Below are 51,902 nucleotides of genomic sequence, written 5' to 3'. Positions count from 1 at the left end.
TTCCCAGACCAGGGCTCGAACCCGTGTCCCCTGCATTGGCAGGCAGATTCTTAACCACTGTGCCACCAGGGAAGCCCGAGGGCTGTTATTATTTTTAAAGGCAGGTACTGTATCATTTACTTCCATAGAGCGACTCACTAAATATTTATGAAATGAATAAATGAAGGAAATGTTTGTATCTAAACTTGTTTGTATCTAAAATGTTAACCCAAAAGTGAATAATAAATAAGCTAAGCACCATGCATACAAATTACACCAATATGGTTGCTGGTCACCTGGCGCTTTTTGGAAATGAGGTCATTCTATTTCTACCCAAGTGCTCAGGGAATTATACTCTCTAGAGGAGGGAGGTCTGAATCAAACAGGACACCTCAAGGTTCTTGAAGGCAACATGACTGACTCTGAGGTAATGTCTTCTTTACATAAATGTGACTGTTAAAAGCAAGGAAACATTAAGGTAACTGTTTTAACTTGTTTTCCAGTAGCTTAAGACTACTGGGCCTTCCATTCTGCCAGTGTCACAGACCTGTAATCCCACTCACCCAGCTCAAGGGAAGGGCTGTGTTCTGAGGTTGATTTCCCTTCCAGTCATGGAAGCTAGACCTTAGTTCAGACTTCACAAACTTTTGTGATTTAAAAGTCAGTTTTTAATAACGAAAGTAGTGCCACCAGATGCTTAGTTTGATCAGGGGAGAGATAGAAGCAGAATAAAATTATTTAACAAAGGTGGGTTTGTTTCCAAAGAAACAGTTGAAGAGGGAACTAAGGTGGCCTAAGAGAAGTTTCAGAGTAGGAGAAAAAGCTGGACCAGACATATGCATGGCACCAAATTGCCAAATATGTGTGTGTGTGTATACATATGTATATAAATACATGTGCATCCCACTCTTATTACTGTTTGCCTTCCTCACTGGCCTCCTGTCTCTTCTAGGGATAGAGACACTGACACAGTATTTCTGTCTTCATAAAGGAAGGTGGGCATCTAGGGAAATGACCTTGATAGACTGAACTATAAATATAATATTAATCAGAGCAATTTGCTCTTGAATTGTGCCCCCTTTCCCAATATCCCAAAGCAACTCCAGGAGAGAGGCAAAAATGCTCAATCACTAGCCATTTAATGAGTGTGCAAGTAAAGGTCAAATATTCCCACACAGTGGGAAAGTAACCTGAGTCCTGCTTCCAGAGAAAGTTATTTCCCAAGATCGGCTACATCTAAATAGATTCCATAGATCTCTATGCCAAAGGGTTTCTGTCTTGGTGTCATAGAGCAAGGTGCTCAGGAAAATAAGGTTAGGGGTTTAAATCACATGTAACTACTCACATTTGCTCTCTGAACAATCCTTATTCTTGGACCATCTGTTTTGCAAATGTCTGTCCTCCAGAATGTCTGAGGTGGGGAAAAGCCTAAGAAAGGGCCAGCCTATGGCAGCAACTCACAATCAGAGCCTATTGGCAATAAGAACAGCATATTACATTCATTTGTTCTATACTCTCATTGGACGTGAGCATTATTTTTCAGGTCAAATAAATGCTTGATTTCAACAAGACCAGGACTTTGTGTCCCCCAAATAAAAGTCATCAAGAGGAGATTCCACCCAGTAAAAAAGAATATTTTCAGCGTAAAGGTTGAACACAAACAGAAGAGCCCTTGGTCCTCCCTGCTTAAGAGCCTCTACCGCCAATTTAGCTGCTGTTTTACAAGTCAAAAGCTGGCTTTTCAACTGCCTGCACTGGGCCCTCCACGTGAGCCTGGAGAATTGAGCTGCTCTCCCTATGCCTCTAAGTGACCTGCTGAGTAATAAAGGTTTGTGGAGTTGCTTTGTTTCTTTCTTTTTTTGTTTTTAAATCAGAACGAAGCTGACAGTCTTCATGACGACAGGGAGGGCAAGGGCAAGTTAAAATCCACCTCCAGCTCCGCGGGGAATGAAGAAGCTGAGGCTCGTTCCTGTCAGCAGGTGTGAGTCATCCACATAGGGAGCAGCAACATTGAGGAAGAAGGTGCCATTTTGTTGTCAATGTTCCCACCACCACTGCACAGAAATAAATTGTTGGAGAAAATGATCCAGGATAAAAGAATGATCCGGCTGGGAATCAGACTGAATAGAAGGTTCCCATTGAATACTGCTTCATTATGCAACTTTTCCTTTCACTGAAGGATTCCGATTCTTGGTGGAACCAATTGTGACGAGGAAGTGCTGACAACCGTGGGAGCCAGCAACTCGGGCCTTTGATTTGTCGCTTTGAAGCCCAGTCCTATCACTGAATTGATAGTTGCGTGTAACCAAGTGAACTTGGCCTCCTCGAGTCTCAGTTTTTTAAAATCTGGATCTGTAGCCTTTACCTTTAGATTAATGTTTATGTATAGTGTCTGAGTTGAGGATACCGTCATGCCACTTTTTAACCATCCTCCAAACTTCCCCAGAGATACTCTCCTTGTCGTCTTGTTTGTTTTATTTTTAATTTTTTATTTCTTTTGGCCACCCTGCGGGGCTTGCGGGATCTTAGTTCCCCGACTAGGAATCAAACCCGGGCCCACAGCAGTGAAAGCATGGAGTCCTAACCACTGGACCGCCAGGGAGTTCCATCTTCTTGTTTGTTGCTGGAGGGATGGCGACTGGCTTGATGTTTAGCCCACACCAGAAAAGCATCAAAGGAACCTAAACAGACTCAGGATAGAACTGTCTCATAACCAATTTTCTAGTGAAAAAGATCGAAATTTAACCTCACAGCTTCATTCTATATCATTTATCATTTCTGTATGCTTAAGCTTTGACTGTTTTGTAAGCTAGATGTAGTTCATTCGAAATAAATTTGGAAAGGAGAACCTGTAGTTCATCCCAGAGAGTGGGAGAAATTCTATAAATCCTTTCACTTGTTTCATTATAAAGTCCAGAATTTTAAACAGAAAAACCCACCAAATATTATTTTACAATTCTGTGGTTCTCAACCTAAAGTGTACATTGAACACAGTTTTGAGCCCCACTCCAGATCTACTAAAGCAGAATCTCCGAGGTTCTTGGGCAAGTGAAATTGGCAAACTTGCCACCATGTGATTCTGATTTGCACACTTGGATAAGAACGTAGAAAAAGTTACTCAGATCAAATGGACCCCAGGTGACCCTGGTGCAGCCTTTCCTTTCTCAGGTGATGCTTATTTCTTCCTTCCATTTGCTTAGGCCAAGAGCCTTGGCATCATCCTTAACTTTTATTGTCACACCTCACATCCAATCTATCAGCAAATCTTGTTGGCTCTGTCTGCTTTCAGAATACATCCAGGAAAAAAAAATGTGTTCATATACCTAGGATTCATCACTTTTGCTGATACCCTACCACAGTCTTTTTTCTACCAAGCAGGTAGGGTGATTCTGTTAAAATTTAAGTCTAATCATTTCATTCCTTTGCTCCCAAACCTCCTGTGGCTCCCTCTTTCACTCAGAGTAAAAGGTAAAGTTCTGACTTTGGCATTCAGGGCTCTGCTGATCTGGAACCTGCCACCTGACTGCCCTCTCCTCCTATACTCTGCTACTCCAGTCACAGTGGCCTCCTTGCTGCTCTAGGCACATTCTCATCTCAGGTCCCTTGCATTGGTTCTTCTCTCTTTCAGAAAAGCTGTCCTCCAGAGGCATCCACATGGACAACTCCATCACCTCCATCAAGTCCTTGTTCAAGTGCCACCTTCTCAATGACCTCCTCATGGCTACTCTGACCAGCCCATTTCCTTTACCCCAGCTCTCCCAGCTGCTCTTACTCTGATCTACTTTTCCTTTCCTTCCCCAAAGAACTTATCACCTTTCAATATATAATCTATTTACTATGTTTTGTTTATTGTTGATCTTCCCTGGCTAGAATATAAGCCCTACAGGGCCAGAATCTGTATTTGTTCTGTTTCCTAAAGTATGCCAAGCCCCCAGAACACTGAGCACATAGTAAATGCTCAATAAATATTTGTAACATTTAAGGAATACAAATTCTAGAATCCGGAGAGAGCAAACTAGGTAAGCGCAGAATGCTGCCTCCACAAAGTTCATTTCTAATTGGGTTTGCCACTATGGGGACAATCACAGCTTATATGAGATATTGAGAGCTTTGTGGTGCTGTTGCTATAAATGCCATGAAATATGCTACTCTTGTTTTTCAAATCAAGAACTAAGAGTTGTCGAACTACTTCTACACTGACAACCAACAGCTAAATCAAAATCGTTGCTAGAAATTTTACTTTAGCTGCATGTTTGCGTGTTATGTGTCATTATGTAGGAAACAGTGTGAGACAGAATATGGCTTTAGTCCTGGGACCTCCAGCTTCTACCAGATGGGTAGGGGTCAAAAACCAAACTGTCAGAGGGTCCCTCTCTGAAATGAGTTAGTAATAGAAACTCAATTCACTGCAGAGAAAATGTTTTTTAAAAAGAGAGAGAGGGAGATTTCACTTCACATATCTATTTTTATTTTAGTGGGCATTATCACAGTCTCCCCCCAAAACGGTTAGCCCAGCGGGGCAGAGAGACCAAGAGCATCATGACAGCATAAGAGGCAGTGGCACTCACCCCTGGTGGAAGCCTTCCCCCTCCCAGGACAATGCTCTTAATTAGCTGCACCATATTTCCCAGAGAACAAAAGCTCCCCACCCCTCAGAGGAAAAGCTTTTCCAGGAGATATCTCATTGGGGAGGCGCCAGGCACACAACAGGGAGAGGAGAACAGACAGGCTGTTCTGGGCTCTGCAAAGAGACACAAACTTTGGATTCCCAGGGGAGTCTTAGAGGTTACCTGGCACATTTTTTCTCCACGTGACGAGCATGTGCTTCACATACCCTGAGGTGGCCAGCTGCGGAGGTCCCCTTTTCTTCTCCCTCTCCCTCAGCCACTAGCTGGGGTTAGGAGTCTTGCGGGTGGCTGGCAAAATCAGCTGGAATCATCTTCAGAACTGAGCATCTGGGGAGCAGTAGGGAAGGAACTAGGAGTTTATTTCAGGTGACAGACATGGAGCAGGCCCCTTTTTTTTCCTGCGACTATGATAATATTTCTGAAACGAGGATGCTTGAATCATATGTCTCTTCATATCACTGTGTGGGAAGTCTCAGTTACAAGCCTAACAATGGAAGAGATGGTGGGGTTTTTAGGACTTGGTGGGTGCTGAGCAAACGGGTCTGGAAGTTTGCTGGGGGTGGGGATGGGGGATGGGGGTGGGCTGGAGGTGGGGAGTGCAGGCAGAAAAGGCAATTAAGGGCAAAAGGACTGCCTCACCTGAGCCTGTTTAGGGAACACAGAAGAGGCTGAAGAAGAGCTGAAAAGTCAGAAGAGCTGAAAAGTCTTCTCTCCATAACAATTTTGCTTCCCCCCATTAAATGTGTTTTTTGAAAAACACAGATGAAAAAAAAAAGTCTTGTTTAAGTGCCTCTTCCTGAGTAAGTCCACTGTCAGGAAAGGAAAATCCAAACGCTCAAATAGTCTATTTTTGTGCCCAGAGGCTCCAGGCCCTGCACACAGACTCTTCCTTACTCTGAAGGAAAGGAAACTGGGCATGAGGCCTCCCTGTCACAGAGGCTGGAATTGAGGAACCTGTATTACTCGAAGGCCTGTTCCCCGTACAACCTCCATTTTAGGAAATAAGGATGTAGTGCAGGATGCTTTGGGGCGGACCTGAGTGGCATTGGTTAAAAAAAACAAAAACAAAACTCATTATTCTGTAGGCTAACAATCATGGCACTGGACTTTAATTGGAAAGTTCAATCAGCTGCATCAGTGTTATGCTGCTTCTAGCCATTAAGGTTTACTGCTACCACCTGCCTCTTGGCTACCATGCAGATAAGGATGAGAGGCCTGATTAAGAGTTTTGATGTGCAGGTCAAGCTGAAGTCCTAAGTCAGTAATAAGCATAATAAAACAGCAGCTACCTAGGTAGATAAGGCCTCTGTATATTTTGCATAAATTTTCTACACCATTCACAAGTTTGTTGTTTCTCCTCTGTATTGCCTTTAACCAGTTCAAGGGTGGTGCTTAAGGCGGCCAGCCAAGGAAATGGGGTTCAGACCACTCCCCCTTCCAATCCAGCGTGGCCCTGCCTCCCTGTCTACTTTGCCGGAGATTGCCTTTTGTGAGGACCACAGGGTAGACCGAGAAGAGCAGTCCAGCTTGTGACAATCACACCTCTTCGGCTATTCCTGTCTCCTCTGCTATCTGGCCTGTGAAGCTGACCTTAAAAAGAGACCTCTGCTTTGAAAGGGTTTCCTGGGGAGCTGGTGACTGGGGATGGAGGAAGGAAATTGGAGAGATCCAGTTAAAGGGAGAGACTGATTCTTTACTGGCTTATTAACAGTGACCCTGGCATAGGCAGAGCCTCCTAAAATGCAGATCTGATCATGGCACTACCCCTGCTCATAATCCTTCAATGGCTCCCCAGTACCCTTAGGATAATGTCCACATATCCCCATTAAGGTTTACAAGGCTCCTCACACGCTGGCCTCGGCTTGCACTGCTCCCCCAACACTGTTTAGCACATTTCCCTTGCCCTCCCTCCCTCCCCAACTCCCCCAGTTGAATTCCCTACTGAATTTCTTTCGGTTCCTCAAATATCTGCTTCTTCTCTTCCCCAACTTTCAAACATCCTTTTGTTGCTGCTCCTAACTCATCCTTTAATTTCTTTCATTGAACATTTCTATCCCAGGAAGCCCTCCTTCACCACCACAACTCGGAGTTAGGTTTCTCCCCTATGAGCTCCCACAAACCTCCTACTAAACCTATCACTTACACACTACTTTGTACTTACGCGTTCATTTGTCTCCCTGCTGGATGGTAAACACCCGAGGGCAGCACTAAGGTGTCTGTCTTGTCCACTGTTTTCTTCCCAGTGCACGGCCAGTGCCTGGCACGTGGTAGAGCCCCACAAGGATTCGTGAACAAATGGGCATTATGCCAACATGACAAAAGAAGTCCCAGTGGTCCTTCCAAGATTCGTATTTGCATGTTTATTTGTCTGCTGAGACACGACGAAGAGCCCTGAATTAAAAAGACGTGTGTTGTACTTGGGCTGCCCTGGACCCTCCTTCTCCTTTTCCATGATGCCTTCCCAGGGATCCCGGTCAACTCAGGGCCACCGGTGGAGTTCCTTGTTTGTGCATATACTGGCACCTGTTTGTGTGACATTTAGTAATTTATTCTATTTTTTATTAATTTGAAAATTAATTTACCATTATTTAATTATTTTCAAATGATTTCGTATTTATGCCTTATCTTTCCCACGTTTTTCTTGAGAGTAGGAAATATGACTTCTTTTATCAATCCTTTTAATACCTAATGTTGTTCACAATTTGTGTTTAATGAATATACACAAGGATGACTTAAAGTCTAATTTTTTCTTTAGAAACTGAATTTATTACAGCGCCATTGTGGAAATGCATGGTAGATGTATTTGGTGATGTGGCAATGGATTGTTTCTTAAAGGAAACTGTGGTTCCAGGATGGGCCTGGAAACTGTAGCCCAGAAGTATGAGGGCGCCACAGCCCTGGTCGGTTGGCAGAAAGCCCGAAGCCTGGGGAAAATGTTGTTCCAGGGTGCCCTCTAGTGATCCAAGGTGCCACTAGGTCAGAAGCCAGGGCCAGATGCTCTTGAACTTCAGCAGGAAGCAGAATCCATGGGGGAGCCTAATAAAATGACAGCTGCCAGGATGCCACGCCAGCTGGGAGACCAGTCCTTCTAATCAGCACCTTCAGGCATCTGATGCACAGTCCACAGATCATACTTTGTGAAATACCGACCAAGTGATGCCCATCAAAGAAAATGTTCCAGATATGTGGTCTGAGAACAACCAGTCTCATTCTTCTGCTTGTAGGGATGGATCACTGACTCCTTGCTGACCATTCAAGTATGGACATGAGTGAGAAAGAGGAAGACACAGAGATAGCCTAGACCTCTGGTATGAAATACAGTCCAGGAAACACAAAAACAGTCAGCAGCAGTTTTAGCTAGACCACTGAGAAAATGTTTTAGGGAGGATTGTGTTACCTTCTCTTGATGTCTATTCTCCAATCTAATGGAGGGTAGCCCCTCTCCTCTTTTTTGCCCTTCCCAGCAATGGGTGACTGTTTTTTATTGAGCACACACTCCGTGGCCAACACTGTGTCAGACTGTTCATGTATATCAGTATATCATCTCTGGAGGTCCCTGGAATCATCACAAGTGAGGCATGCCTTATGCCGTACAAGCAGAGGGAAGGATTGCAGGACAACTAGTTCAAGCATAGGCAACAGATAGAAACTGCTTTCCTGCATTCTATACTTATGCTCTGTTAAGCAAACTCACTAGAAAGATAAATAGAGCAAAACCCACATCATTTTCTCTATTGTGAAGGAGCTAATTCCTACTCAGAAACCAAATAACATCCATCAATGATAAAAAGAAAAAATTGCATCTCTGAATCCCTACCTATCAGTACAGTCATCCCTTGGTATCCTGGGGAGTGGGGGAGGGGAGAATTGGTTCCAGCACCCCCAGTGGATACCAAAATCCACGGATGCTCATGTCCCTTATATAAACTGGTGTGGTACAGTCTGCCTCCATATCTGGAGATGTGGAACCCATGGATACAGAGGGCTGACTGTACTTTTCTTCTTTCCTCTTGAAAAATTCAGTTGAAGGCTGCTGCTTTAATTAGGGGCTGTTAGCACATTAAATGTTTGTTGAACCTTGCAAGGTGATAAATTACTCTGATTTGCAGTCTAGTACTTAGGTCTAATTATTTTATGTACTTTTTCATGTACTAACAGCACCTAATGAATTCACTTAAATGGTAAAATCACATTTATTGAGTGTCTATGTGTCTGGACACTGTGTTGGACCACGGAAATATAAAGGAGGCTAGGTGAGGTTGAGTGCTTACCCCATGGGGGATCAGAGCCTAGAGGGTACATTATCTCTGATGCAATGTGATGAGTACCTTATCAGAAATATGAACCCAGGGTTAGGATAGCACAGGACAGTTACTTCTCTCCATGGGAACCGTTTGAACAGAGAAATGCTATCACAGATACACACTAATATTCTAATAATTGATGAATATTAGAATTTTCATGGGGAGTGGGGAAAACCACAACATTCATTTCCAAATTATCTTGGACTAAAGAGTTATCAAATCTCTCTTCTCACAAGTAACAATGTTTTCTTTCATACTACCCCACCCCCTTACTATATCTTTAAAACAAAACATGAGGTGCTGGCCTGATGCCATCTGATTTCAGTCCTGCTCATTTGCTTGTCCGGAAAACTTTAAGCATAGGCTCACAGAGCCCTTGATGAGAAAGCTCATTAAAAAGCCGTCTGAAACGGGGAAACAAATTACATGTACAACACAGCCCACTCTTTTCCTCTTCATTTCCTTCTCCCCCTCTCAGACTGCGACATTATAAAAGACAAGGCTAAGTGAGTCATCAGGTCTGGAAAAGGCACTGCTGGATGGGTCTGTCTTTACCTTGCTGCTTTGATGACATTTATCTTGCTTCACTGCAGTACTAAAATGCTGCCTAAACAGCAGGAGGGCCCTGTGTGTGTAATGACGGCCTTGGGAAAGCCTTTGATTGTGTGTATTTGGGTGGAACTTGAGCTTGTAATTGGCAAATGCACACATTGTCTGATTTCAGAGCATCTCCCTAGAAACTTGTTTATTCCTGAGGAAAGGGGAAGTTTCTTTCCTCCTAGGTATATGTGTGACCACCTTCTGAAGGTTTCCTCGGGAGCATTACTTCAGGATGGCAGCGATCATACTCAGGGCTGGCCCAGCCACAAAGTGTCTTATTAAGCCACCCCCTACTCCTCTCAAGTGGGGAATTTCATGAGCTAGGATAGGCTTCCTGCCTCCTGGCTCAAAAAGGAAGTGATGGGGGTGATTGTCCACTGGGAGGAAGAGATGGGAGGTGGGTTTTATTTTTTCTTCCTTCTCCTCATCCTGGAGTTTGCAAAAGGAAGGCTACAAATACCAAACAATCCTTCCACACCTGGTAGCTGGGGCAGTGTTTGTGGGGAAAAGGAAGTCCTTCCTGCCACCTTGCCCCTTGTTATATATAATTTGCTGGGGTTGAGGCACTTACAGTAAAATACTTGGAACATGGTTCTTTTCTGTGCTGAGGCAGAGAGACTATATCCTTTAAAGTCAGAAGACTAGGGTTGAGGTCCTGCCTTTTCACTTCCTAGCTGTTTGATTCTTGAGAACTTGTAAAACGCCTCTGAATCTTATTGTCTACCATGTGCCAGGCCCTGTGCCAGGCACCGAGAGTGCAAAAATAGAGAAGTCACTGGCTCCACCCTGCAGTTTTGTGTAATCTCCTGCGGAGACAGACCCATGCACCGGCACAACACAATGTGGGATGTGCTTTACTGAAGCTACAGAAGAGTTCCCAGGAAAACGAGAGGTGGGGGCAGTGTATGTTTTGGAGGTGGGAGAGAAGAATGAGAAGGTGAGAAGTGGTGAGACTATGGTTAGGGAAGGGTTCCCAAATCAGGAGCTTGGGCAGGATTTTGAAGAAAAAAGAGAGTTCACTTAGAGAGAGAGGGGGTGGGGGGAGAGAGAGAAGGATGGTAGAAAGAACCCTGGCTGACAACATTAGAGAAGTGGCAGAGGAAAGGAATCTAAGAACAAGCCTGGGGAGTGGGCTGAGAAGTAGGAGGAGAACCAGCAGAGACTGGCTTCAAATGCTGCAAGAGGCCGACTGCAATGGGGACTGACTGGCAAGCATCCATTGGACCAGTGGCATTTAGGGGAAGAGCACAGTGGAGAGTGAGTGGGAGGACAGCAACAGGGTCACTGAGCATATTCCTTTTATTATTATCATTATTACTGAGGTATAGTTGATTTACAATATTATATTGGTTTCAGGTGGACAGCATAGTAATTCAGTATTTTTACAGATTATACTCCATTAAAAGTTACTACAAGATAATGGCTATAATTCCTTGTAAAACATATCCTTGTAGGGCTTCCCTGGTGGTGCAGTGGTTAAGAATCCACCTGCCAATGCAGGGGACAAGTGTTCGAGCCCTGGTTCGGGAAGATCCCACATGCCACGGAGCAACTAAGCCCACAAGCCACAACTACTGAAGCCTGCGTGCCTAGAGCCCGTGCTCTGCAACAAGAGAAGCCACTGCAGTGAGAAGCCCGTGCAATGCAACGAAGAGCAGCCCCCGCTCGCCGCAACTAGAGAAAGCCCGTGCACAGCAACGAAGACCCAAAGCAGCCAAAAATAAATAAATAAATAAATAAATAAATAAATAAATAAATAAATAAATCCTTGTAGCTGACTTATACATAGTAGTTTGTACCTCTTAATCCCCTCCCCCTACTGTGCCCCTTCTCCCTTCCTTCCCTCCACTAGTGACTGCTAGGTTGCTCACTCTGTGAATCTGTTTCTTATTATATTCACTGGTTTGTTTTACTTTTTAGATTGCACATATAAGTGATATCATACAGTATCTGTCTTTCTCTATCTGACTTATTTCACTAAACATAATATTCTCTAGATACATCCATGGTGCTGCAAATGGCAGAATTTCATGCTTTTTATGGCTGTGTAATATTCCACTATAAATCTTTTTTATTCATTCATTCATCTGTTGATGGACACTTGGGTTGCTTACCTATGTTGGCTATTGTAAATAGTGCTGCTATGAACATTGGGGTGCATGTATCTTTTCCAATTAGTGTTTTTGTCTTTTCCAAGTATATATCTAGGAGTGGAATTGCTGGATCATCTGGTAGTTCTATCTAACAGGCATATTCTTTTTTTTTTTTTTCTGGTTTTGTTTTAAATTTTTTAATTTATTATTTATTTATTATTTTTATTTTTGGCTGTGTTGGGTCTTCGTTTCTGTGCGAGGGCTTTCTCCAGTTGCGGCGAGTGGGGGCCACTCTTCATCACGGTGCGTGGGCCTCTCACTATCGCGGCCTCTCTTGTTGCGGAGCAGAGGCTCCAGACGCTCAGGCTCAGTAGTTGTGGCTCACGGGCCCAGTTGCTCTGCGGCATGTGGGATCTTCCCAGACCAGGGCTCGAACCCGTGTCCCCTGCATTGGCAGGCAGATTCTCAACCACTGCGCCACCAGGGAAGCCCTAACAGGCATATTCTTAATGTTCAGTGGACTTGGCTGTTAGGAGGAGATGAATAGGGTGTTGGTTAGAGAGGGATGAGAGATGAACAAAGATTTTTGTTGTTTTGTTTATGATTGAAGCTTGGGTGTAGTTATATACCACAGGCCAGGAGGAGTTAATTTAAAGGAAAGGGATGGGATTAAATGGGGTTAATTCCTACCTTGTAGAGCCCTTCTGAGAATTAAATGAAATCTCCTGGGGAACCCTTTTTGTAATGAGATATACACATGTGAATATGATTATCCTGCTATTGAAATAAAACCTCCACGCATCACAAGGCATTTGAGCTCACTTATCACGTGGCTGCTGAGATAGGCAAATCTCCCTCTCCATAGGCTTTTTGTGTGAGCTGCTTTCCTATTTCCTCTTGCCACCACTTTAGACTGAGAGCCCAAGAATGAACTGAGCCCTCCTTGACATTTCTTCCTGCCAAACAACACAACTCACCAGTTCCCCTGGATCACAACAGGAAGCTGGGGGTTGATAAGTGAGAAGCAATTAAGGGAGGGGACAAGAAACTCCTCCTTGTTAGGAGGTGGGACTCACATCTAGACCTCTTGGAAACTTGGAAACTTGCTTTGCCAGTTTATTAGCTTTTTATCAGATAACTCTGGAGCCACATGGGCTATGAAGTAGACTGTCCCCTCACAGACACCAGTGACCCCTTTCCATCTCAATTCATGAACTGCAAGTCCCAGTAGGGCAAGGATTTTTGTCTGTTTTGTTCACTACTATATCCCCAGTGACTAGAACAGTGTCTGCCACCAGGATGGTGTCTAATAAATGCTAACATTAATAACTGAATGAATTTACCCATTCATTCATCTTTCCATCGACTCAATCGAAATGGCCAACCACTAAGCTCGTCCTAGATAAACAGAGATAAATAATTCTTGCTATCATTAAAAAAAATGTAGAGAGGACAGACAGCAGAAGCAAGAAAAACTACAATCCTGCAGCCTGTGGACCAAAACCCACAGTTACAGAAAGATAGACAAGATGAAAAGGCAGAGGGCTATAAATCAGATGAAGGAACAAGAAAAAAACCCAGAAAAACAATTAAATGAAGTGGAGATAGGCAACCTTCCAGAAAAAGAATTCAGAATAATGATAGTGAAGATGATCCAGGACCTCGGAATAAGAATGGAGGCAAAGATTGAGAAGATGCAAGAAATGATTAACAAAGACCTAGAAGAATTAAAGAACAAACAAACAGAGATGACCAATACAATAACTGAAATGAAAACTACACTAGAAGGAATCAATAGCAGAATAACTGAGGCAGAAGAACGGATAAGTGACCTGGAAGACAGAATGGTGGAATTCACTGCTGCGGAACAGACTAAAGAAAAAAGAATGAAAAGAAATGAAGACAGCCTAAGAGACCTCTGGGACAACATTAAACGCAACAACATTCGCATTATAGGGGTCCCAGAAGGAGAAGAGAGAGAGAAAGGGCCAGAGAAAATATTTGAAGAGATTATAGTCGAAAACTTCCCTAACATGGGAAAGGAAATAGCCACCCAAGTCCAGGAAGCGCAGAGAGTCCCATACAGGATAAACCCAAGGAGAAACACGCCGAGACACATAGTAATCAAAATGGCAAAAATTAAAGACAAAGAAAAATTATTGAAAGCAGCAAGGGAAAAACGACAAATAACATAAAAGGGAACTCCCATAAGGTTAACAGCTGATTTCTCAGCAGAAACTCTACAAGCCAGAAGGGAGTGGCATGATATACTTAAAGTGATGAAAGGGAAGAACCTACAACCAAGATAACTCTACCCGGCAAGGATCTCATTCAGATTTGATGGAGAAATCAAAAGCTTTACAGACAAGCAAAAGCTAAGAGAATTCAGCACCACCAAACCAGCTCTACAACAAATGCTAAAGGAACTTCTCTAAGTGGGAAACACAAGAGAAGAAAAGGACCTACAAAAACAAACCCAAAACAATTAAGAAAATGGTCATAGGAACATACATATCGATAATTACCTTAAATGTGAATGGATTAAATGCTCCAACCAAAAGACACAGGCTTGCTGAATGGATACAAAAACAAGACCCATATATATGCTGTCTACAAGAGACCCACTTCAGACCTAGGGACACATACAGACTGAAAGTGAGGGGATGGAAAAAGATATTCCATGCAAATGGAAATCAAAAGAAAGCTGGAGTAGCTATACTCATATCAGATAAAATAGACTTTAAAGTAAAGAATGTTACAAGTGACAAAGAAGGACACTACATAATGATCAAGGGATCAATCCAAGAAGAAGATATAACAATTATAAATATATATGCACCCAACATAGGAGCACCTCAATACATAAGGCAACTGCTAACAGCCATAAAAGAGGAAATCGACAGTAACACAATAATACTGGGGGACTTTAACACCTCACTTACACCAATGGACAGATCATCCAAAATGAAAATAAATAAGGAAACAGAAGCTTTAAATGACACAATAGACCAGATAGATTTAATTGATATTTATAGGACATTCCATCCAAAAACAGCAGATTACACGTTCTTCTCAAGTGCGCACGGAACATTCTCCAGGATAGATCACATCTTGGGTCACAAATCAAGCCTCAGTAAATTTAAGAAAATTGAAATCATATCAAGCATCTTTTCTGACCACAATGCTATGAGATTAGAAATGAACTACAGGGAAAAAAACGTAAAAAAGACAAACACATGGAGGCTAAACAATACGTTACTAAATAACCAAGAGATCACTGAAGAAATCAAAGAAGAAATCAAAAAATACCTAGAGACAAATGACAATGAAAACACGACGACCCAAAACCTATGGGATGCAGCAAAAGCAGTTCTAAGAGGGAAGTTTATAGCTATACAAGCCTACCTAAAGAAACAAGAAAAATCTCAAGTAAACAATCTAACCTTACAGCTAAAGAAACTAGAGAAAGAAGAACAAACAAAACCCAAAGTTAGCAGAAGGAAAGAAATCATAAAGATCAGAGCAGAAATAAATGAAATAGAAACAAAGAAAACAATAGCAAAGATCAATAAAACTAAAAGCTGGTTCTTTGCGAAGATAAACAAAATTGATAAGCCATTAGCCAGACTCATCAAGAAAAAGAGGGAGAGGACTCAAATCAATAAAATCAGAAATGAAAAAGGAGAAGTTACAACAGACACTGCAGAAATACAAAGCATCCTAAGAGACTACTACAAGCAACTTTATGCCAAGAAAATGGACAACCTGGAAGAAATGGACAAATTCTTAGAAAGGTATAACCTTCCAAGACTGAACCAGGAAGAAACAGAAAATATGAACAGACCAATCACAAGCAATGAAATTGAAACTGTGATTAAAAATCTTCCAACAAACAAAAGTCCAGGACCAGATGGCTTCACAGGTGAATTCTATCAAACATTTAGAGAAGAGCTAACACCTATCCTTCTCAAACTCTTCCAAAAAATTGCAGAGGAAGGCACACTCCCAAACCCATTCTAAGAGGCCAACATCACCCTGATACCAAAACCAGACAAAGACACTACAAAGAAAGAAAATTACAGACCAATATCACTGATGAATATAGATGCAAAAATCCTCAACAAAATACTAGCAAACAGAATCCAACAACACATTAAAAGGATCATACACCACGATCAAGTGGGATTTATCCCAGGGATGCAAGGATTCTTCAATATACGCAAATCAATCAATGTGATACACCATATTAACAAATTGAAGAATAAAAACCATATGATCATCTCAATAGATGCAGAAAAAGCTTTTGACAAAATTCAACACCCATTTCTGATAAAAACTCTCCAGAAAGTGGGCATAGAGGGAACCTACCTCAACATAATAAAGGCCATATATGACAAACCCACAGCCAACATCATTCTCAATGGTGAAAAACTGAAAGCATTTCCTCTAAGATCAGGAACGAGACAAGGATGTCCACTCTCACCACTATTATTCAACATAGTTCTGGAAGTCTTAGCCACGGCAATCAGAGAAGAAAAAGAAATAAAAGGAATACAAATTGGAAAAGAAGAAGTAAAACTGTCACTGTTTGCGGATGACATGATATTATACATAGAGAATCCTAAAACTGCCAGCAGAAAACTGCTAGAGCTATTTAATGAATATGGTAAAGTTGCAGGATACAAAATGAATGCACAGAAATCTCTTGCATTCCTATACACTAATGATGAAAAATCTGAAAGAGAAATTATGGAAACACTCCCATTTACCATTGCAACAAAAAGAATAAAATACCTAGGAATAAACCTACCTAGGGAGACCAAAGACCTGTATGCAGAAAACTATAAGACACTGATGAAAGAAATTAAAGATGATACCAACAGATGGAGAGATATACCATGTTCTTGGATTGGAAGAATCAACATTGTGAAAATGAGTATACTACCCAAAGCAATCTACAGATTCAATGCAATCCCTATCAAATTACCAATGGCATTTTTTACGGAGCTAGAACAAATCATCTTAAAATTTGTATGGAGACAAAGAAGACCCCGAATAGCCAAAGCAGTCTTGAGGCAAAAAAATGGAGCTGGAGGAATCAGACTCCCTGACTTCAGACTATACTACAAAGCTACAGTAATCAAGACAATATGGTACTGGCACAAAAACAGAAACATAGATCAATGGAACAAGATAGAAAGCCCAGAGATTAACCCACGCACCTATGGTCAACTAATCTATGACAAAGGAGGCAAAGATATACAATGGAGAAAAGACAGTCTCTTCAATAAGTGGTGCTGGGAAAACTGGACAGCTACATGTAAAAGAATGAAATTAGAATACTCCCTAACACCATACACAAAAATAAACTCAAAATGGATTCGAGACCTAAATGTAAGACGGGACACTATAAAACTCTTAGAGGAAAACATAGGAAGAACACTCTTTGACATAAATCACAGCAAGATCTTTTTTGATCCACCTCCTAGAGTAATGGAAATAAAAACAAAAATAAACAAATGGGACCTAATGAAACTTCAAAGCTTTTGCACAGCAAAGGAAACCATAAACAAGACGAAAAGACAACCCTCAGAATGGGAGAAAATATTTGCAAACGAATCAACGGACAAAGGATTAATCTCCAAAATATATAAACAGCTCATTCAGCTCAATATCAAAGAAACAAACACCCCAATCCAAAAATGGGCAGAAGACCTAAATAGACATTTCTCCAAAGAAGACATACAGACGGCCACGAAGCACATGAAAAGATGCTCAACATCACTAATTATTAGAGAAATGCAAATCAAAACTACAATGAGGTATCACCTCACACCAGTTAGAATGGGCATCATCAGAAAATCTACAAACAATAAATGCTGGAGAGGGTGTGGAGAAAAGGGAACCCTCTTGCACTGTTGGTGGGAATGTAAATTGATACAGCCACTATGGAGAACAATATGGAGGTTCCTTAAAAAACTGAAAATAGAATTAGCATATGACCCAGCAATCCCACTACTGGGCATATACCCAGAGAAAACCGTAATTCAAAAAGACACATGCACCTGAATGTTCATTGCAGCACTATTTACAATAGCCAGGTCATGGAAGCAACCTAAATGCCCATCAACAGACGAATGGATCAAGAAGATGTGGTACATATATACAATGGAATATTACTCAGCCATAAAAAGGAACGAAATTGAGTCATTTGTTGAGACGTGGATGGATCTAGAGACTGTCATACAGAGTGAAGTAAGTCAGAAAGAGAAAAACAAATATCGTATATTAACGCATGTATGTGGAACCTAGAAAAATGGTACAGATGAGCCAGTTTGCAGGGCAGAGGTTGAGACACAGATGTAGAGAACGGACATATGGACACCAAGGGGGGAAAACTGCGGTGGGGTGGGGATGGTGTTGTGCTGAACTGGGCTATTGGGATTGACATGTATACACTGATGTGTATAAAATTGATGCCTAATAAGATCCTGCAGTATAAAAAACAAACAAACAAAACAACTAATACTAAACTTTCATTGGGTTATTTGTATGGAAATATGTTAATATAAGTGTTTCAGACATTACATGAAATTTCTAAAAGTCTTGTATGTTCTGGTATAATGTTATAAGTCATAATCCTAGTTATTACCTTAAAATGTATATCTGAGAAATAATTAATTTTCTTGTCAAGTGCATTATTATGAACTTTCATCAAATTTTTAACTGTGGTCATTTTTAAGTCTTTTGTCATTTACAGACAGTTCTGTGTGTACTCTGATGCTATTGCAAATATGTTCCTATAAAAGGGTTTCATCTTTAAGAAATTCATGGAAAAGACTCTGACAAGTACAGGTTTCTGGTAACTGACTGTACTGCTGAACTGAATGAATAAGCAGAACTGAATTTTCAGAACTCTAATGAAAAACTGATGAACTCATAAAAGTGCTAACAAAAGATCAAGATGAAAAAAAAAATTAATTACATGGGACTGAGTGAACTGATGAGGATGAGTATAATTTTTGTGACTTTCTGTCTGAATTAAAAAAAAAAAATCCAACAAGGACTCAGAGGCAAAGAATATACAAATCAATTTTCACTGCAAAGTAAAGGAGCTGTTACAGTGGAGGATTACTGGACTGAATGTCAATATTATGACATAGTATGAGTGTGTTTCATGTTTGGTAATTGCAATCATTGTTGCTTTTGTTGTGGTCATCCATGTACAATGCTTGGTGTCAGTCTATTTATCTCTTGTAAAAATAAAATATAGTGTGTGTGTGTGAAAAAAAAAATGTACATTCTGTGCCAGGCACTTTACATACACTGGTTCATGGAATCACAATCATTTTACAAATGGGAAAACCGAGACTCAGAAAGAGGTCACTTGGTTGAGGATATTTGGCTGGAAAGTGGTGAAGCTGGGATTCCTCACTGTCTGATTCCAATACCTACGCTCTTTCTACACCACCATCTTCTTCTCCAGTCTCATTCCTCACCATTCTCCAACTCAAACCGTAACTTCTGTCATAACTGACCACCTATAATTCCTTGAGCAAGCCACGTTCTCTCTCATGCACTCCTTTGCCTGGGACACGTTTAGCTGTGCCCTCTGTCTGGCTAATTCTTCCTCACCCCTCTTCTGGGAGACTTTCTTGAAATGATGCTCTCCAAGTGGGGTAGGTTGACCTTCTCTGTGCTCTCACAGCCCCCTTTGCAGCCCCTTATCATAAGACATTTCACAGGCATTTTAGAAGCCTATATTTTTTTGGCCAGGTCACGTGGCTTCTGGGATTTTAGCTCCCCGACCAAGGATCGAACTCATGCCCCCTGGGGTGGAAGCGCAGAGTCCTAACCACTGGCCTGGTAGGTAATTCCCTTAGAAGCGTATTTTTTGTGTGCCTTTCTCCACTAGATGGTGAAAGGTTCAAGGGCAGAGACTGTCTTCCTAAGAGCTGCCATTTGTTGAGGGCTGCAATGTACTGGCTTATCTTGTTTAATTCTCACAGCTATTATTATGCTTGTTTTATAGGTGAAAAAATGGAGGCTCAGAGAGGTTAAGTAACTTTCCCAAGGTCACAATGACTGAGTGGCTAAGCCAGGAATCCAGCATAGGCACCTCTGATTCCAAGGCCTAAATTATTTTCTCTTCAATATGTTATCATCGGAACCATCCACAGTGCTCACAGCTTAGCTGTTGGGATAAACAGATAAATACCACCTGAACAATGAGATTAGTGAGCTAATCCAGGTTTATAAAATTCTTGGGGGGGAACATGTGGAAGGGAAGGGTTTGTTCTCTCTGGGGGAGGTGGGGTTGGAAAGGCTTCATAAAGTTGCCAGACTGCTTGGGAACTTGTAAACTGGTTCCATAATGATGCCTTAAGATGGAAAATAGGTTCCTGCATCAAATACTGGTGATTAGTTTTGGAGGCCACGGCAGACATTGTTCAGGTCACCACTGCTTCCAAATGAGTTCATCTGGGTGCCAGGAATTTAGCCCAAATGCCTGCTGGTACCTGCTTAAGTGATGGCTGGTAACCGGGCAACCCAGTCAGCACATTGTTTCATTAAAATCCTATTCGCGTGTGTGTGTTTGTGTGTGTGTGTGTATGTGTGTGTAGATGTGAATGTGTGTGTGTGAAAACTACTTTACATAATCATAGTTTTAATCTTACACACTATACTTTAAATTTAAATAAAATCAATACATTTTCAAGTTTGTGGCTATAAGGAATAGGGTAGTACTCCTAATTATGTGTTAACTTTTCTTCCTGCTCTTGGGTCTTAACTGCAGGCATCCCTGGAGGCTGCTTTCTCTCTGTTCTTCTCTTCAGGGAATTCATCTATTTTCTAGGCTTGAACTACTGTAAAATTCCTATAAAATTAAACTTAAAACTACAAGCAAAAAGCATGGCTTTAAAATGTACGGTTACAATACCTTCTTTGTCTGCTGCGGAGGGCGTTTGTGAGGGAGGGCACAGTGGGTGGCCGGGCTCTGGCATCAGGCAATTAGGAGGCTTCTAAACTGCTCCATTTCCTAGCTGTGTGGCCTTGGGAAAGTTACTTAACCTCCTTAAGTCTGCATTCCCGATCTATAAAAGAGTGAAAATAATAGTATCCTACTAATAGGACTATTGTGAGGACTAATAAAATAATGCAAAAGCACTTAGTAACTGGTTTGTTGTAAGTTACCAATAAGTGCTAGTTGTAACAATAATTATTATTGCTCTCATCACTGGCAGGATAAAGCAATTTGGGTGACAGTGATTTGAAACCTGTGAAGTACTACGAAAATGTGAAATATTAGTGTTTTGTACAGTGTTGAGTGAAATCCAAAGAGCTCGATAGAAAGGGAATCGAACAAGAAATCAGGAAAGCCAGATCCTAACAGATCCTAATGCTACTTCAGCCACTAACCCGCACTGTGACCTTGGGCCAATCTCTCTCTGAGCCTCCGCTTTCTCACTTGTAAATGAAGCAGTTTGTTTAGATTATCTTGACGAGCAATCCCAGCTCTGAAATTCTATGATTCCATGAGTGTTGGAGCAAATAAGTTATGTAGCAAATCTTGCACGGTTCTTGGAATAGACTAGAAGGTTAATATGTCCCACTTATACCAATGGCCAAAGTCCATCTCTGAGGTTGATAAAAGTTAACCGCAACTGCAACAGTCAGAAAGAGCTATCTGGGGGAATTCAATGAAAAGGCAAACTACAACGCACCTCAAGACTCTTGGGAGACATCTTTTTTGGTAGAAGATAATAACGTTATCTATAATGGCAATACTGAACTAGTCAGAAGAAAGGATCAGATTATGCCCGGCAGCTGTATACTTAGGCAGGAAAGTGGGTGCAAGACCCCTTAACATTTTTGGATGTGGCTTTGAATTGTAATGTGCTGGTAGCTCTCCCACACAGCTTGGGGGGCTCCTGGCTTCCTACCTTCCTAATGTACTGAGTATCTGCTGTGTGCTAGATGTAGTGGTCAACTGGGCTACTGAGACACATGGTCTCTATTCTCAAGGCACTGACAAACTACTGGATAAAGCATTTTAACTGTGGGGGGCTACTTTTACATTGTCAGCACAGTCCTGCATGGTATTTATATTGTTTATATACTGTTTGTCTATTATTCTGTGAAAACATAGCTGTTTGTGTATTCAGCTCTCCACCTTCAGCCCTCCAGCAGCTTCTGGATGTTAAATATTATCTCTTCATGTGAGCTGTACCAGCAGGAAGAGTCATCTGTTACTCTTTTACTTCCTGATGACCCCTCAAACTGGTTTGTAGGGCAGTTATAGATTCTTTCTTTCTTCACAGAGGAGTGATCATTTCAGATTTAGTTGCTTGGTCTTATTCTCTGCCAGGACTCAAATTTTGTTCTTCCTCTTCACTTTCCTACCTTACCCCACATAAAACAAAATAACCAGAAATGATAACAAAAACTAGACAGTATGGTGTGGTGCCAGCAATTTGATGGATCAGCTAAAATACTTCTTTCACTACTATAGCAGCTACTATTAAATGCCTTATCACTTACCTTTGAAGGTCTTCGGAAAAGTTAAAGTTATTTTGCATATAAGTGCTTAAAATCACCCCAATTACCTAAGATACTTTCATGTCCCTCCAAGATTCTTCTCAAAGGCCCTTTTGCTATTTTCTTCAGATACTGTTATAAATGTAGAATGCAGTATTGATAGATTTCTCCAAACTCACTGATTTTCATATGCCCTGAGAATAACAAGGATATTATGAAAATGACAATAGAAAAAAGTTCCGTAAAAATAATTAATCAAAAATCAAAAACCTGGGGCTTCCCTGGTGGCGCAGTGGTTGAGACTCTGCCTGCTAATGCAGGGGACACGGGTTCGAGCCCTGGTCTGGGAAGATCCCGCATGCCGCGGAGCGACTGGGCCCGTGAGCCACAACTACTGAGCCTGCGCGTCTGGAGCCTGTGCTCCGCAACGAAAGGCCACGATAGTGAGGCCCGGGCACCGCGATGAAGAGTGGCCCCCACTTGCCGCAGCTAGAGGAAGCCCTCGCACAGAAACGAAGACCCAACACAGCCAAAAATAAATAAATAAATAAATAATAATTAAAAAAAAAAAATCAAAAACCTGATGCTTAAAGATACTTCCAATTATCTGGAAAATTGATACTAGGTAACCGAGTGCTCATTCAACAATTCAGTGATAAGCATGTATTAAGTGCCTAAAAGTGTGGCATTGTGCAAAGTACTGCAAAAATAAAGGAGATTAAGAAATGGTTGTTGCTTTCAAGGAGCTCAATTAAAAATTGTTCCCTTTATGTAAACCAACTATACTTAATAAAAAAAATTTGCTTGCTTTATAGCTTGTATAAATACTTAATATTTTACAAAACGTTTTCCACATGTAACAACTCATTTCATCCCCAGATCAATATTGGTTTCAGACTTCATAAACTTGAGATTTCTTGTTGCTCACTCTTCTTTGGCAACCAGAATGCTGATTTTGATGATGATAATGTTTGTATTTCTCCACTATTCCTGGTTTGATTTTATGTACCTAATGACTAAGAGTTTGCAAAGTGTTTCATGGAAGATAATTTTTTCCACCTTCTCACCTTCTAGTCCTTGTTCCTCTTCTGCCCAGTTTCTCCCTGAGGGAGGTGGGGCTAAAATGACTTCAAATTCCCTGTGAGTGCTCTTAAGATAACGGTGACCTCTGCTACGTACCTGTGGTGGGAAACTGGTTTTTGAATTCCTTTCCCACCAAAGCCTTTAGGCCGTGATTTCAGAAATTCATTCCTACTTCATTTTTGCTTTCTATTTTTCCTTTATTCCATTCCTGATCTTTCCATAATTCTATGCTATCTTGGACTATTGTTTCCATCAATAAAACAGAAACAGAATTTAGCAACTGAGGGATTATTCTGCCCAATGCTTTCACTTTATGGGGGAGGAACTGGGTTCCACAGCCATGAGGATCGCCAAAGCCATACAAATAGGTGGTAGAGTTGGGCTTGAACCTCAGAGGCTATACACTCTTTGACCAGATATCTTTTTTTTTTTTTGGCTACGCCTGGAGGCTTGTGGGATCTTACAATAGTTCCCCCACCAGGGATTGAACTCTGGCCACCTGAAGTGGAAGCATGGAGTCATAACCACTGTACTGCCAGGGAATTCCCTGACCAGATGTCTTTTTAAAGATATCAGACTGTCCTTTTTTTTTTTTTTAATAAATTTATTTATTTACTTTTGGCTGTGTTGGGTCTTCGTTGCTGCATGCAGGCTTTCTCTAGTTGTTGTGAGCGGGGGCTACTCTGTTGCAGTGCACGGGCTTTTCATTGAGGTGGCTTTTCTTGTGCAACACGGGCTCTAGAAGCGTGGTTTTCAGTAGTTGTGGCACGCGGGCTCAGTAGTTGTGGCTCACAGGCTCTAGAGTGCAGGCTCAGTAGTTGTGGTGCACGGGCTTAGTTGCTCTGCGGCATGTGGGATCCTCCCAGACCAGGGATTGAACCCATGTCCCCTGCATTGGCAGGTGGATTCTTAACCACTGCGCCACCAGGGAAGTACCAGACTGTCTTTAAAAGCTATCTGTCAAGTGAAACATTCTTCCCAGGATAACGTTCTTTTATATTGCTAGTATATAAATATTTGGCTACTGTTGCAACAGAGACCTGACCAGTTTTACAATTTTTGACAGATTATACTCTTATGTTTTCAGTTTTCCCAGAGTGTACCTGTTCACCCAGGAACACTGTCCTTGAATCAATTGTTGAGCATCTACTACGTGTCACGCAGAACATAGGTGTTTTGGCCTGACTTTAATTGGAAGTACTCTTTGGATTCGTGTAGAATCATTTAACATTGGATTACTAGTAACTGTACAGTTTTAGTGTAAGTAAGTGGTCCAGTGTGAGAAAATTAATAACAAGAATTGAATCCTAATAAGATGTTGAAGGTAGACATTAAAGCCTTTATGCATTTAGGATTTCACACATGCAGAGGACCCCCCCAAACCCTAATTATTTATTTATACATTGTCTTATTGAAGTAGTTGATTTACAAGGTTATATTAGTTTGAGGTGTACAACACAGTGATTCAATATTTTTCTAGATTATACTCCATTTAAAGTTATATTGGCGGTATTCCCTGTGCTGTACATTACATCTTTGCATCTTATTTATTTTATACCTAGTAGTTTGTACTTCTCCATCTCCTTCCCCTATCTTGCCCCTCCTCTCACCCCCCCTTCCACTATTAACCACTAGTTTGTTCTCTGTATAAGAACCGCCAAGTGTGGTTTTTAAAGTCTCCTGAATTTGCTACAAAAATGCCAACAAAGGTTAATCTCCGGGGATCTGTTTCTATTTACTCGTCTTCCTCCATCCCCGCCCCCAACCCCACAGTGGGCTCCAGCTGCAGGGGGCCCCGGGGGACCAGGGGGCCCGGGCGCCCGGGAGAAGCGCGGCACCCCCGCGGGTGGGACTGGCCCGTGGCGCGGTCCCGGCCCCTGCCGCCAGCCTGGGTCGGGTCGCGAGTCTCCGGCGGCCGGGGCGGGGCGGGCGGCGTCCTGCTCTTCCGGCCGCGCTCGGACCTCCCCCTCTGGCGACACTTGCGCGGGGCCCAGGCGTCGGCGGCGGCGTGGGGGCGGTGCTTGCCTCGGGCGTGGCTCTGCAGGTGCGGCCCTGACTCACCACCGAGCCCCCAGAGGCGTTAACCGGCTCGCCCCCAGCAACTCGACCCTTTGTTCCGTGTTGCGGGAGGGCCGGGCAGGGCTGCGGCAGGCACTACCGCGCCGCGGTGTGCGCCGAGTTGAAGCAGCCCCTGACCATTGAGGAGGCGGTCTCCCGCCATCTCCGGCCCCACGAGGTAGGGTGACTGGCCTGGCCCCGGGACCCCCTAGACGCCCCCTTCTCCGCGGCCACCACCCAAGCCCAGCGGGCTCCCGACCGGAACTGAGTTCCCCAGTGCTCGGCTAGGGGGCGCCCGCGAGACTGGAGCGCAACTTCGTGCTGGGCTTCTAGAAAGGCCCTTTCTGGGGTCACAAGAAGGCCGAAGCGCAAAAGGGAGATTGTTCCCCAAAACACAAATGTAGAAGTCCCCAGAGCTGTTGCCTCAGAAATAGAGAATTCTGATTTGCACACGACTTTGCATAACCACCTGCAAGTTATCGATTTAGCACAGATAAATGGACCCCATGCTTTGCTTCCTCTTCTTCAATATCAGCATCTAATTATCTGCCCTCCCTCCTCCCCCCCAGCCAGCCCGCTAACGCTATTTACATGATAATGTGCCTTGTTCCCTCCCCTGGTGTACTGCAGTGATTTGGGGTGGGTGGAGTTATATTAGGGTTGTGGGCATTTACCCACATTTAGGGTGGTGGAAAATGGGCTTTGCCTTTTGACCACTTGATAACACTGGCATCTGGCGTGGAGAATGAGAACCTCTGACAAGGTGAAGCAGGCAGTGAGTCTCAGGGTTGGGGACCGCTGGTGAGAGGGAGAAATGTGACTGCAGCCCTGAAGTGTCACTAACACGGACCCTGTGACTAAATAGATTATTTGGGTGAGCGCAGGACAGCAGCCAGTCTGCTTTCTGGGATTCACATGCTGAAAGATGTTCACCTTGAATCAAGGTGGAGTGGCTTGAGGATTTATAGGTGCTGTACATGTCAGCAACTGTGTCATGCACACAATGTGCATAGGCTTGAGGGCTGGGCTCCTTTGTTCAGTTATTTGTCCGGACTGCTGTGTCAGAAATTAGCTCCTGAGAGCTGGGACTATGAGAATTTATCCATCGTTAAATCCCCGTAGTCTGGAAGGGTGCCTGGCATGTGACAGATGCTTAAAATATTGTTGAATGAATCCATTTTGCCCATAAAATATCTTCTCATAAATAAGGTCACCTCTGTATGATATGGGAAATGTAAGCAAACAAATAAATAAACGAATGTCACCGATTCTGTCTCTCAGCCTTCATTTCCTGCTGTGATCCCAAGCCCTGTTGAGTTGGGTTGGTCTATGACAGTAGTTCTTTAACTCCAGGCTGCATCAGAATTACCTTGCCAAAACAGATTGCTGGGCTTTGTCCCCAGAGTTTCTGATTGAGTAGGTCAGGGGCTGAGAATTTGAACGTCTAACAAGTTGCCAGGTGACACTGAAGCTGGTGGTCTGGGGACCACACTTTGAGAACCACTGCTTAACAAGGTCCAGAGGAATTGCTGCAGGCCTGCCTCTGCTCTAGCTCTGTCATGAAACACATAAGCTGGGGAATCCTGTTCTAGCTTCTAGAATTCCTGATTCCCAAAACAGCTGATCATATTACCCTCTGCTTAAAATCTTTTAATGGCTTCCACTGTTCCTATGCTAAAGATTAAGATCCCCAACAAACCCTACAAACCCTCAGATGCTGTGGGCCTTGCTCTCTAGCCCCATCTTTTTCTCTTCTTTGTGCACTAAGCTGGTTTTTCTTTTGTCCCCACCACCGGGCCTTTGCACATGCCATTGCTTTTGTCTGTGCCAGGCTCCCTACCCCGCTATTTTGCAAAGTTAACTCCTAGCTGTTCTTAGGTCAAGTGTTACTTTCACAGGGGATTCTCCTGACTTCCCCCAAAGGTCAAATCTCCCCATTATGTGCTTTCATGGCACCATGTATTTCTATCTTTAACATTTTGTGTAGGAGTTGTAATTTAACACATAAATCCTCATAACTATTTGGTAAATGTCTGTCTTCTCTGCTATACTCTTAGCTCCATGAGGTCAGGGACCTTGTCCATTCTGCCTCATGAATGTACACTGGTACTTAGTTCAGTACCTGGCATATAGTAGGCATTCAGTAAATTCAGTAAATATTATGGTATAATTGAATGAACTTTGTCTGCAGACATGTGTACTGCTCTGCCTTTTTGCTCTATTTCCTTTGCAGGTCAGAGTTGATGTCCATTTCTGTGGGGTTAACTTTGCTGATATTTTGGCCTGTCGTGATCAGTATCAGGAAAGGCCCCAACTTCCCTTCACACCTGGTGAGTAGGAAGGGGCCAAGTGACTGCTTCAAAAAAAGAAGATATAAAGTGTTTTCAGAACCATGTGCTTCATCTTGGGCACTACGATGGTGGTGTCTGCCTGCTGTCAGTGGTGTCTCAGATATGTCAGCCTCACTACTAATTAGAATCACTAGATTGCAAGTGCTGTGAGGGAAGGTTCTATTACTGTCTTGCTCAACATTATTGCCCTCCCCCCACCCCCGGCCCCATTAGTACTCTTGTATCTGGCTCATAGTAGATGCTCAATAAATACTTGATAGATTGATTGATTGAAATATAGTTGACGTACAATGTTATGTTAGTCTCATGTGTACTACATAGTGATGTGACATTTGCATACATTATGAAATGATCCCTATGGTAAGTCCAGTAACCATGTGTCGCATACAAAGTTATTACAATATTATTGACCATGTTCCTTATGCTATATATTACATCCCTGTGGCTTTTTATTTTATAACTGAAGATTTGTACCTCTGAATCCCCTTCACTTATTTCATCCACCCCTCAATAAATACTTTAAAAATGCGTAAACGAACAAATACAATTTTACATATCATTATGCTCACCAGAATCCTGATCAGAACCATCATTGGCCATAGTCATTCCCTTTCATTCCTTGACAGTGCCTCAATTTTGTTTTTACCCTGAAGGATCATAAACATCTGGTTGCAGCTAAAACTCTCAGTCCTCACGAATACATTCCCAAAGAAACCTAATACCAGAGGATCAGAAAGAAACAGTTTATACATTTCTTAGCAGCCTGCTCTCTGATTTGCATTATGCCCAATCTGATTACATTTAGATCCTGAATATGTGGACCAATGACTGATTTTTGTTGCTGAAATTTATTAGAAGAGATATAAGTATAGTTTAGTATATATCTGTATATATATATATGTCATATATAGTTATATACTGTAAATATACAGTACATGTATATTTTGTACAGATATATACTATTAGGGATACAGTGATTGCAAAACAGTTGCTGTGTTTTGGCCTTAGGGTACTTGGTTAAGTCTCAACAATTGGAAACATTTCCCTCTGTTTGTATTTGTTGAAATGCTGGATGGGGGGAAGATGTCATACTCAATTGAGTTATTCTTCTGGCGGCTCAAGTGGGAAATGTATGATAATTGAATTCAGAAATTTTGGAGGTGGAAGAGGAAAGGGCAGACAACACCAATTCATCCAACTGAGCCAAGTACTATATGAATAAATATAGTTCATGTCCTCGAGGGCCTCATAGTTCAGAAGAGGAGACGTGGAAACAGATAAATACAATATGATGAATTTGTCATTGGGGTGCTGTAGGAACCCAAGGCCCCAGTGATCAAGGTCAAAAGTACTTGTGTACCCGTGATTCTCTGTGCTTTTGCCCATTCTTAAAATTTTCATTTGTGTCATGGTAAGAATGGGACTACTATAGCTTTTCAGGTTGTTATCATGAAATCTTAGTTCACTTTGCTGTGCTTTGGGTACAACACTCTTACCCTTCTTCCTGGGTGGGGGGAACATAAACCCTCACAGCTCCAGAATACTCATAGGACAGCCTGTTGATCAGGGTTTTCTCATCTCTCTTGTGCTGGGCTTTGCAGATAACCTAATCTTTAAACAATTTGTTTTAGGAATGGAGTTTTCTGGGACAGTATTGGAGACAGGCACAGATGTCAGCACGGTGAAAGAGGTAAATTAGTTGAATCTAGGGAATTGATGTGTGGGTAACTATGAGAAATGTGCTAACCTCATTTGTAGCCAAAGGGTCTTGCTTCTCCTGGACTTTGCCAGCAGACACCAAAGGGAAAATGAGACGGAGCAGGGAGAAACTAATTCTGAATTGAGGAAAGGAAGTCTGTGGAAGTTCCTGGCTTCGTTAAATTTTTTATTACTAATAAAAGGCAGCACCTGGATTTTTAGTTACTGAGAGGATAGAGAATTCTCAAGTTTCAGTCTCATGTGAAAGAAATGAACACTGGGATTCTAATTCATATCAGTCTTTTCCTTGCTGCATCCTATCATTGTCCAAAATGTGCTCAGATTGGCTTGGCCACCTGATGGGGGTAGTGAGAAAATGGCTGAATTATTTACTAAACAGTAACACTGAACAGATAATTAAGGGAACCTGTGTCTTAGTGGGTCAGAAAGAAAGATTTCTTTCTTTTTTGGATTAATTCGGGAAGGGATAAATAGCAAGGGCATGCATTTGAACATACCCTTAATGGTATTTTCCCTTCAGGGAGATGGAGTTATTGGCGTGAGTGGCTTTAATGGTATGGCTGAAGAATGCATCATTGACCACAAGGTAGCCCTACCTCTCAATACTAATCCTTGGAGATTTTTTTTCTGCTTTCTTTTCTTTACTTTTCATCTATCCATCATTCCTTCTTCTCCTTTCCCTCTCTTTCTTTGTCTTCTTTTGGTTATATCTTGTTTCTCAGCCAAGCACTTCTTTCTTTCAAATGCTAAACACCTTTTTTATATCGGTGTGACAACACTTGCACAGAGGTTTGTTTGTGTGGAGTGGTTTAATGAAGAAGGGCATTTTGTTTTCTGAGCCCCGGAGCAACCGACTGGCTCTCCAACTGGACCATAGTTAGGTGGTTTTGGTAGAAAAACTGGTTTGGGGCATTGAGCTGGATGTAATGGGTTTCTTCCCCACATCAAGCTTGTGAAAGAAAGAGTCCTGGGAACGTTGCCAGCCAGGGTGGGCATGGGGTTTGCGTGGGGTGGGGTATGTTTGTGCAGGATGTGAATGATGCCCTCTAGTGGTGAACGGTACACTTTTTTAAAAAACAGCTTTATTTGAGGTAAAATTTTTATGCCATCCAGTTCACTCATTATACTACAGTGGCCTGTGTTACCTCCTCTATAAGCTGGTTCCTTCCTGATCCAGATGCCAGCCTTAGGATTTTTGAAGAGTGATGCATGCAAGTCTTGAACTTGGCCACTGCTTGCTTGGTCTTGACTTCCACTGGGCTTGGTTCCTGACGTGTGTTGCCCTTTGCAAATCAAATCATAACATATATTGAGCAGCCTTTATGAACAGGTACAGGTGCTTAATCTCTAAGTCACTGTTATCTCTTTTATAGGCACTGTGGCAGATTCCAGAAAGGGTCCCCCTCCGAGAAGCTGCTGCCCTGCCGGTATCTTATGGCACTGCTACTTTGGCCCTGGAGCGTCGGGCCCGTACCCAGCCTGGGTGAGGACTGTGTAGACAATAGAGGGCTAGATGGTACCTTCTCTGATACCAGAAGTGTCCACCAAGACCTTGCCCCTTCCTTTCCCTTCCCTGACCCTTACCTCATGTCTATCTGAGGAAAGGCCGAAGGAAGGTAGCGAGTGACCCAAGATTGGAGCCTGGTGACAGTGGGGATATCCTTTTGTCTGAGAGGAAATGGTAGACTGTGAACTTGGCCAATATGTATTTGGAGAAATCTGTCCCTCAAGTCTGACCCCTCTGGATATCACCTCCTAGAAAACTTTACATTTTAGTGAGCTGGTTTATTTAAACTCGCTTCACTCTGGTTCTAATGGAGGCCTGTGGTATTTGTTTCTGTGAGGCTTGGTTGGGTGTACCTAACTGGGATATTTCAAACTCAGAGGTGCTGAGTTTCCCACTTTACCTGGAGCGTAACTACAGCTTCTTGCTCTTTTCAGAGAGCCTCAGAATTGATCCAGGGAGATGGGCTTAGTTGAGCAGTGGCTGTTACCTTCTAAAATTTGGCAGTGTTTAGTAGGAGAATGATTTGAGGACAGAATTTATGAAGCAGAAATTGGAGTGGTAGTGCAAAGGAAGGCTGCCACTGGAATGAGGAAGAGACTACCTAGAGAGATTAAGGACCCTTACCTGGGAAGTCTTCAAGACTGGACTAAATTAGCACTGATCTACATACATAACCCAGCCTGAGAAGCTGGAGAGCATACGTATATGTGTACATGTACATGAAAGGTCGAATGAAATGGCCTCTCAGTTCTCTTCTTGCTTGAAAATGTCCTAGCTTCAAAATGTTCGTGAAATCATACCATTGGATGATTTTTGATTTCTTGAGTAACGCTCATCTTTCTCTGGCACAGAGAAACTGTTTTAGTGACAGCAGCAGCTGGAGCCACAGGCCTTGCCGTGATTGAAGTGGCAGCAAATGTTCTTCAGGCCAAGGTATTTGCATGTTTGATTCTCCATTAAAAAATATCATACCTCTTGTTTTCAAACATGGAATATATTCATTTATTTATTAGAAATCATGTGCAAGTTACTGGGGATGTAAAGTAACCTAGAGTAGGGTCTTGCCATCTATTTGCTTGCAGACTAGTGAGGGGACTTAGCAGTAAACCACTCATCCTTCTAGGTTACTAGCACCTGGCAAGGTTCAATTCGCTTCACAACCTCTGAAGATTCTATTCCTTCTACCTCTAATGCTCTAAACTGTCCCCCCCTGAACTTCAAATTTAAACTCAGGTGTCGCTTTTTTGGAGAAGTATTCTTTATCCCTCAGGAGACGTTTTTCCCCTCCCCTGGACTATTTGTATGTGGTCTCATAGCATCCTGTACTTCTCTTTCATAGCATGTGGTGAATCCTTTACTTGTGTCATTATTAGATCAATGTGTCCCTCCCACTGGACTGTAATCCCCATCAAGGCAGGAGTAGTGTCTGTTTGATTCATTATTGCAGTCCCAGCACCTAGCATGGTGCCGAGACCTTAGTAGGCACTCAATAATTATTTCTTGAATGAATGAATAAATACATGAAAGAAAGACCCACCTCTCTACAGGGGCTTTTCTCGGAGGCTGCGGGTATTAGAGAAGAAGGATTTCTTGGAGGAGGTGGACATTTAAGCTGACTTTTGCAGGACTGATAGCAGTTGAATAGAGGAAGAAGGGAAGGGAAGGCCATTTTAGTGGTGGGAGGACATATTAGAAGACAGGGACATAGGTACTAATGTGATGCATTCAGGGAATTGCAAATAGCATCTGTGGAGCAAAGGATGTGTGTGGGGAACAGTGGGAGATGACTGTAGGGAGGGGGGCAGAGATAAGATCATGAGGCACTGAAGAATTTGAACATTTCTTGGAAGCTGCAGGAGCTATTGAGGATTTTGTAGAGAAGTGACATGATCATCTTTGCATTTTGCAAAGCTCACTTTGGTAGCAGTGGGGATGAGGGATAGGGGCAAGGTCAGAGGCAATAGGACAGATTCCTGGAGCAATCCAAGCCAGAGGTGATGATACTTGAAACAAGGCACTGGAGGCGATGATCAGAGAGATACCAAAGTAGAAGAAAATAGAGAATTTGGTGACTGGGGAGCATCCTGATATAGTTGAAGGAACAAGGACTTTGACATTAGCCTGACCTAGGGGCGAATTCTAGCTCTGTCTCTGGCTTAATAGCTTCAGTTTCCTCATTTGTACAATAATGCTTTCTCATTGGGTGGTTATGGGAATATTGAGGTCACTCGTGCCATGTGCCTGTTTGAGGGCATGGTATGTCATGGAGGATCCCTTAAAAAGGGATCCTGTTATCAGACATTGAGTGGGAAGGCGCAAACTAGGTGCACTTGGGGATTTGCCATTTGTTGGGACTGAGAACCCAGGAGGACATGGTGAGTTCAGTTTTGGATGTGCTGAGTGTGAGGTTCCTGTGTAGCCTGCAGTTGGGATATCCAGAGGCGCCAAGATGCTATACAGGTTTGGTGATAATTGGACTAATGTGGAATTTCTCCAGGTGGCAGCTCTCTTTTCTCACATTGACTTTCTTTTGGGAAGGACATGTGAGTTCTGAAAGCAGTCTTAGATACCAGGAGGCTCTTCATGGAGTATTAACACATTTCAACTCAAAAGTGAGGGCTTTTAGCACCTCTCTTAGGGGGGAGACCACAGTTAGTCTCATTATCTAGAACCATTGACTATTTAACATTTCTGGGAAGATAAAACTGTACCATTTGTTTTATTTATTTATTTTTAATTTTTTTTAAAAGGAGATTCTGCTACTTTTTTTTTTTTTTTTTTGGTTGCACTGGGTCTTAGTTGCAGCAGGTGGGCTCCTTATTGCGGCAGGCGGGCTCCTTAGTTGCGGCATGCATGTGGGATCTAGTTCCCTGACCAGGATCAAACCCAGGACCCCCGCATTGGGAGCATGGAGTCTTATCCACTGCATCACCAGGGAAGTCCCTACCATTTGTTTTAAATAGTTATAGGAAGTTAAGTAGAGAGAAAAATTTGCTTTAATTCAGATATTAAAATTAACCTAAGCTGTATTTTCTTTAGCAGCAATAATGGTTTTAAGCAAAAACAAACAGAAAAATAATGTCATCATGCCACCTACTTGGAACAGGTCATTTTGAGAACACCTTTCATTCACAGTATTTCATATTGCTTTCACATTGCCTCCACAGCAATTATCTTACCCTTGGTCCTCACAGACCACTTGGGAGATGGGGAATGCAAGTGTTTATTATCCCTATTTCACAGACAAAGAAGGTGAGGCACCAAGAGAGAAAATGATTCACAGCAGGCCTCACTGGGACCTACAGAGAATCCTGGGGTTGGAATCAGGTGCCTGACCCTCGACTGGTGTCTGCTCTCTATGGCACTGTGTGCTGATAGCAGTCAGTGAAATGCAGATGTTTGAGGGTTCCACGGGGGGAGTATTTGAGGGTAGCTTTCAGTTTCAAATAGTTATGGGTGAGTTTGGAATTTTTTAAGGGCACAGATGTTCGTGGGTGTTTGAATGCACGTTCTGAATGTCACCTTGGGGCCAAAGTGCTTGGGCTGGTGGATGCTGCCCAGGGATAAGGCACCTCTAGGCAATTCTTGAGTGTCTGAAGATTTTCTGGAGACTTCCAAACCCCAGACCTCCTCACAGTATTGCCCACAGCCATCTATGCCATCTTTGGCAGGCCTTAGGCATGGCTTTCTCCCAGGGTGATGGGGTGGGAAAGCATGGGCTTTGGAATCAGCAGCATTGGATTTGAATAGTTGTTCTATCACCTACTACCTGGATGATCCTGGCTTAATTATTGGGTTGGCCAAGAAGTTTGTTCGGTTAGTGAATACATTGTTCAGTAAAGTTCTTCATGAAAATGAAAAATGTGTCTTTTATTTTTACTTAAAACCGAGCTAACTTTTTGACCGACCCTATGCTTAACCTCCCTGGGTCTTTGTTTCCATCTACAGAATGGGAGTGACTGTACCTCCCGCATAATGTTCTTATGAGGTTTAAATAGAATAAACAATTGCATATGTGTAACGATAGATTCAATTTATCCAACACTTTGTTTTCCAAGTGCTTTATATACAGTATTCCATTTAATTTTAAAAATGTATCTTATTTTATGGATGGGGTAACTGAAACTTAGAGAAGCTGGCAGGGAAAATAGAGGTTAAAAGCATGAACTCTAGAGATGAATTACCTGGGTTTGGCTCCCAGTTCTGCCTCCCATGAGCTGTGTGACCTTGGGCAAGATACTTAACTTCTTTTGCCTCAGTTTCTTCATCTTTAAAATGGGGATAATAATAGTACGCATATTATTGGGATATTAAGATTAAATGAGTTATTAATATATGTAAAGCATTTAGAATAGTGTCGGGCACATAGTAAGCACCATGTAAGTGTTAGTTCTTACTAAGTAATTTGCCTTAGGTAATACAGCTAGTTAGTAGCAGAGCCAGGATTTGAACTCAGGTCTGTCTGACTTCAAGATCTTTCCATTGAATCATGTTTTACCCTCTGAGAAGTTTTTCCTGATCTTGTAGATCGAGGTTAGATACCTTGCACTTCTGGACCCCTCTGTACTTCCCCCATCATACTGCTGGATCTTGCTTTTTTGACTCTAAGCTTGTTATTTAGCTTGTGTCCTTACTACTTGACTCATAGTGGGTACTCAATAAATGGTGGTTTTAATTTGCATTTGGAGAATAATTTGTGAGTGTCTCCTGAACTGTCGCCTAGCTAGACCCGCTGGGGTTCCGGATTCCTGGAAATGTGGATCACGTTGCCAGTGAGTATGGAGGGGCCAGTGTGATGGTGCTGTGTGACGGGCCTTATGTGTTGGGTTGAGGCTGATGCTAGGACAGTGAGGTCACACTGGTTTCCTTCTTTAGTTGGAGGCTGGGTGGGTGGGGTGAGCCTTCTTGGTACGTATCCTGGACCATCAGAAGCATTGTGTTCTTTATGTAGGTAATAGCTACAGCCGTGCAAGCTGGCGATGCAGAGGGGTGCACAGTCCATCGTGAGCTACGGTCAGGGCAGCCTGAAGGAAGCAGTAGGGAAGCTGGTGGGCAGTGGCGGGGTGAACGTGGTCATTGATACCGTGGAAGGAGATATCTTCCTGGAGGCTCTCCGCAGGTACATGCAGTGGTCCTCCCGAGTGGGCTAGACCTGGGGCTCTGCAGAAACCTTTCCAGACCTCTGTCTTCCTTCTGGCCTTGCTTCTCTTTTGTCTTTGCTGCTCACTTTTCCTGTAGGCACCGGCATCAACGAGAACAGCTGAGTGGGTGGGTGAAAAGGAATAGAAGCAGAGGGAAAATCAGGAAATGCTTAAATATAGCAGAAGCAAAATAGCCAACTGGAAAATATCCAAAAAATGACTGCGGACTCTCTAGTTGGCAATATCAAATGTTTTAGAAATTATACATGTGTTAAATTCAGCTATGCCTGCCCCCACTAACTACTTTATATACATGGTGTGGGTAATTCTTGAGGAGATCATTGTTCAGATGTTAGAATTACTGGGGTGGCAGTCTCCCAGTTCACTGAGCAACAAGGTACAGACTCTTTTGATCTTACTGGTTTCTGAAGCAGCCACCAGTATAGGTGTCTCCTTGACTTGTTTTATTTTTTTATTTTATTTTATTTAAAAAAATTTTTTTTTAAAAATTAATTAATTAATTAATTAATTTATGGCTGTGTTGGGTCTTCATTTCTGTGCGAGGGCTTTCTCTAGCTGCGGCAAGCGGGGGCCACTCTTCATCGCGGTGTGCGGACCTCTCACTATCGCGGCCTCTCTTGTTGCGGAGCACAGGCTCCAGACACGCAGGCTCAGTAATTGTGGCTCACGGGCTTAGTTGCTCCGTGGCATGTGGAATCTTCCCAGACCAGGGCTCGAACCCGTGTCCCCTGCATTGCAGGCAGATTCTCAACCACTGCGTCACCAGGGAAGCCCCTTGACTTGTTTCATTAAAAAAAAAAAAAAAAAATCACTGGAGATTTCATGGGACTGCTGTATCCACACCAATTCTCATTCTGTTTCAACCAGGGACCCTGGAGGGCTCTGATAATGTTAGCTTCATTTCTTGTGTCATCCTGGTAAGCACAGTTTTGTGGTTTATCTTAGTTTAAAGTAGAAGAAACAGAAGCAGAGAGAGCAGCTTGCCCACAGAAGGGATCCATGTGGTTCTATAGCCCCTGTGCATCACTGCACTGTGCCCACTACTGTGCTTAGACAGGAGGCAAAGGTAAGAGCGTGTTGACTAAATGGAGAGCCAGGACAGAGGACTGCTAATACATGCCCTTCTCTTGCCTTCCAGGTAATAGTATTTTGGCAATTATTCAAAATTCCCTAGAAAAGTATATAAATTAAATGAGTCCTAAAGTAAGCCTTAGTGTAAAGCAAATGATGCTTCATGAGAGTGTCTGAATTCTTATTCTTGCTTCCTACGTTCAAAATTTTCAAACTCAGTTGTTCAGCATTGGAATGATATCTGTTTATACCTGATTCCCTTCCACAAAGTAGTTGAGTAGTTAAATAGACAGCTTTGATTCTAAAGTGGGTTCCCTTACAAGACTGGATAGTTTCTCTGACCCCCTACTATCTTGCTTATGGCTTATTTTTCTATTTTCCTACTGAGGAATACAAATTGGTGTAGAATGGGTCACCCCTGCCAGTTTGTAAGGTCAATAGGAATTCCCAGCTGGGTGTTTAATGCATGTTGCTTTTTTTGTTAATTGTGGTAAAATATACAGTAACCTAATATTTAGCATTTTAACCATTTGTAAGTATACAATTAAACATGCTCACAATGTTGTGTAACCATCCCCAACAAAAACTCTGTACCCATTACACAACTGCCCCCCCACCGCCAAAACCTACTTTGTCTCTCTGAATTAATGTACATTGCTTTCTCTCCCCTCATTCTGTGTTTTTTTATTGTGGTAAAAAATACAGAACAAAAGACTTGCTACATTTACCATTGTAAAGTGTATAGTTCAGTAGTGTTAAGTATATTTATGTTGTTGTGAAACAGATCTTCATGAGTTTTTCTTCTTGCAAAGCTGAATTCTGTATCCATTAAACAATAGCTTCTCTTTCCCTGCTTCTCCCCAGCCCTTGGTAACCGCGATTCTACTTTGCTTCTATGAATTCGACTACTTTAGATACCCCCATATAAATAGAATAATACAGTATTTGTCTTTTTGTAAATGGCTTATTTCACTTACCATAATGGCCTCAAGGTTCATCCATGTTTTAACATGTGACAGGATTTCCTTCCTTTTTGAGGCTGAATAATATTCTACTGTATGTCTATAACACATTTTGTTTAAACATCCATCAGTTGATGGACATTTGGATTGTTTCCACCTCTTGGCTATTATAGATAGTACTGCTGTAAACATGGGTGTACAAATATCTTTTCAAGACCCTGCTTTCACTTCTCTTGGATATAGACTCAGAAGTGAGATTGCTGGATCATATGGTAGTTCTATTTTTAATTTTTTGAGGAACGTCCATACTGTTTTCCATAGCATTTGCACCATTTTACAATCCCACCAACAGTCCATGAGGGTTCCATTTCTCTAAATCCTTGCCAACACTTATTTTCTGTTTTGTTTTTTTTTTTCTTTTTTTAAATAGTAGCCATCCTAATGGCTGTGAATGTACATTTCCTTTTATAATCTTTTTTTCTTCTCCTTTTCCCCTCAGCCTGGCATGGGAGGGCAGGATTGTGGTGGTAGGTTTTGCTGGAGGAACCATTGCTTCTGTGCTGGCCAATCTTCTGCTCCTGAAGAATATCTCTGCCATGGGGCTGTACTGGGGCCGATACCAGGACCAGAACTTTCCCCTCTTCTCCAGAGGCCTGTCCTCAGCAATTCAGTACTGCCAGGAAGGGTGCATCCAGCCTTACATTGGAGCGGTTTTTAAGCTGGAGGAAGTGAGACGCTCTTAAGGGATGTGATGTAGATAAGGCCAGGAAATAATCTGTGCCAAACTACTGGATAGTTTCTCCCTAGATACTATAATTCCTCCTTTTATGGAATTAAAGGGTAAACACAATGTAGAATAATGAGGTCTCACAGGCTGCAGAGTCATAGGATTTCTCCCTGTTGGGTTGTATGGCTGTATACTCAGGCCTAGTTAGCCAGTGGGAAACGGAAACTGTGAAGACCATGAAGGAGCTGGATTTTGAGGGCTCTATCTACATCACTGGTGTCTTAAATAGAGGGACGTGATAGTACTTCAGAAAATAATTTACCCGTGTTGATATGAACTCTGAACTTCACAACATACAAGTCTAAAAAGGAAGCACTTAACTTGACCTTTGATTTTAGAATACAGACTCCTTTAAAGTACGACCAGATGATTTAAGCTGGAGTTCTGTGAACAGAACACCAAAATCATGCTCAGTATCATATGACTATAATTCATCCATTAGTCACTGTAGTTAATTTCATTGGCTATTCAAGCCCTTTTTCATTCCCTCACAGTCCCATTAATGTGGCTTAAACTTCCTCCAAAGTACAGCTGTGTGCATTCATATGCAGTATAGTTGTAAATGTGATTCTGTTAGGCATTCACTGTGAAGGGTTTTTTTTCTTTTGGCTGCACCTTGTGGCTTATGGGACCTTAGTTTCCCGACCAAGGATCGAACCCGGACAGTGAAAGTACTGAGTCCTAACCACTGGACCTTCAGGGAATTGCTGAAGGGTTTTTTTTTTTTTTGGTTTAATTTGTTTTAATGTTCAAAAAACGGTTTTGGTAACTCTAGTCAGCCATTGATGGAGGTGGTGTTTCGTTCATATGCAGATTAGTGGAGCCCAAGCTGCCAGGCTTCATTGCTCGCCAGCCTTCCATTTTTATGTTTTTCCTATGATGAGGCACGTTCTTCTCAAACATGTTTTACTTTCCTCCTCATCTTTTTGGTGTGTCAGTCAAGAAGGTAATGTTCAGTGGTAAAAAGAGAACCTGACTGGCCATCAGAAAACTGTTGGATTCTGTTTTAGCTCTGTCCCCATCTGGTTACAACTTTGTGGAAGTCCTCTCACCTTTCTGACCTTCACTTTCCACATCTCTAAAGTTGAGGGGCAGGAATTCCCTGGCGGTCCTGTCGTTAGGACGTGGCGCTTTCACTGCCGGGGCCGGGTTCAATCCCTGGTCACGGTATTAATATCCCATAAGACGTGTGGCATGGCCAAAAAAAAAAAAAAAAAAGTTGAGGGTAGGACGGTATCAGTGGCTTTCAGATTATGCTTCCGAGCCACATTCGGGATGGGCGGTTGCAGGTGTAGACTTGAGCTGCTTGGGCTCTGGGACTCCATTTCTGCTGCTGGGGCCTGAGTAGCTGCACATTTTTATTTTTTTATTCATGCTTTTCTTAAGAAAAGGTTTTGTGGCTTAAAAACTTTAAAACCACCTGTTTAGAGAATATCTGGATCCCTTTGCATCTTGTAGCTTTTATTATGTGACTCGTAAACTGAGGTTTGCTTTACCTGAGGCTCACATACACCTGTTGATGTAGGATAAGCACAGTTAGGCAGTACCGGAGTGGAACCGCATGCTAATCTGTGCTGTTTCTACTCTGCTTTGGCGTGTTCTAGGTGCTGATCTGGTAAGAGAGAAAGCCAGAGGTAGATTACGATTTAATCATCCACACTGATGTTCTCCTCTTCTCTTAAACACAAATTACTAACCTGCTGTCAGCTTCCATTTGCCCTCCTTTTCAATGAGGAGGGCACATAGGATTTTTCTAGTTCTTCCCACTCTGCTGACATTCCCGTTATCAACTGTTCCCCGAGGCCACGCTCCCTAACATATTTCAAGCATCTCATTTACACACCATCCATTTACTATTTCTTCCCTTTCTGCTTCTTTCAATATGCAAACCATTTAGAATAATAGTAATAATGGCAGCTCACAAATGTTAGGTGCTTATTATGGGTCAAGAACTGTGCTAAGCACTTTACAGGCATCTTCTCACCTAATCTTCGCAACAACCCTTTGAGGTATGAACCATTTTTATCACATGTTGCCGATGAAGAAATGAAGACTTGTAGATCTAAGAAACCTGCCCTAATATATGTAGTAATGACAGACCCGGAATCCAGTCCAGGTGTGTCTCTGACTCCAGAATTGGAGCTCCTTATGGCTATGTCAAACTCTCTCTTCAAACAAGCCAGGAAATTGCTTCTTAGAAACCTTATTCTAGAGTATGAAGTTTATCCATCTATCATGGAATCATCTATGTGAATGAACTATCTCACTGTTAAAATGACCAGGAATCTTGAATTTTCCTAAGCAGTACCAGAATTTATATATTTTGTTCTTTTAAAATGAAGATGATTAAATGAAATTATAATTAATTTCACTGAACTTTAAAGCCTGGGTAATATTTTTTTCATGTAAATCCATTCACATATTGGAAACAATTATTTATCAGAACCTGCTTGGGCTTGGAAAATGACCACTGTACTTATATCTATATAGTACCAGAGATACCAATACTTCCTAGCTTATATTTTATCCTGAATATGTGGACTTACAGATTTGACCTTGATAGTTGATGTTAGTATTGTTACCGACCAGAGTTCTTGGACTCCTTAATCAATAGAAATTGATGATGCCAGACAAGAAATTGAGGCAGCACGAGGGAGCAAAAACAAGTAACAGTTTCCCTTGATCGCTCCCTGAGGCGGGGCGAGCTGGTGCCGTAAATGGGGTGAGGGTAGGGGCAGATCCATGGGTCAGGCCAGAGGCGTGGCTTAGGTGGTCTGCCCACCCCCTTGGTGGTGCTGTGTGCAGGGACCATGCACAGTAACTGGCTTTTGCCCCTGACACCTCAGAAGTGGCAGTCGGAGTTTTGGTCTGTTTGTATCTTCTTGTTCATAAGTGGCCCCAACTGTGCATGCGTGCAGTTATTTTTAGTCCCTTATTAGTTTCCTTGTAGTCTGTTGCTCGAGGAGACATTTGTCCAGGTGCAAGCACTGCAGCAAAGGGTCCCAGGTCCCAGCCTGTCTCAATATGACCACATACTTCGTACCGTAGCCTTTTTAGTAGGCATAGGGTGTGAACTTCTATAACCCTCTCTGCTTCTCCTTCATCTACTTGTAACTACTTGTGCGATGCCTGTCATTCCCATAGACCATAAACTCCACGGAGGCGGGGGCCATGTGCTGTGGCACCTCCGTATCTCCAGATTCTGCCAGGTACTCACATATCTGTTGAATGAATGATTGAGAGTATGGGGCTCTAGGATCAGACCCCAGAATTCACACCCCGGCGCTGCCACTTAACTGGCTGTGGGCAGATGACTTACATCTTTGTGACTTAGTTCCCTCATCTGTAAGGAGGACAGTTATATACCCAACCTCCTGGGGTTGAGGATTAAATTAGATAATACACATAAAGGCACATAGTAACCATTTTTAAAGCAAAACATGTAGTCATTATAAAATAAAATTGAGCTTTTTCAGGTCCCTGAACTGTAACACTTTTGCATTGACACTTTAGAGGGCAGGTTTAGAGACACAGTCTTTAGATTCTGAATTTTAAGTAGAATTTATTGTTTCCTGAAGGGTTATATCTGTGCTGTGACAGGTGGATCATGAATTAGCCCCATGATCTGTTCAGAGGATGGCATTATTTGGATGTGCCAAGTCTGCTTTCTGTAGGGAGCTGTGCACACACATCTCCACCTGATACAGTACTTAAACCTCACAGATCTGAACTTGTTTATTATGTGAAGGTTCGGTGAGATCACCACATGAACAGATTTAATAGGTAGAAATTGTTTGTTTGAGGTTTCTTAAGTGTATCTGTGGAATACTCTACAAAATTAAAGTACTCTATTAGTTTAGATGGAGTGTTAATTTTAGCCCATTGCTCTAGACCCAGTTAATGGGCCTCCCTACATCAGCCAGCCCCACCTGCCCCAGGCCTTGGCCACTTGTCACACTCCTCCCATCCCTGCAGCAGGACAGCTCAGGCCCTGTCCCTAGGGTCCATCTCCTGACACTGTTGATTGTCTCATGCTTTCCCCAAGGATAGGGCTGATCTTAGGCAAGGCTGCTGTTTTGCTCATCAGGGCGAGAGCTGCTGAAGCTCTGGCTTCCCCAGAAACCACATGCGGGGGTCTGGGTAACACAACCCAGAAACGTGGGGGAGCTCCCCCATGGACAAGCTTGGACAAATGAGAGACAGGAGATAAATTGCTTGCCTTTCCTCTTCCCGATGGCTGCTTTGATGTACCTTGGGTCCCATATGGCCTCTCTGGAGAGGCCCCGTGTGAATGACAACCAGCTGCATGTCCCTCTGAAGCTGTGACCAGTTCAGGATCGATAACACTCACCTTGCGGTTCCTCTTCCTTCTTCTGTGATTCACTCCGCTTTCCCCTCACCCCTGCCTCCCTGGCATTGCAGTGTAGTACTAGGGGATATGTTTTGATCAGGCTCTGTTTTCTAAGGAACCCAGGTGGACACTTAATTTTGAAAATTTATTTATTTTTGTGTTTAACAATACATGGCTTGACTTTTTTTAAAAAGTCAGGTTTATTGAGGCATAATTTACATACAGTAAAATTTGCTCTAAATTTGACAGACATATATAGTCATGTATCCACCGCCCTGCATTTCCATCCCTCCAAAAAGTTCCCTTGTGCCCCTTTGTCATCAATCCCCTTCTCCTACCCCTACAGCCCCTGGAAACCACTGGTCTGTTTTCTCTCCCTATAGTTTTGTCTTTTGCAGAACGTCATATTAATGGAATCATACAGCACGTAGCCTTTTGAGTCTGGTTTCTTCAACTTTGCAAAATGCTTCTGAAGTTCATCCATGTTTTTGCCTGTAGTTTGTAGTTTGTACAAAGTCAGTAGTTTGTTCTTTTGTTATTGCGGAATAGTATCTCATTATATGGATGTACCACAACTTGTTTTTTCCTTCACCAGTTAATAGAGGCTTGATCATTTTCAATTTTTGGTGATTATGAATAAATCTTCTATAAACATTGATGTATAAGTTTTGTATAGACATAGGTTTTTATTTACACTGGGATTTCTGGGTCATGTGCTAAGTGTATGTTTAACCTTTTTTTTCTTTTTTTCTTAATTTACACAGACATTTAATTGGCTGTATTTATCCAGCTGCAGATTCCCCCCACCTGCCCCTACCCAGTCTCCAATTGTGGCTAGATAACATCATTAGATAAGATTGTCAGTTTAAAACTGACCAACATAGAGAACAGATTTGTGGTTTCGAGGGGGAGAAGGGGTGGAGGAGGGATGGATTGGGAGTTTGGGATTAGCAGATGCAAACTATTATATCAATATATAGAGTGGATAAACAACAAGGTCCTGATGTATAGCACAGGGAACTATATTCAATATCCTATAATAAACTATAGCAGAAAAGAATATGAAAAAGAATATGTATATATATGTATCACTGAATCACTTTGCTGTACACCAGAAACTAACACAACATTGTAAATCAACTATACTTTAATAAAATAAATTTAAAAAAAAGAATGTCAGTTTAAAAGAAATCTGTAGAATCCTAAAGATAACAGATGTTTATATTCCTCAAAAAGGGGCAAGCTTGACAAATCAGCAGCTTGCTCTCTATTTCTCAGTTACTGAGAAGCAATTCTGTTACAGTCTCTACAGCTCATGATTTTGAAGACAAGGCTACTATTATTGCATTCCTATCAAAGCCCATAGTACATAGGTTTTCTTATTTTTTCTCTTTCTTTTTTCTTTTGGTGTATTCTGGATTAGAAAGTTGTGCTCCAGTATACACTGTTTGAACATTTCAGGATTTTGTTTGTATTGGTCTGCTACTATATGTTTACCTTTTAATAACTACCCAACTGTTTATCAAAGTGGTTGTATTATTTTGCATTTCCACCAACAACGTATGAGGGTTTTAGTTGCTTTGCATCTGCCAGAACTCAGTATTGTCAGTTGTTTTCTTTAATTTTAGCCATCCTAGTAGGTGTGGAGTGGTAATTGATTTGTGGGTTTAATTTGCATTTCTCTAATGAGTAATGATCTTGAGTACCTTTTCATATGCTCGTTTGCCATCTGTATCTTTTCTGGTGAAACGCATTGACTGACTTTTAAAAGAAGATTCAGATTAACTTCTATCAGAGCAGTGATCTGATAAATATAATTCAGCTATGACAGCATATCACTAACTAAACATTTCTACCTTTTAGAAACAATCCCACTCAGTCCCCGATATACTCATTCATTCATGAGTTTATTTTATTCATCAAACATTCACTGGGTATATTCTGTATGCCAGTCAATAAAAAGTAAGCCTTAAGGAATTTATTTTTTAGTAGGGACAGTCTCAGGACAGTGCTGTGATAGGAGGAAGAGCTGGTTTCTTATGGGAAGCATGAATCAGCATAATATACGTAGGGAACCGTTTGATGAGCTAATTAAACATTCCAACAGCAGAACCTAAAACAAAAACAATATCCTCACCCTGCCCCCAAGTTCCAGGTTGCATATCTCCAGAGACAGATTTAATCATGGCTTCATCTACTGTAGGGCAGAGAACCAGGGTTCTGGGAACAGCCTGTGTATCTATCTAGGTATCAGTGTGGAGCAGCCTTCCTCTCTGTGTCACAGCTTGTATCATACAGAAGGGGGAGAATGTCCCCAGGCATCTGAATTATCTATCAAAAAACTCTGGTCTAAAGCCATGTATTTCACTTCCTAGTCTCTGACTCAGAGCCTTATCACTCTTATTAAACATCTAGTCTTTAACACCACCGGTTGTCTGTTTTCCCAGCCCAGATAGAAACCACAAGGTAGAAAGGGACAGAGCTGGGTTATTTTTAACAGCAGCTATCACAACAGAAGTGGCAACTGGACATCGAGAGAATTAACAGAACATCTGAAAAACAGAAGACAGAATAATGGATGTTCAAGATTAGGAGATTCCCAAGTCATGGAACAAAAAGGTTATGCTTCCTCCCGCTCCCCAAGCCCCCAACATTATCTTTTAAAGAAGTTAGGTAAATATGTGCTACATTTTAATAGAGATTTATGTGAAGAATGATTAAAAATCAGCCTCAGCATTTGAAGGTACAACTTTCTTTTTATGTTAACATTTATTTGCAGCAGATTCCTCATTGCTCTAGGATGCCAGGTGAAAAGAAATATCGCTCTCCAATTACACTTGTTTTCCCAAGTATTTTCTGTTGTTGGGCTATGACAGATCTCTGGGAACAAGCAACTTCTAACTGACAGGGAGAGTGATGCAGCTGTGAGTCACCTGGAGATGTACCTTTGAGTTATTGACAGGGTGAAGGTGAGTGTTTCAAACATCTGTCTTAGACCTCTTCCACCTCCTCTGAGTGCATCTAAATTTGCGTAGATTGGAAAGGTCTCTGTAAGGCATGAAGCCCTGAAAGACAGATGTTTTTGAAACCAGGGATTTCATGCTGCAGAGAGATTGCCACGATTGACTTGCTTCTCTGCTTATTTTTATGTATTTATTTTTCTTATGCTTTTGGGGGCAGTTTCAAGTGGAAAGGGTTGGTTACTCAGAATCCTCTTTCGAAGCACATTTTCATTGTTGGACCACACAAGGTCCATCTTCGGCTTTTATGTTGGTATGTTTATGGCTGTCTCTATTTACTTATTCCCTTCATCCTCCTTTCCTCCCCTCAGAGTCAGTCTCTATAATGTGTTCCACACATATCTTTGGATTTATATTTCCTTGTAAAACACACAGAATCATTTTGTGTGCTAATTTACTTTCAAGTGATGTAAATGTGCTGTAGGTCTTACTCTGTTTTCTATTTTTTCACGCAGTGCTGTCTTTTTAAGATCCACCTGCATTGCTGGTCCTGTATCCAGTTCATTACGTTCCACTTCTGCATAGTAGTCCATGGTGTGCATCTACCATTGTTTACAGATCCATTCCCTAAAGATAAACTTCAAAGTTGACTTGATTGCCTGCCACCATAATCGGTACCATCTATAACGAACAGTCTCATTGGTGACCGTCAGGACTTGTGCAAGTGTTGCTTAGGGAGTATTTTCCCAGGAGCAGGGTTGTTGGGTCACAGGATATATGCATATTTCATTTGACTGCCAACTGCTCTCCAGAATCACTTGCCCCGTTTATGTCCTTACCAGCAGTGCGTGAGAATTTTTTTTTTTTAAAGTATTTGTTTATTTATTTATTTATGGCTGTGTTGGGTCTTCGTTTCCATGCGAGGGCTTTCTTTAGTTGCGGCAAGCAGGGGCCACTCTTCATCGCGGTGCGCGGGCCTCTCACTATCGCGGCCTCTTTTGTTGCAGAGCACAGGCTCCAGACGCTCAGGCTCAGTAATTGTGGCTCACGGGCCCAGCTGCTCCGCGGCACGTGGGATCTTCCCAGACCAGGGCTCGGACCCGTGTCCCCTGCATTGGCAGGCAGATTCTCAACTGCTGCGCCACCAGGGAAGCCCAGAGAATTCTTATTTATTCACCACCCTGTCAATATATAGCATTGTCCAACTTTCTTATTGCTTATTCAAATTGATAAGCATAAAGTGGTATTTTATTGTTTTAATTTGAATTTCCCTGGTTTCTAATTAATTTAAGCATCTCTTTATATATTTGCTAGCCATTCAGGTTTCCAATTCTTTGAATTGTAATTTAAGCCCTTTGTGCACTTTTCTTTGGGGCTTTCTGTCTCTTTCTCACTAATTTGCAAAAGTTCCTGTATAACCTGCGGTTTTCAAACTTTACTGCGTCCATGACTCATGTTAAGATGCAGATTATGATTCAGTAAGGGTAGGATGAGGCTCAAGACTGCGTTTCTCATAAGCTCCCAGATGATGCAGAAGCCTATGGTCCTGGACCACCCTGTGATTAACAAGGTTCTAGATGTTAGCTTGAGGCTTTTGCAAAAGTCTGTCCTTCCAGAGTTGTCATGTGTCTGTCACCTTTGTTTAGATTTAATGTAATCAAACACGTCAATATTTTGCCTTATGGTTAGTGCTATTTGGGACCTGTTTAATAAGTCCTTTGTCATCCCTGGGTCACAGTGATTTTCTTTTCCATTTTTCTTTTTTAATTTTGTACTTTTATTTCACACTTATGGATTTAAATCCATCTGAAGTCACCTTTGTATTGGGTATAAATTAGGTAACCAATATTAATTTTTCTCCTCATACTGAGCTTGTTTTCTCAGATCCAATAGTTCATTGTTTCTCCATTTGATTTGTCTTTTTTTAAAATTTATTTTTTATTGAAGTATAGTTGAATTACAATGTTGTGTTAATTACTGCTGTACAGCAGAGTGACTCAGTTATACATTCATATACATTCTTTTTCATATTCTTTTCCATTATGGTTTATCACAGGATACTGAATATAGTTCCCTGTGCTATATAGTAGGACCTTGTTGTTGGTACTACCTTTGTCTTATTTCAAGTTTCCAGATATACATGTATGTGTCTGCTTTCTGCTTTCTATTCTATTCCCTTGGTTCACATATCTGTTCCTATAATAGTATCACACTGTTTTATGTTTATAGCTTTGAAGCGTGTTTTAATATCTGGAAGAGTAACTCTTCCACCTGTGTTCTTCTTTTTCAAATGTGACTTAGCTATTTGTGAATCTTTATCCTTTTAGATAAATTTTGGAATAACTTTCTTTAGTTCCTCAAAAAATCTGCCTGAAATTTTGAATGGAATTGTGTTGACTTTAGAGATTAATTTGGAGGAGTATTGACATTTTTACAATTTTAAGTTGTCTCACTTGTGAACAGGGATATATTGCTATTTATTCAGATCTTTCATGTTTTTAAATAGAATTTAAAGTTGTTCTCCTTAAAGTTGTGTGGATTGTTCTGAATTATGTTAATTACAAGTACCTTACTGTTTTTGTTGCCCTTGAGAACAATATTTTATTTCTGTTATATTTCCCAGTTGATTATTTCTGATATAGAGAAATATCAGTAATTTTTGTAAGCTGATCTTGTATCTTGTAAGTTTCCTCCATGTCTTTTCATGGCTTGATAGTTCATTTCTTTTTATCACTGAATAATATTCCATTATATGGATATACTACAGCTTGTTTACCCATTCACCTACAGAAGGACATCTTGTTTGCTCCCAAGTTTTGGCAAATATGAACAAAGCTGCTATAAACATTCTTGTGTAGGTTTTTGGGTAGATGTAAGTTTTCAGCTCATTTGGGTAAATACTTAAGAATGCGATTGCTGGATCATATAAGATTATGTTTAGTTGTATAAGAAACTGCTAAACTGTCTTCCAAAGTAGTTGTATCATTTTGCATTCCCACCAATAAAGAATGAGAGTTGCCATTGCTCCACATCCTCATCAGCATTTGGTGGTGTTAGTTTTTGGATTTTAGACATTCCAATAGGTGTGTAGTAGTAGTATCTCACTGTTGTTTTAGTTTATAATTCTCTAATGACATATGATGAGCATCTTTTCATATGCTTATTTACCATCTGTATATCTTCTTTAGTAAAGTGTCTGCTTAGAGCTTTTGCACATTCTTAAATGGGCTTGTTTGTTTTCTTATTGTTGAGTTTTAAGAATTCTTTGTGTATTTTAGGTACAAGTTCTTTATCAGATACGCATTTTGCAAATATTTTTGTCCCAAGCTGTGGTTTATATTTTTATTCTTTTAAGTGTCTTTTGCTGAGCAGAAGTTTTTAATTTTAATATGTCCAATTTACCAATTTTTTTTCATGGATTGTGCTTTGGTGTTATATCTAAAAAACTCATTCCTAAACCTAAGGTGCCTTAGTTTTTATCTTGTCTTCTTCTGGAAGTTTTTTAGTTTTGCCTTTTACATTCATGTATAAGATCCATTTTGAGTTAATTTGGTGAAAGATATAAGGACAGTGTCTTCATTCATTTTTTTGCATTGGATATTCAGTTGTTCCAGCACCATTTCTTTTTTTTTTAAAATAAATACATAAAGGCACACATTTATCTATTTATTTTTAAAATTTTGTTTATTTTTGGCTGTGTTGGGTCTTCCTTGCTGCACACGGGCTTTCTCTTGTTGTGGTGAGTGGGGGCTATTCTTCGTTGTGGCACATGTGCTTCTCATTGTGGTGACTTCTCTTGTTGCAGAGCACAGGCTCTAAGTGTGCAGTCTCAGTAGTTGTGGCGCACGGGCTTAGTTGCTCTGCAGCATGTGGGATTTTCCCGGACCAGGGATCAAACCCGTGTCCCCTGCAATGACAGTCAGACTCAACCACTGCACCACCAGGGAAGTCTCCAAACTTACTTCTTAATGTGAGCTATTTTTGTATTTAAATGAAAGTTAGTTTTCAAAAATATCAAGATACCAACTTTGAAGCTAATTTTAGAATTTCCTGACACCTTTTGGCATAATAGAAGACATGCTGGAGAGACCCCAGAAGAGAAGGAAGACAAATCAGGGTTGAGAAAAGTACACAAGCCCCACTGGGAGCTACCTTTCCCACCGTTCAGAGCTGATCAGTAGATGTCACTAGTAATAAAGATCGATTGTCCCCAGCTCACTAATGTCAAAATGACTTAGATTGAAAGAGGCAGTCATTAAAGAGAGTGAGTTTCTTCAGGTTTAACAAGTATTGGTTAGAACTCCTAATGACCTGCTCTCTGCTCGCCTGTGTTCCTGCTTCATTAGAATGATTTTATTTGAAAGCATTTGACTCACATTTTAGTCATCTTTTGGTTGTTCTACCATCTAAGCCATTAGTTAGTCTGAAAAAAGAATCAATGCAGCTCCAAGTGACAGCATTTATTCTATATTCACAGACTTTTCCCAGCTCTCTCTTGTAGGCTGGCTGCTGGAGAAATCACTCCCACACAGCTACCTCTTCTTTTCCTCTAACTGTGGGTCTATCCACCTGCACACACTTCTCTCGACAACTGAAGTGAGGTTTTGTGCTGTTAGCTGTGGAATAATCCTGTCTGCACATCACCCGTGTATTTGTCCCTGCTCCTTCCTCTGCAGTCTGTGTGACTGTAGAACGCTATCTTTTCTGTTGGAACTATGGTAAAGACAACGAAAGATTTGTTCTTCGGCAAGTAAAGGAAAATAAAAGTATCGACACATAATCACTTTTATTTAACAACCAAAAAAAAAGCTCAGTAAACTAAGAAAAATTCACAGTATTATTTGTTTCTCTTATTTTCCTTCCAAGATTGTATAACTAAATAAAGAGCAGTGATTTTTTCAAAATGTTTATTGTTTATATGGGTCATGTGAGGGAAGGAAATGGTTGTATGTGATGTACATCCTCATTATGGAATACTAAGCAGTTATTAAGAAGAATGAGACAAACATGCTGGCATGTCTCCTTGTTCTCTTCCGTGCTGCCTCTTTTTTTAAAATAGATCTTTATTGGAATATAATTGCTTCACAATACTGCGTTAGTTTCAGTTGTACACCAAAGTGAATCAGCCATATGCATACATATGTCCCCATATCCCCTCCCTCTTGAGCCTCCCTCCCATCCTCCCTGTCTCACCCCTCTAGGTCATCGCAAAGCACTGAGCCGATCTCCCTGTGCTATGCTGCTGCTTCCCACCAGCCAACTATTTCACATTCGGTAGTGTATATATATCATTGCTACTCTCCAGACACCGTGCTGCCTCTTCATCACAGCTAGATTGGAGATCTGAGCTGGAAATATGCTGATTTCTGGAACTTTATCATTGTTGAGGAATCATACACAAAGTGGTTATTTTATTTTTGCTGTACCTAGAAATGGCCAGTTTCCTGAACTTTGGTGAGTTCTATCATTATCTTTAAAATTGGTATTGTTAAAATAATTACAGTACCACAGGGTCATTGAAAAAGTCAAACCAGCAAGGAGTTTTTGAGTAGAAGTTTCTATTCTATTTTTCTCTATCCTGTCTCAGTCCCTTTCTCCAGGGCAACCACTGTAAGCAGTTTGGTGTTAGTCTTGCAGACCTTTTTATTTTATTTGTATTTGTTTATTTTTTATTGATGTTTAGTTGACTTATAATAATATGTTAGTTTCAGGTGTATTGCAGGCCATTTAAAACATATATACACATAT

The 51,902-nt window shown here is 41.6% G+C and overlaps 1 protein-coding gene across 1 annotated transcript; it reads left to right on the top strand.

The window, feature by feature from the left end:
* Positions 1-391: 391 nt before the first annotated feature.
* LOC137760718 (quinone oxidoreductase-like protein 2) lies at positions 392-38,799 on the top strand. The gene is given in 13 exon segments (XM_068537628.1): positions 392-406; positions 1,854-1,958; positions 25,000-25,186; positions 25,189-25,270; positions 25,357-25,462; positions 27,518-27,614; positions 29,267-29,325; positions 29,875-29,940; positions 30,728-30,837; positions 31,713-31,794; positions 35,585-35,659; positions 35,820-35,980; positions 38,556-38,799. Coding segments are annotated over 13 exon segments (1,389 nt in total).
* Positions 38,800-51,902: the final 13,103 nt, after the last annotated feature.

Source organism: Eschrichtius robustus, chromosome 3 (genome assembly GCF_028021215.1).
Source record: "Eschrichtius robustus isolate mEscRob2 chromosome 3, mEscRob2.pri, whole genome shotgun sequence".
Taxonomy (NCBI): Eukaryota; Metazoa; Chordata; class Mammalia; order Artiodactyla; family Eschrichtiidae; genus Eschrichtius; species Eschrichtius robustus.
The sequence above is the reverse complement of the archived record's forward strand: the minus strand, read 5'-3'. Positions and strand labels throughout refer to the sequence as shown.